The 60,948-nt window shown below is 41.8% G+C and overlaps 3 protein-coding genes across 6 annotated transcripts; 2 read left to right on the top strand and 1 right to left on the bottom strand.

The window, feature by feature from the left end:
- Nucleotides 1-1,422: 1,422 nt before the first annotated feature.
- On the top strand, nt 1,423-15,218 carry LOC119693449 (frizzled-2). 2 transcript variants are annotated; one of them, XM_038116950.2, is made up of 3 exons: nt 1,423-1,788; nt 11,841-12,013; nt 12,406-15,218. In XM_038116950.2, the coding sequence occupies exons 2-3, from the start codon at nt 11,846-11,848 to the stop codon at nt 13,888-13,890; spliced, it is 1,653 nt and encodes a 550-aa protein (XP_037972878.2). In that variant the 5' UTR covers nt 1,423-1,788; nt 11,841-11,845; the 3' UTR covers nt 13,891-15,218. The 2 variants fall into 2 exon arrangements, with proteins under 2 accessions (XP_037972878.2, XP_037972873.2); XM_038116945.2 differs by lacking the exon at nt 1,423-1,788 and adding an exon at nt 5,845-5,881.
- Nucleotides 15,219-15,721: 503 nt separating this feature from the next.
- On the bottom strand, nt 15,722-59,440 carry LOC105396066. Its single transcript, XM_048631779.1, has 12 exons — nt 58,968-59,440; nt 58,767-58,827; nt 29,960-30,043; nt 29,669-29,770; nt 24,060-24,179; nt 23,413-23,497; nt 22,527-22,642; nt 21,528-21,705; nt 20,345-20,521; nt 18,786-18,888; nt 17,616-17,709; nt 15,722-16,965 (listed from the first exon to the last, which is right to left on the bottom strand). Exons 2-12 carry the CDS (start codon nt 58,794-58,796, stop codon nt 16,756-16,758), a joined length of 1,299 nt encoding a protein of 432 aa, XP_048487736.1. The 5' UTR covers nt 58,797-58,827; nt 58,968-59,440; the 3' UTR covers nt 15,722-16,755.
- LOC105395513 (longitudinals lacking protein) lies at nt 41,017-54,194 on the top strand. Of its 3 annotated transcripts, XM_038115941.2 has the most exons (7): nt 41,017-41,341; nt 41,864-42,071; nt 44,018-44,314; nt 44,758-44,995; nt 46,706-46,777; nt 50,060-50,492; nt 52,155-54,194. In XM_038115941.2, exons 2-7 carry the CDS (start codon nt 41,898-41,900, stop codon nt 52,525-52,527), a joined length of 1,587 nt encoding a protein of 528 aa, XP_037971869.1. In that variant the 5' UTR covers nt 41,017-41,341; nt 41,864-41,897; the 3' UTR covers nt 52,528-54,194. The 3 variants fall into 3 exon arrangements, with proteins under 3 accessions (XP_037971869.1, XP_048487681.1, XP_048487680.1); XM_048631724.1 differs by lacking the exons at nt 41,017-41,341; nt 52,155-54,194 and adding an exon at nt 41,369-41,473 and having other exon boundaries at nt 50,060-51,644; XM_048631723.1 differs by lacking the exons at nt 41,017-41,341; nt 52,155-54,194 and adding an exon at nt 41,571-41,719 and having other exon boundaries at nt 50,060-51,644.
- Nucleotides 59,441-60,948: the final 1,508 nt, after the last annotated feature.

Genomic DNA, 60,948 nt, shown 5'->3' on the forward strand with positions numbered 1-60,948 from the left:
CTACTTCTGTATTGACTATTGACTCGTAAAAACTTTGTCTTCATAACGAATTAGCTGTACTTATGAAAAACATGTATTATTACTTAACTGTGATGCGGTTTTGCAATATCTGGAGAAGTTATATTTGGAAAAGTAATCTCAGAAATTAGGTTTCAGACAGCGTAGTTAAACAGTAACTAGATTATAGATACTTCTTAAAAAGTAACAGTTGATTTTGAGGTAAAATTGGACCGTTGGTATAATGTTAGGGCACACTCGGCGACCCGAAATTACTTAGCAAACTTCAATGATAGGGAAAGTACTTATAGGGAAGATAAAACTTTATTTTATTAGGTTGGAGCGACACCGCCGCTTCCGATCGCCGCGGCTTTAATAGATTCGCATTCTCGATTACCGACCGGCATTCTGCTAGCAGGTTTAATGGAATTTCACATTTTCACTGATTCTTTACACTCCCATGTTTTTTTTTCCAAAATCCAATTTAGAATCCCTCCAACTTTTCTCCTTCGATTTCTTTCGTAAAGTGCCAGAAAATGAAATGTACACACTTAATATCCGCGATGCAGCGGCGCGGGGGCGGCGGGCGGGGCGGGGAGGGAAATACAAACGTAATTGAAAGGAGATTCGACTAAATTAATGCCAAATCGAAATATTCCAGTCGCGACTTCGATAAATCTTTGGGTAAATGCTTAAATTTTGAAACGTTTACCTGATTTAGAAAGGAAATGAAAAAGAAATGTCAGCTTATTTTAATCATCATAGGACCCACCCAACCAGTGTAGGTAGAAAAAGAACATAGGTATAATATAATTCGTACAATTTATATTGGTTAAGTATGACTAAATACTTAAGTAAAATGGTAACTTATTTGATTGTGTACTGCATGGTAACTTGGTAACACATATAAATGTATGTTTATGTTTTACTAATATAAATTCACTTTAGTCAAGTCATTTTTGGTACCCCAAGATACGGGCTGAGCCTAGTTTGGGGACCCCTCCTCCTTGTGATTAATGTCCAATTCAGACGTGTGCATAGATATAGTTTAAGTATACTACCTTGTTTAATATATAGTAAATATGTAACATTTCTTTTGCGCAATAAAGATTTTTTTATTATTATTATTTATTATTATACTTACATAATATTTTATGATGTTCCATCTTCAGTAGGTTAGCGTGACCAGTATAACAAGTAAATAAAACAACGAGTAATATTCTTATTTGTGAAGGGTGCTACGGCTGCGAGGGTCAAATAGCGCCGCGTAGCGCACTCCTGAAAGCGGCATTTTTATTTCCTGAAATACGTGTGACGCCATCTAGCGAGGACGCGGTGGCAACTCGTGCCAGCCGGCCGGCCCCCGCGTCCCGCGCCCCGCCCGGCCCTCGCGCGCCCCGCTTCGTTTCGTTCATTCGTTCAACCGCCAGTTTCGTTCCGCGCGCTGTCGGGTAGCGTCGTGTGTCACATCGCGTTTATTTACGATAACGCTGTGCATTTATCTACTGTACAGCTGATTGTTATAGTGCTAAGTTTCGTCTACGACAGGGTCCACAATACAGCCCCTTTTCGCTTTTGGATATAACAGTGAAACCGGCGAATCACGTTACGAAAATACCAAGACAAGATCGAATATAAAAATATACGCTTCGCCAAGACCCGTTGTGCCGCGTGTGACTGATCGATACTTTAAAATGATAACATGGATTCAATGAGGTGTTGTTTACTGAGTCAGTGAGGAGCAGAGTGTCCCCGCGAGGACGACGGTTCTGCGGCGCCGGCCTGCAAGCGGTGAGTGAGATCGAATCGAATATTGATTCTGCAGCGGTGTATTTACGCCGCCGCCGCTGCATAGATAAAGTGTTGGGATTTATTTAGTCGCGATAAGCCTCGAGATATCGGAGTACACCGTGCTAGGCGTGTAGATTAGCGCCGGCGGACGCAACGCACTCATTCAATGCAACATAACGATCTCTTTAATTATCTCCTACTCTTTAGTCAAAACATCTGACATAATCCCACATACCTAATACCTAGGTATTATGAGATACAAGGGAATAGCTAGACCTTGGTAGGCGCAGTGGGCGAAACTCCTACACGGCTGGCGCCTGTTCGTATTCATGCAGATTATTATTATTCATCAATTTTCATTTTTCGTACTTGTAGGTATGGTTACCTATAAATCTAGTCATTTACTATCCTGCCTAGGTATTATTATTGTATTTCGTATCTTATTAAAATGTATAGCAGAATAAATATTAACAGAAATCACTGTACAGTTTAATAATTTTATTTATGGGCTCCATCGATTGTCCCTGTAATAAATCAGCGATCAAACCAGTATTATGAGCTACCCAAACAATGTTAACTTCTAAATGAATCTGTAAAGTTTGATATTTATCATCGGCGTCATTAGAATCATCGATTTTTAATATTTTATATTTATGAAATTAAAAAAACGGATGAAGATTATTAAAGATAGGTAGAACTATGAACAAGGAATCCACCCCTGCACCCTCGCGGAATCAATGACGAGTATGACGACGCGACGTTAATGTGTGGCTTTGGCCAGCTGTCCTGCAAGAGAAGATGCTTAGCTAGCCTACTAAATTACCACGTTATCGCTATACCTACTATCTACCTAGAATGAACAAAACCAATACGCCCTGTAACCATCTCGGCCACTTCCTGCTACACCGCATGTATCACTGCATGCCTGCTCGCGGAGGTAGATAGGTACCTACAGGTTATTCGCAGCCGATGCACTTTCACATTGCGTTCGGAAATAGCTTCGACGTTGAATCAGTGTTTATTTACGAGCTTAGACGCCCTCCCCGGAGCAGCCACCGGCTTCCGGGCGCGTGGATGTCCACGACAACACATTCAGACAGAACTGGCGTACTTGATGACCATTGACATCCATACAATTATTACAACCTACACATACCTAGAACAATAGGACAGATATCACATCAAATGATCAAACTTTATAATGAAATGAATTCACTGATTTATACATACACAACTGTGTGTATTTGGGTAGTTCAATAACTCTCATAGGAACATTTAGTCAGCCTCGACATTAAACAAATCGACAACTCATAATAAAGTACAGTCATCCATAAAATCACATAACTCGCCCATGTGTTTGAATTACCAAATGTAAATAAGCGTAGGTGTGGGTGAAAACATTCCATAAAGCAATCTCTAATCGTATGCGTAGCTCACTTCGTAAACACACGTCGCTTCTCCCAGCCGCGCCCGGCAGAGGAACCACCGACTGCTGCTTCACGTCTCTAACACCCGCTAATTGCAGGTGAAACGAATCTTTAATATAATTAGTGCTCATTCCAATGCAACCTCGGTAGGTACTAGTAGTAATAAAAGTCCTACAATGGTAGGTATACAATACATATCCTACGCGTGGCAGGCCGGGCCCTAGGGCCTACTTGGGAGCTCTTTAACATTCATAGCAAACCGCTATTTATTGGTGCGTTCTTATTTCGTACACTCTATTTGAATTGCCTGACTATTGTCCATGTCAATTAAGTACTTAATTACGTATTTGGCAATAAATTTTATTGTACCCTTAGATACCTACACAGTTAGTAGTTTGTTTAAATTAAACTAACATAGCGTAGCTGATCGAAAACGTATGTTTAGATTTGTAAAGTTCCAGGTTCAAGTCTCGTTATGGACATGTATTTATAATATGTATTGTATGTATGTGTTCTCTCACCCGTAATGTCGGTCCCTCGCGGCCTGGAGGCCTTTTTGTGCCGTGTCGCTTTCATTACGCTTTTGTCCTTCATTTTGTTAATTCACAGTAATTATCTCTCGTCAACGTCTTCCTACAATCGTTTCATTCTGTCTGTACCCTCTTCCCTATCGGTCCCTACGTGACTACGTACGTCAATTAGAAAGTTACTGTAAAGCTCTACCAATGTCGTAACTGGCTAACTGTAGAACGACACAAAATGTGTCAATCTAATGATAATTCTGACTCACAAATTCTCCGTAGGCTTAAAACAAACACTCTGTGTCGAGGAAACCGGTAAAAAATTCAAATAAATACCTTTTTATGTCGCGGTAGTCCGTGGGCGACGGCCGCTCTGCGGGGACCCGGGACACGCACGCTTCTACCTACCTTACATATACTATATATACCTACCACTTAGGTATATCGCATGCTGGAGACTTGTTACCAACGTAGTACTCAATGAATTGTGCACAAAATTATCATGAGACATAACAATCAGTGCCATCAAGGAGGCGCTAATTTAATTAAGTATCGTAATACCAATTACTTTATGACATAATTATTATATTTTGTATTTTGCATGCGATTTCGTTTCAGGCCTCAAAGCCACACACCACCACCACAAAAGTTTATTTAATAGGTCATTCCACTACATTCTTGAGATTGTCCGCTAAGCCAATTACAATTACGTACAGTTTGTAGGTTTATGTGAGAATGGCCGGACATCCTCCTTGTAGTGCAACTCGCACATTCCTCCACTCCGCACTAACATTCCCATCTATACCAATCTAGCAGATGATGGTAAACTAACGCGCCATACATCGCCATCGCCGTTGTTTAAACTCCTGGCATTAACTTGACTAGGAGCTACTAGTGTAGGGAGGTGTGGAGAGGTGGATGAGCTCAGTTGTTTCAACAACACAAGTTCCCCTCTAGCCACGTGTGCCGTTGTACTTATGAAGTTCCCATTATAATCATCTGTTTGTTCTTTCATCATAATCATAACTTTCGACATTACCCTCATAAATGGATCGTTAAATGTTATAAGATGTTCATAAACATAAAAACTATTTGTTATCTTGCCACCTTGCTAGAGAAGCATTATTAAATACTCTGTGAAATATTTTCCAAAAGCAGTGAGACAACTTGAAGACGATTCAAAATCCTCTTGTTATCCGACCGCAAGTCACTGGAGACTGGAGATGGAGAGGTGTGTTTATTGACTGTGTCGCTCGCGTCCGCCCGCGGCGCTATCGACCACGCTATCGCCACAATACCCATAAATCAAGTGACACACGATAAAGTAGCCCTAATTAAACACTGGGGATCGGTCAGCCAAGGATATTCATCAAACAATATTTCTTAAAAGTAAACTGACCATGTCTTAAAAGTAGTTACTTATGTACTAAACATATAATTTTACTACTTTACCTATTGCATTGCACACTTTCGTACAAGTTAATCCATAAAACCATGATTGTTTATTCAAGTATATTTTATGATAAACCTGCCGCTACCACTACCACCCTACTATCATATAGCTAAACCAGTATGGGATTCGTATTCGTACATTTAATTTATAAGTAGGTCTAGGTAGGCTAGTCAAGAAATATTTCGGAATAAAAGTGGTAATATGAATAACAAGCTGAGTTACACGAGCAATCCTTACATCTGGCATGTCCGACACCACTTGTACATACAGTACCGGGCACACAGGTGCACCAGTGTGCGCTCCTGATACCAGCAGTGTGGAGACGTGGCTTGCTTTCCCACTGCTAGTATTTGATTTATTTGTTATATTTTTAGTGAGTAGATAAGCAGTATCGGTGTATCGCTGATAGCCGCGTCCGTGTCCGCTGTATCTTATCTGAGATCTCGCGGTGGCCGTGTCGTGTAACGGCTCTGGTTTACAACACGCTACTGCTTCAATACATTGTAATATTCTGAAAGTTTCATATCCAAATAAACTCCCGCGGAAACGCGGCTGCCACCCACGCCTCTAATAATAATTTTACTTACATATTTTTACTGCGGGAAATTATGTTTACACATCGTATAAACGATGGTTTGTTTTATTGTGCGATGCAGGAGCGAGCGCGGCGATGACTCCTCAATTTAGTGCTGGTAATAAATTCGCATTGAAATTTAGCAAGCTCTCCATATTGTCCAAATATTTCCTCGCTCTGGCAACACTACACGCGAGTTATTTTCGTAAAATCCATTAATTTGAAGATGCGTTTAGTGCCGTGGGTTCGCCGGCAGGGAGCGCGGCGGCGGGTGCCTGCACGGGGGGATCGATGCTCGCTACAACGGGGCGGTCATAAATCATCGGCCGGTACCTGCTCCCGCTCGATACCAAAAAACCAAAAGCTGCGTACAAACAAAAGGGAGTGACATTTCCCTCCGCGCGGCGCGACCGATATTCAAATGGCCCGCACTAGATCGTAAAGTCTTTGAATTCGCAAACGTTGCCCATTCTACCCCATTGTAGCGTCCGGCTGCAAACAGCCTCACCGTTAGCCGGTTTATATTGACGCGAGCTTTTGTTTCTCTTTTCAAATGTGCACAAAAAATCTGCCCATTTTTGCAAGTTCAAGCTCTATTGTAACGATCGGCGGCGAAAGTTATATTTAAATTGCTTTATTACTGACAATATCTGCAGCCCATTGTCAATTTTATTAGTTCTTGGACCTTCACCATTGCCATGGCAGATCAGAATATTGAGAATATGGCATCATCCAGCAGTCTGTCTGTGGCCTTAACCACGACAGCTACCGCGTTATTACGACGAATACACCACGTATTGTGATTATGAGTTTGCATATTTTATTTAATACATTTAGGCAGTGGACAATTGGACACTTAACAGCAGCATCACCCAGCCGAGCGCGAAATGGGCAACTACTGGCCAACTATTGAAATCTAATTTGGCTTGTAATCTGAACACTATGTAACTACCTGCTAATCACTATCACATTCGAAACATTTCCGTTAACCTAGCAATACAGCAGCATATTCTGCAGATTTTTACCGTAAATAAGATAAGCTCATCGATTAAATTTCGTGACTTCACTAAATTGATGCTGTGCAGCTTTCTATACTTACTCCTTTTTTTTATACAATCCGCTGTCACGACTTATAGTTGACCTGATTTCCCAATCTACAGCCACACCGCCACGGCATTCCGTCTATAAGTATCTTTGATTCACAACGATCCGTTTGAAGACCGCGGTGCGCAAAAGTCAAATCAATCAATGCTCGTCGTACAAAGAATTCAAATAGAGAAAAAACAAGCGTTTCGTGACAAAGTAACGAGCCCATTATATGCTAACGAGCTGTATGAACTGCGGGCTTTTAATCATTCACTAAATATAATGCCAGTTTTTTGTACACTATTTTATCATTGATCATTAAATATAGTATAATAGTGATGTCAGCAAGATATTTGCTTTACTATGCGTGTTCTGCGCCCCCATTACAATAATCATAACTTCTCAATGCTCATCGTATAATTGTAAGTTTAAATTGGAACGTATTATTTCCACTGCATGGTTCAGTTTCGCCTGAGCATCGGCGTCTTCGTTAGAACCTCGCATATGTTAAACAATATAGGGCACAGAGCGCCGCCTTGTGGGAACCCATAGATAGACAATTAGACACACATGCGTAAGAACTGTTTCATTCCGCTCTATGCCATAAATAAGTTCGAACAATGCTACTTTGTGTAAATCTGTAGGTAAAAGGCAGGTATCCGGTGTACCAACAAATATTTCTGAAATCTGAAACTAGTTAGCTCGGGCACAAGAATACCTACCTATCGCATCATCTATTTGGATTTACGGTTACAGAAATAAACGAGGAAGCATTGTATGTATTTGTGACAGAGCTAGCTTCAGTTGAAACACAAAGTACACTGTTCGTGTAGTGGGACCATCCTCCTGCCCGCGAACACAGAGCTCTGACTGTGCCCAGTGCCTCACTAGACACACACGCCACATCTCACTCACTTATCAATTATTTCCCTTCTTAATAGACCCTATTTAAACGCTTTAGTACGTGATTAAAGCCGCGTTCTCCATATAGCTCTTAATGGCTGCTATGTTAACAATACGATCTGCTGTTTTCCTGTTTTCGATGTCTGTATTGTCAGGCCATAAGTATGTATGTATTATTACTCTCATGTTTATTAATAACTAGCTGTTCCCGCGCGCTTCGCTTCGCCTTAAAAAGTTTTCCCGTGGGATTTCCGGGATAAAAAGTAGCCTATGTTCTTTCCCAGGGTCTAGACCGTATGTATACAAAATTTCATTCAAATCCGTTCAGTAGTTTTGGCGTGAAAGAGTAACAGACAGACAGACACAGTTACTTTCGCATTTATAATATTAGTTAGGATGAGGATCGAAGAGAGCTGTGTAAAATATATGTAACACACTTGTATTTATTTATGAACTTCTGACCTTAATTACTTTAACACACTGGCCAACCATGATAATGAATGTGAAAACTTAATTTAGTATTAAGTATACTTACCATATTATTATAATTTATCTTATTTATCATTTCTATGCTTATAAATAATCTGCCATTTACTCATTCTAATAGGCAGTTTTGACTAATTCCATTGAATCGATAAAGTTCATTACGAATGCTTGGCGCGTGTGTGATTCAACGATGATTACCGCATCCACGCTCATCGCTCGAATCAAACATGTATTCAATACAGTGAATCCGTTTTTTAACTTCCTCCTCGATTGAACATTCGACATCATAATACTATAATAATGTTAGTCACGTAGCTTATAGCTTGCGAAGTGATGTTTGATTTAGCATCGCAACGATATGATTTAAATAAAGAATTCCACGTCGGTGCTCGGAGGTGTTTTATGGCGCCATCGCCATCGGTTAGCTCGTCCGGACACAGCCACCGATCCCGGGTTTATTGAGTGCACATCGCTAGTCGATAACCGGCAACCACGGCGGATCACTGAAATAGATCAACATTTGAATTGTTGATTCAATTTCAACTACATATAAGATGTAAAATAGCTATTTCGTGTGTCGAATCATAAATTTATGATTTATGATACCAACCATTTTTATGTCTGTACAAAAAGCTTTTCTGATGCGATCTTTAAATTGTACAATTCTGTTTAATTGTTTATTGGGTATCTTTGGGAAGGAATAGGTAGTTGTTGAAGTAAGTTTCAAGCAAAGCCGTTCATCCTGCCATGTCGATGTCGGGATGGCCGAACGTTAGTTTGTCCCGAGAGATGTGTTTAGCGGAAGATGAAGATAGCGCACCTTCCCGAGCGGACATGCAGCGGACGCGAAGTTGTTGCCCACACGTGCGCAGTAAACCGACATGTTTGTGAAACTGTTCACCACTACCCGTGCGGCTGGGCGTGGGACTCTGGCCCTTGTGCCAAGAGCATAGGGGTCAAATGTGGGCCGCGGGAAGCATGCATGCTCGTAAATATGCTGCAGTTTTTACGACTCCCGCACCGTCGCCACCGACGCACCGCCGCCACCGCCGGGGCCGCGACAGCGAAGCGTGCGGCTTATGACAAATTACCGGAAAGCCACAACCTCCAACCAAGTCACAGGTTCAAGATAACCCGACTCACTATTTCTGAAAAAAAAAATACAGTATTGTAGTAAATGTAGTTTTACCTTCAAGCAATCACTTTTGTCTGCGGGTAATTTGGCAACTAAAACTTATTGTTCGTTGAAACACAAACAGCAATTAGCTTGAGGAGAATGTGAGTCTACTCTGCGTACATGAGCGGCGTGTCCCCGCGTAACGTAGTGTTCTACCTCAGTGGTGTCGCCGGCGCGGGGGCACGGGGGCACGGAGCACGGCCGCGGCCGCTGGGCCGATAACACGAGCTTTTAAACACTTGGCCGCGCGCCAGCCCCGGACGTCAACCTCCGCAAATGCACAAAATATTACCGCCTCTGAACTAATGCGATACACTCGTAAATCCCACCTAATCGTCGCCTCTTGTTGTTTCTGCGGAATCTCTCGGAGCAGGAGCCACTCCGGCTATTAATTGACCCGTATCATAAACCATAGCCTTCTGTTTTCTTTTCAACACACGTCGTCGTTATTTACGTATCAGTTGAAAATATCTTTATTGTTCTGTTCGTGGTATAGAATTCGGAGATGGCTGGAAGGGACAGGGCCAAGTGAAGTGATCATAAGACGCCTAAATAACGATGAAATGCGATGCGATACTTGTTCGGCTCAGCCCCCTCGTGCCTGCGCCGCGTCTGCACACACACGGGCTACATCACGTCCTGCCGCAGGACTGCGCTATTACCCACTACATTACTAGTTTCCCCGAACTGCACCGGCCACCAGTTTAATTATGCAAAACCTGGTCTAAACACGACCCGGCGGGAACGAGGTGATTTCGCTGTTTAATTTATGGGCTCACGTATTGGACGCAATAAATCTGGGAACACTTTCTTAGCGTGAAGCGATTTAGATGGAAATGGCATTATAAATTGCTCGAGCGGCGCGGAGTGTTTGCAAAACAATTCCTGCCTTTTACTGAACCAATTGCATTATTGTAGGGTTTGCAAATTGATCCCTTTGTTTCGAAATAGTATGTTTTCTCAACATACCGTAGAAGTACAGCGACGTATGATGCAGTTGCGAGCAGTATTGTTTGGAAATGGGGTTTGTTTGAGAATTAAGTAAATGCAGTGTTAATTCTGGCCACATGTTTATTTGTCGGCGCGGGACGCCACGTGGCGATGTCGTTAAACTAACATTCGACTCACATTCCCACTCCATGCTTACTCTCCGAACGCGTTTTACCATCCTATTTAGTTGTTGAATTGTGTACTCTTGCATCATTTATCTAGACTAGAGGGTAGAAGACATCCTAGATTGGTTCGGCTCTAGTTTGTCACCACACACATTAAGAAGAAGTAAGATGAGTAAAACTAATAATGATGGTGTCCCGCTACAACGGCGGCCACCTACAGCTGCAACTGCGGCTGATATCTGTTATCGCGACGTGATACTAATTGTTCACGATACTGATATCGCGCCAGATACCGCGGGACCTTCACACGGTCTGCATATTTAAGTGCAATCTTAAAAGTGATATTTTATTGTACCTAAATGAACAAAAACGTTTACTTTCCTCTCCATGAGAGCAAACACCAGCTGTTGTTTATATTTTCAGTCAGAAACCATTCAAGATAATTCAGCTACTAAATTAAATACGAAATGTGTTTTTGAAGCACCTGTAATGTGTTCGATGGTTCGTTGGGTCGTTTCGGCGGATTCAACGATGCGTCATAAAAATAGTTCGAAGTCGCTCGGCCAATTCCTTCCTCATTTTCTTCTTGCAGTTTGTTTTTACGACATGCTTATGCATTTGTGTTGTTAATGTATTTTATTAGGAACTCACATTCTTTTATCTTCCTCTGGCAAAATTGTAACCTACAAATGCCTACAATATTTAGTTATTTACTTATCTACGTTATCTACCTACCACCTAAGTTTGGCAAGCAACTGGCACCATAAATCCGTCAGCTTATCGGATAGTAAAGAACCGATCAGATTTCCCAACAAGTTGCACAGATACCGCGAGCGCGGGCTGCGACCTCCGCTCTTTGTCCACGCCGCCGCCGCCGCCGCCGCGCGGCCAGCGATCTATCGCTTCCACCTCGATCATGTGGACGGTGAAATCTTTGCAATAAAAGTTGTGATTCCTTATTTACATTTATGTACATATTTATTAACTTTCTTATCTCCGCTTCTATTAACTGTAGATATTGAATCCTATCGCGATTCGACGACAGTCTCGTTGATAGGTGCGCTTTCAGACGTTGTATGAACCCTTTAAACATATTTACCTCGTCAATATAATTGTTTTTATTTCTTTGTAATATAAAAAACATTATTACCCCTAAGGGCGCCCCACTGCGCCTTCTAATCGCTGTCCCTACTGTTTCCTCGGCTTACACTACGCATATCAATAAATATGTGCAATAACTCGGTGAATTGTTTCCTGTGTGTGAAAATGCTCACTAAGCGTGTACTAATGACATTGTGTTGTGATTGCAGATGTGATGTGGGCGGCGTGCTTGTGCGTGGCGGCGCTGGCGGCGGCGGCGGCGGCGGCGGGGGCGCCTCGCTGTGAAGACATCACCATCCCCATGTGCCGCGGCGTGGGCTACAACCGCACCTCCTTCCCCAACCAGCTCGACCATGACACGCAGGAGGAGGCCGGACTTGAGGTGTGTACTTTCGATTCCTCAGAAAAAGTGTTAATCCAGCTTAATATGTGGCCAATTTCTTAAAAAATGCTCCAGCTGTTTTCCCGTGAAATATTAACAAACATCCCGTAAAAATGAATAAAAATTACACCACATGCTGCTAAATAAATAAATGTTAAGGAAAACATCGTGAGGAAAGCGAGTCGGGAAATGGTCCAAACTTAGAAAGGCACTTTACAACCATTAATGGTTGTAAAAATGGGTAATTAATCCATTATGTATAAAATCATCATAAATAAGGCGTTCCTCAAAGGTATAGTCCTGTCCTGTCTTATTTCTAAATAATCAATTTCATAATTTTCAGGTGAGTGTGATGAATTAGTGCTTAACGTGTGTGTTGTGTGGTGTTTCAGGTGCACCAGTACTGGCCGCTGGTGGAGATCAAGTGCTCGCCGGACCTGAAGTTCTTCCTGTGCTCGGTGTACACGCCCATCTGCCTGGAGGAGTACGCGGCGCCGCTGCCGGCGTGCCGCAGCGTGTGCGAGCGCGCGCGGGCCGGCTGCGCGCCGCTCATGAGCAAGTACGGCTTCAGCTGGCCCGAGCGCATGGCGTGCGAGCGCCTGCCGCGCTACGGCGACCCCGACCAGCTGTGCATGGACGAGGGCGAGCGCGCCGCCGCGCCGCCGCCGCCCGCCCAGCCGCCGCGCAAGCACAAGAACACGCACTGCAAGGACCCAAAAAACTGCCCCGGCGCTGCGGGCGGCGCGGTGGTGGCGGCGGGCGGCGGCGGGGGCGGGGGCGCGGGCGCGGGCGCGGACTGCGCGTGCAGCTGCCGCGCGCCGCTGCTGCCGGCGCCGGGCGCGCTGCTGGCGGCCGGCTCGCTGCGCCTGCCCGACTGCGCGCTGCCGTGCCGCGGGCTGTGGTCGCGCGAGGAGCGGCAGTTCGCCGCCGTGTGGGTGGCGCTGTGGGCCGCCGTGTGCGCCGCCAGCACGCTCGCCACGCTCACCACGTTCCTCATCGACTCGCAGCGGTTCAAGTACCCGGAGCGGCCCATCGTGTACCTGTCGGCGTGCTACCTGATGGTGGCGCTGGGCTACCTGGCGCGGCTGGCGCTGGGCCACGAGGCGGTGGCGTGCGACGGCGCGGCGCTGCGCGTGTCGGCGCCGCCGCCCGGCGCGTGCACGCTCGTGTTCCTGCTCGTGTACTTCTTCGGCATGGCGTCGTCCGTGTGGTGGGTGGTGCTGTCGTTCGCGTGGTTCCTGGCGGCGGGGCTCAAGTGGGGCAACGAGGCGATCGCGGCGCACGCGGCGTGGTACCACCTGGCGGCGTGGCTGGCGCCGGCCGCGCAGACCGTGGCCGTGCTGCTGGCGGGCGCAGTGGACGGCGACGCGGTGGCCGGCGTGTGCTCGGTGGGCAACTCCTCGCCGGAGCACCTCACGCGCTACGTGCTGGCGCCGCTGGTGGCGTACTTCGCGCTCGGCGCCACGTTCCTGCTGTGCGGGTTCGTGTCGCTGTTCCGCATCCGCTCGGCCATCAAGCGGCAGGGCGGCGCGGGCGCGGGCTCCAAGGCCGACAAGATCGAGAAGCTCATGATCCGCATCGGCGTGTTCAGCGTGCTGTACGCGGTGCCGGCGGGCGCGCAGCTGGCGGGGCTGGCGCTGGAGGCGGCGGGGCGCGAGGCGTGGCTGCGGCGCGCGGCGTGCTCGGGGGCGGGCGAGGGATGCACGGGGCACGCGCCGCCCTACGCCGCGCTCATGCTCAAGTACTTCATGGCGCTGGCGGTGGGCATCACGTCGGGCGTGTGGATCTGGTCCGGCAAGACGCTGGAGTCTTGGCGGCGGCTGTGGGGCGCGCGCCCGCCGCCGCAGCACCGCGCGCTGGTGAAGGCGGGCGTGTGACCCGCGCCCCCCGCGCCGCCCGCGCCCGCCGCCGCGCCGCCCTCCGCGCCGCGCTCCGTCAACCCGCTGTCGGACTACGGGCCGGTGTAGGCGCGCGCTCTAACATGTGCCATTGACTCAGAAGGACGATGTGTTAATGTGACGACCTCGCTGCATGCAGGGAGAGTACCTCCTCGTGCGGCGACCAAAATATTCGATATACTTAGTGATACCAGTGACCCCCGCGCCCTTGCGGTGACATATACGTAACTAGATGTAAGCGACCACCAGATGGCGACTGCCGCAGACTGACCCGGACTCGCCGTGCAGCTCACTGAGCGGGAACGACTCCTCATTTTACACTTCCCGTTCATTCAGCTGGATAATGAGGACTGTACAAATATTGTTTTATATAAAATCGACTTTTGAAATAATCAGGATTCCTGTATAACTGTCAGAATTTATTTTAGTAAGTGAACACTGCCATCTGTATTTATTGTAAATTAGGACGTAATTGTTATTGTAGATGTATTGTATAAGTTGGAGATGTAGCGGCGGCGCGGCGCTCCGCTCACCAAAGTATAGATATATGTATGAAGCCCCGCGCCCCCGCCCACGCCCGCCCGCCCCCGCCGGCGTCAGGCAAGGGCCGTATACTGAAACAAAGCTGGAAACTAATAAGCGCTTACTTTTCCGAACCAGCGCTGATAAGCGTGGGACAAATATCCATCCATAGTAATGTAAGCGCTTATAAGTTTCGAGCTTTTCAGTATACGGCCAAGTAGAACATGCCCCTGTGCCGGGTGCGAGAGTTGATGCTTTACGCAAAAGGAAAGGTTTGCGCGTTCTTATACACAATATACAATCAAATCGATCGATCAACGAAATCAATGCATGCATGCATTCAATGGTCACTATTCAGGAATAAGTACTCCTCTAACGACGAATAATATATTATTAAAACGCAAACCTCTTCTTTTCGTAATTTATCAAATTGAACCCTCGGCACGGGCCCCGTGCATCTTTCATCTATTTCATTTCATTGTGTAGAACTATATTAATCTCTATGTATACCATAAGTCATATTTTCAAAGCTGTAAATTATTAACGCTCAAGTAGACAAATTAAATGAAATAGAACAAAGATGTGAAAACGACTATTTGTGAATCTTCAAATCGCAAGTTTTGTAACATATACAATTTACATAGGTTAATATTTTAATTTCTGCTGTGAGGATAATGTTGTACATGTATACAGAGACTTCGTTTTTATCGCACGAACAATACTATTCTAATTTATTTTATAACTAACTGTAGATAACAAATAAACGGAACTTTTTATGTACAAAACTGTGGTTTCAATCAAACAGCGCGCCAGTCTATCGAGTTTATTTATTTTAGTAATATCAGTAACAACTATACTTATTACAAAACTTATTGCAGAGTTAGTTATTGCTAATTTGAACATTGCCGTACGGATCCGTTATCACGACAACAAGGTTGATTCACTAGAACCAGGACCATGAACAACGCAGGCGCTGTGTGGATTGCCGTCGCCTCACAGAACATCGCTGTATATTCGTTATAATGAAATATACCTATTTTATGTTTAAAGGAGAATGGCCATTTCTCTATGGCGCCATGAGCCGCCAGAGCAGCCATTGATGAAACATATACTGATGTGTAGTATGTATGATTACAATATATCCTGGTGTAAATTTTATTACATATATTATGAGGCATGGGCGAACGAAGATATAGGTGCTGAAAGATCAAGTCTTTGTACTGACTAGATGTTTCCCTCATACTAAGATATTTTTTTAAAGTTCTTTAGATTTTTTAAAATATTTTTTTCTCATTTAGAACACCTTTATCATTGAATAAAAATAGGTTTGGTTAGTGGCTGCAAAGCGGGGGTCAGATTTGGCCATTCTCATTTAGCCAATTATTAATGGACATGTCCACCATAAATCTATACAAATTATCACAATTGCATTACGTATGTTATGGACAGATCAGATTTAAATTCAGTTAGTACTATAGTTATAGAGAATCAATTAAATACAATCATATATAGATTTATAATCATGTTAACAAACAATATACAAGACAAGAAAGGAAAAACATTGGCTTTAACGTAGGTACCACTAGTGCCCGATTAATTTTTCCATCATCCATAAAACACTCAAATAAATTAGTACGCAAGCACCTGTATAATAATATGTCCCAGTAAACAAATTTTTAGCCACAAAATATTTGTAAGGTGTTCGGTTTTTAGTACTAACTACTTATAGTAAGAAATATTAGTCTAATTATAGCATGATACATTATTACAAGGAGTAAATGCAGGTATTAAAAACCCTATAAATTGACTTAAATATCATACCTAAAGTATGGAAGAACTTTTAAAATTGAACTTACAAAAATATTTTACCACAGAATATAAGTTGAGTTATATATTAGTTAGAGATTAAATTATTTAATTAGGTACCTTTATTACGTATTTTGTTACTAGTTAAAGCCTATTTACTTCCACGACATTGCTTTTAATATTTCCTTAAATTCTAAAGTCTAAACAATGCACATACATAAAAGTATTGCAATAATTCTCAACCATAACGGAAGGTATCGTATGTTTCACTATTCTACTATGCCAAAAAATATGCAATAAGTATATTAGATCTTACCTTAGGCATTGTAATTTTGAACAAGATACGTACTTAAATAAATTTATGAGGGGAGTAGGTATCTACCTCTACTTACAACGGTGTAGTTGTCGGAGTCTGGCGACGCACTGGCAACGACTCTGCTGTACACATACGTAGCAGGTACACGAGTGTTCGCTTCAGGCGGAGTGTCAGGGGGCCTCGTCCGAGGCGGGGTGCCCTCAGCTGGTGAGGATGCCGTGCTGCGTATAGTACACGGAGTCGCTGCAGGCGGCGGCGGCGGCGGGCAGCTCGTGGTGGAACAGAGCCGGGTCGAGAGCGGCGTCGTCTGGCGGCGGCGGGTAGGCGGGCTCGCCTGGCGGCTGCGGGTAGTGGTAGGGCTCCATCTCCGGGAACCCCGCCGGCTCCTGCGGGTGCATGTGCTGAACGCTCTGCAAGAAACGAACTATGTTAAAAGTTACACGTGAAAAATATAGATGGCGTTAGTAGTCGGTTTTGAAGATAATTTTGAGAATGACCTAGCTAGTGTATATGGAGTAGTACCGCTAGGTGGCGTGGCGACGCTCCCGCGCCATACAAGTTTGCGTTAACCTCAACTCGAACGGTGTAAAGCCCGGTTCGCATATACCTACATACCTATCAGGGTTGCATCAGTGCCGTAACATGTCCGGCGCAGTTTTTCAGTTTCAGTGTCTATAGTGCTCTCACTGACATGTGTGAATAGAAAACATATGAAAGAATAATTTTCCCTGTCACTGATCTGCGGCGGACCTGTGACGGCACTGAAGCAACCCTGATATGTGCGAATGGGCCTGAACAACTCGCACCCCGTATATAGTTAATTATAGTGTTTGTATTGTAGTGGGTTTCAAAGATCAACTAAGTACTCGCAACTGTGTTCGTTATAAGTTACTAGCTGTTCCCGCGAGCTTCGCTACGCCTTAAAAAAGTTTCTTTCGCATTTATAATATTAGTTAGGATAACCTTATGTAGTTGGGGTATATGTAGGACAACCCGCACACGCATAAACGAAGTGGAGACTCTGGTGACAGTTCTCTTTATGATGGGCTTGAGTAGTTACCTGCGGCAGCTTGCACCGCTTGAAGCGTCCGTACAGCGAGGAGTAGGGCAGGTTGTAGTGGATGGCCGCCTGGTTGATGGACATCTGGCCCACTCTGCAACACAGAGAGTCACACATTAGCCGGGTCTACACTACACCAAACGATCTAACGGGGTGTCGGGCTACAATCAAGCGCTCCAAGGATTTTGAAATGAGCGCGCAGGAGCGTTTGGTAGAAACCTGGCAATTCACAACACATCATCAGGACGGGCGACGCGCGCGACAGCTGGATGTATGTATAGAGTGTCAGCGACTGACCTGACGGCGTCCAGCGCGTCGCGCATGGCTCGCTCGGACCACGGCGCGGGCGACGCGCGCGACAGTCGGATGTATGTATAGAGTGTCAGCGACTGACCTGACGGCGTCCAGCGCGTCGCGCATGGCTCGCTCGGACCACGGCGCGGGCGACGCGCGCGACAGTCGGATGTATGTATAGAGTGTCAGCGACTGACCTGACGGCGTCCAGCGCGTCGCGCATGGCTCGCTCGGACCACGGCGCGGGCGACGCGCGCGACAGTCGGATGTATGTATAGAGTGTCAGCGACTGACCTGACGGCGTCCAGCGCGTCGCGCATGGCTCGCTCGGACCACGGCGCGGGCGACGCGCGCGACAGCTGGATGTATGTATAGAGTGTCAGCGACTGACCTGACGGCGTCCAGCGCGTCGCGCATGGCTCGCTCGGACCACGGCGCGGGCGACGCGCGCGACAGCTGGATGTATGTATAGAGTGTCAGCGACTGACCTGACGGCGTCCAGCGCGTCGCGCATGGCTCGCTCGGACCACGGCGCGGGCGACGCGCGCGACAGCTGGATGTATGTATAGAGTGTCAGCGACTGACCTGACGGCGTCCAGCGCGTCGCGCATGGCTCGCTCGGACCACGGCGCGGGCGACGCGCGCGACAGCTGGATGTATGTATAGAGTGTCAGCGACTGACCTGACGGCGTCCAGCGCGTCGCGCATGGCTCGCTCGGACCACGGCGCGGGCGACGCGCGCGACAGCTGGATGTATGTATAGAGTGTCAGCGACTGACCTGACGGCGTCCAGCGCGTCGCGCATGGCTCGCTCGGACCACGGCGCGGGCGACGCGCGCGACAGCTGGATGTATGTATAGAGTGTCAGCGACTGACCTGACGGCGTCCAGCGCGTCGCGCATGGCTCGCTCGGACCACGGCGCGGGCGACGCGCGCGACAGCTCGATGCCCTCGCGTTTGCAGCGACCGTACAGCGTGCCTGCAATTATAGGAAAGTGGTTCCATTGAATCCTAACTAATATTATAAATGCGAAAGTAACTGTGTCTGTCTGTCTGTTACTCTTTCACGCCAAAACTACTGAACGGATTTGAATGAAATTTGGTATACATACGGTATAAACCCTGGGAAAGAACATAGGCTCCTTTTTTATCCCGGATTTCCCACGGGAAAACTTTTTAAGGCGAAGCGAAGCTCGCGGGAACAGCTAGTAACATATACTTATGTGACTTATGACTCGCAATCCTAGGTACCAGTGGTGAACGGTCCATACAACAGGACTCCCATCGACTCCCCGTATAGTAAAATGTACCCTCACGATATTTAATTATTTTAACACACCTTCAAATATTTGCTAGAGCCCTATTAGTATGGAGCAACGGTATAGGTAAGGCAGGTGTATGGATAAAGGTCACAGTACATAATCAACTCGGAAAGGTATCGACTCCGTATCAACTCGAGCCGTTCAGTATTATTTATGAAACCTGCAACGCAACGCAAACTCGGGACAAGCTCGCGAACGTCACGCTTGTCGCTATCCGTCGCCGCACTTTCGATTGCCATCAACCAGTCACCTATCCCTAGTCGAGTGGACGTGCTCACGTAGGGTTGACGCCTGGTTAACGGCGAGGTCAAAGGGCTTCGGTTACGATCCCTTCACGTTACGTTTACACTCGCTCCGCGAACGCCTGCGAAAGCGCGAAACGCTAGTGTAGATTTTGTTGACGCCCTCGCGCTTCGCGGCGTTTCGCGTCCGGTGGCGGTTTTTTGGTCCGCGACAAAGGGTACGCGGCGCGCGAATGCGAATACAGCTACACTCGCTGTTTTATCGCAGTAGCGTACAAGACATTCTGTTCTGGGGGATTTTCATTGAAGTGGCGAACAACACTGCGAAGCTTCGTGAGTGTGGACTGTGGAGGGACACAGTTGTGGGCGAACCGTTGCGTAAATTCACGCCGCGGATTCACGGAGCGACTTGCGGCGCGAGTTTAGAGCGGGCTTACGGTATTTTACTAATGAGGCGTTTGTTAAAAAAAAAAAGTTTACATTATTGGAGAAATAGATGGCGTTGTCTGAGTTGTACTAACTGTCAAACCCTCAGAACACAGATTTTTTGTCAGCTAACATCTTATTTCCACAGAGGAAATTGTATATTTGCCCTCATACGTCCTCTGCAGCAACGACGCTTGAAAAATAAACACTCAAAACTTGTAAATTAGACTAAATAGACGTACTATTAAAAGTAGTGAGTTCTTATTCTTAGTTTCGAATACTTCAACCTCTTTGCTCTCTGCAATATTTTGACAGTTGGTACACTATGTTGTCACGATATCTATTGGCTTGTACAAAAACTCAACTGACAGCTGTCAAGGAAAACGGCTCATTGGGAAATTGGACACTATACTAGCTAGACATGAATCTGTTGAAGCGCCCCTACCTGTAGGTATCCCGTATATAGCGGAGGCGCGCTGCACGGACGCCTGCCCCGCGCGGATGGCGGCGAGCGCGCGCGCCAGGTCCGCGCGCCGCCACGCCGTGGGCGCCGCGTTGAACGGCGCCGCCAGCCGGATGCCCTCGCGCCGCGCGATCTTGTACAGCGTGCTGCTCGGGATGCCTGCGTACCACACAAATCCTAACTAATATTATAAATGCGAAAGTAACTGTATCTGCCTGTCTGTTATTCTTTCACGCCAAAACTACTGAACGCGGATTTGAATGAAATTTTGGTATACATAATGGTCTAGACCCTGAGAAAGAACATAGGCTACTTTTTATCCCGGAATTCCCACGGGAATACTTTTTAAGGCGAAGCGAAGCTCGCGGGAACAGCTAGTCCTAACTAATATTATAAATGCGAAAGTAACTGTGTCTGTCTGTCTGTCTGTCTGTCTGTCTGTCTGTCTGTCTGTTACTCTTTCACGCCAAAACTACTGGACGGATTTGAATGAAATTTGGTATACATACGGTTTAGACCCTGGGAAAGAACATAGGCTACTTTTTATCCCGGAATTCCCACGGGAAATCTTTTTAAGGCGAAGCGAAGCGCGCGGGAACTGCTAGTATTTTATAAAAAGAGCAGATGATTGCGTTAAACTCAAAATATGTAGCACTTTGTCCAATAAAGTTTCCATTAGTTAGGTAGGTTCACTATAAACATGAACACTAACATAAAATATTTATCCTACTAAGTATATCGTACTTAATATTATAAATGCGTAAATTTTTGAGTAAGTACTTATGGGTGTTTGATACTTCTTCACGTCAAAACGGCTGAACTGATTTGGATGAAATTTGGTATACATACGGTCTAGACCCTGGGAAAGAACATAGGCTACTTTTTATCCCGGAATTCCCACGGGAAAACCTTTTTTAAGGCGAAGCGAAGCGCGCGGGAACAGCTAGTAATATTATAAATGCGAATGTAACTGTGTCTGTCTGTCTGTTACTCTTTCACGCCAAAACTACTGAACGGATTTGAATGAAATTTGGCATAAATACGGTCTATACCCTGGGAAAGAACATAGGCTACTTTTTATCCCGGAATTCCCACGGGAAAACTTTTTAAGGCGAAGCGCGCGAGAACAGCTAGTTGTTCTATAATATTCCATAAGTGAACTGACCGTACGCCTTGCTGGCCTTGTTGGCGGAGATGGCGCCGGCGCGCAGGGCGGCCAGCGCGGCGCGCAGCTCGCCCTCGCCCCACGCGCGCGACCCGCCCTCCTTCTTGGGCGTGTCGATGCCGAGCCGGTGCGCGCGCTGCCACAGCGTCGTCGACGGGATGCCGTATGTCGTCGACGCCTGCAACAACACCCGGGACGTATATTATTATTACTTACATTATTTATTGCACTACAATTTTACGTGTAAGTAAGTACATTATTTTCTTCCACTGTTAACCTTTGGTGTTGTGGAGAGGGTGATAGATAAACCAGAAATCACAGGCGTGCCGGCAACAAACGCTAGCGCTGGTCAGTCAACGTGCGAGGTTACATGGAAAGAAACATTTACTTACTAATTTACAAGATGCTATGGACAATATTGGGCAACCAAGAACCACGAGGCGTCGCACTGTCATGCAGAAGGCAGCCGCCCTCGGCATGAGCTGGCACGAATTCGAAGGCGTGGAACAGGACTGGTCAGAGTGGAAATTTACACCGCGAGCCCTATGCCCGTATTAGGGAACTGCCTCTGTGGTCTAGTGGTAGAAGCTTCGCTTCATGACCCAGAGGTCCCGGGTTCGATTCCCGGGTGGGACCATCAATTTGTGTTTCTAAATTGTGGTTCTAAGTTTGGTTAGGACATAGAAGGCTGATCACCCGATGTCCGAAACAGTGAAACGATCCATGCTGTCGGATGGGCATGTAAAGCAGTCGGTCCTGCGCCTAGCTCTCTCCAGTCGTGTCGGTCAATCCGTCCCATTGGGCTATGAGAGTGATGGAACAGAGAGTGCTCCTGTGTACTGCGCACACACTTGGGCACTATAATCTACTCCTGCGTAGATGGCTGATCTCAATTGAGATTGGCCGCCGTGGTCGAAATTCGGCTAGGAGGACATTATATTATTATTATTAGGGATCCCAGGACCTGTTGATGATGGGCAATATTGAATGTCCGCGTACCTTGGTGAGGCTCATCTGCTGCGAGCGCAGCGCGTCCAGCGCCCGCTCCATGTCGCGCGCGCGCCACGCCTTGGGGCTGCGGCGCGCCTCGCCCTCCGACCCGTCAGCGCACAACTCTGAAATACAAATGCTAATATTATTTATTGACGTTAAATGTTACTATTATCATGTGTCATATCGGTCTACCATCATTTCACAACAAAGGCTCAATCACTAAAAGAAAATAGAAAGAAAGAAAGAAATTTTATTTATTTCTAACACACACAGAAACAACACATACTTACATTTACAAGAAAAGGTTAAAAGTAAATTAAAAAAAAGTAATTAAAAGCATGAATGTTGCTTCTCGGTGCTGAAATGGGTAAAATAATTGACGAAAGAAACTACTCAACAACGGACACACCACACAAGACACCAAAAACACGGCGGCGAGCCCGAGCTTAGGGCGGGCGGTAAGAAAAATTGGTTAGATGAGGGGTACATACAACTGACTGAGAAACAGCGGCTGGTATTTCTTACATTACCTAGGACAGACAAGACTTTATTTACATCCACCTCTGAGTAATTAGGTAGCATATATTCCAGCCACTACCGGGTAGGAGGGTCGCTACGCTAGCCCATTACCGTTAGCAGCTGGACGAGGAAATCCGAGAAAACAGAGTGTTGTTTCACTCCTTGGGTGAGGAGTGTGAGGACTATGACCATCAGTGGACGATTACGTGCTTAGCGTGTCGGTACTATCGGTGAATGTGTTGGTGACATGGTAAATGGTTAAAGGATTACAAGTAAGATTTGTACAGCTTCTTGTCAGAGAAGTAAAATGGGATGAGGTGTGATTCATTGGTTGTCAGTCGTCCACTTAATGTAGTATAATGTTGTCATGTACCTGTGTCATCGGGCTCGTCCTTGAGTGCCCGCAGCGGCGCGAACTCGTCGTCCTCCGCGCCCTCGCCCGCGCCCGGCGCCGGGCTCTGCGGGTGTACCATTACCACATTATTTTTAACTTACACGGACATTTCTCCACAGAGAAATACAAGACTATGGTCAGAATAACTTCCTTCAGCGAACCAGCGTACGAGCACGTGCTGGTGTAATAAAAGCCATATTTTTTTTTAATTAATTAAGTACCTTCAATATTTTATAAACTACCTAACTACCTTCTATTTGATAAAAATTAGGTACAGTCAGCGGCAGTTAAGTACATGGGAAAATTGCGATATTCGCGGGGGTAAAATCCCCCATATTATATACGTGCAAAAATGACAAAGCCAATGTGTTGGCATATTGTGTGTATGTGTATTGTACACATGTACACAATATACCTACAATCTTTGCAATAAATGATTTTGATTTGAAAAAATAAAAGAACGAGTAGACATTCATAACACACAAGTTAGTTAAGGCTATATCCCATTCCACGGTGAAAGACATCTGATACAAACATAAGCTACCCTTATTCGAATGTAATAAGGCTTCTAACAGATATCTTTCCCCGTGGAGTGGGACATAGGAAGTAGAAGTAGCGGTACATACGGGGCAGTGCGGCTTGGGCTCGAGCGTCTCGAGCGTGGCGCGCGCGGCGGGCGGCGGCGGCGGCGCGCGCACGGGCACGGCCGCCGGGGCCGCCGGCGCCAGCGCCTCCAGCCCGGAGCCCTGCGGGAACACAACATGAACACGGTGCGGTTACCAGCAGCGTAGCTCGGTTGTCAAATCTGACGTACTTAACTTGTATGGATCTGACAGATATTTGGCAGGCAAGTGTGTCGGTGATGGTACGGTAGCAGGAGAGAAGTGAGTTAAACTCTTATTTAATAAAATACGTACTTAACCCTTTACTTCATACGAAGCCATAAATGGCTCTTGGAATTTAATATTTTATTCTACCCCAACCAAAAAAAATATTTAAAAAATGATATCGCTATACTTTTAGTCACTTCTTTGTTTATATAAACATATTTTTTTTGTCCATGGTATGTGTCATCTGCGAATATAATCGCAACTTATCCCAGGTGCAATGATTGCTTTCTGTGAATGTGATTTTTCTGAAACTTTGAAATTCTGCAAAAAATATAAAAAGTACGTTGTTGGTAGTAAAAAAAAATTTTTCCTTTTGTGCATACCTTATATTTTCTGGAACTTGTCAATTAATTAATTATTATTAGTTTTATATATCTTATTTTCTCAATTATGTGAGAAAGCCATTTCTGGCTTCCTATGCGTTGAGGCTATAATATTTATGCCAGAAATGACTTCCTATGCACTCATACAAAGATAGGTTAAAAATCTAGTTAGTATGTACATACTAACTAGATTTTTAACCTATCTTTTCAGAACAAATACTTCGCTTATTTATACCTAAAAAAATACAATACCTGATGTTGACTCCTTACGTAATTTCACTAATGACTAATTTTACAAATTTTAAAATTTACTAATTAACTAAATTTACTTGTATTATTTAAATATATGTATATGTTCTGATTTAATAATAATTTTTCACTGATAAATTGCTGATCCGAAAAAAGAGCTGTAATAAAGCAATTCAGGAATTGTGATAGTATTTATTTGCCTCCTGCAGTAGTCCAGCTACCATATCCCAGGATAGATGGCAAGGGAGACTCCTCAATGTTATCAAATGCTAGCAGAACAGACAATCTTACAGGTAGACACGAATCTCCTGGACCATCCCAAAAAAAACGTTAAACTGTACCTGTAGAGATGAGGACCTGCTTTAGCTGTGTTTGAATTTGATAGAAACAAACAGAATTAACCATTTTTCAATCCAATTATGAAAAGTTTATAGTTTTGGTATGTCTAATCAGAAAATTAATTATATGAAATATTTTCACAAAAACTGATATCTGTCTATGTAGTGCATGGGAAGCCATAAATGGCATAGATATACCAAGTACCAGTGCATACGAAGCCATTTCTGGCTCCTAATTTTTTTTTCTAAAATAATGTAGCTAAATTATTTTTTTACTTAAAAATGTTTTTATTATCCCTTATTAAACGATATTCAAGTAAAAAATATTTTTTATCTCAATCCCTTCATAATTCATGCAGTAGAGGGTTCTACTACACTAGTTCACACTGAATTAAATATGCAAGGTTAGGCAGTGGGTAGGTGTAATCACAGAATAATAACTAGTACCAGGTACAGAAGTCCATCTTCGCAATGGCTTGCAAAGAAATATGACTCCATCCCATAAGCAATAAGATCTAATTTAGATTGCGTTCCAGCCGCACACGTTTTTATTTACTTACCTACCAATTAATTTTTGAGGGAATATGCGCCTTATTTCACTGGACTACGGTGCATAATAAATTATACGTGATAATACGCATTGAAAAAGAAGCTACCTTAGGGTTGCCTCAGCACCATAGACTACAACGTTTACTAAGCAACGGACTGACTTTGTAAAAAGAATGTCATGTTTTTAAAACAAAATTAATTTGAATTTAGAATACAAAGCTATTCCAAACTTTTTTTCTTTATTTTTATTTTATTTATTAAAACACAAAACGGATTACAATTAATACATCACAATAATATGATTACGTACTATAAATTTAGATCTGAATTGAAATCCAAAATATGTGTTTACAGCATAATTAATTTAAACAAATCGTGCTTATGCTTAACCTATAGTATAACTAAGCAACTAAAAGACTAACACTAAATAACAAAAACCGGCCAAGTGCGAGTCGGGCTCGCGCACAAAGGGTTCCGTAGCAGCAAAATTACAGTTAAATCAACCTATCTCAAAAACTATAAGAGATACTTTGATCAAACCAAAAATCGTTGAAAGAGTTAATTAGCATGCATCACCTCTATTTTTTTTAGAATTTTATACCCCGTAGTTATAAAAATAGAGGGGGGGGGGACATACTTTTTACGACTTTGAGAGCTGATATCTCAAAAACCGTTCACTTTAAGAAAAATGTTTTTTAGAAAACTTTATATCATTTTAAAAGACCTTTCCATTGATACCCCACACGGGTATGTACATCGAAAAAAAAAATTTCATCCCTCAGTTACATGTATGGGGGGGCCCCACCCCCAATTCTTTTTTTTACTATTTAGTGTCATATTTTTGTAGCGGTTCATACAACACATATTCCCATCAAATTTCATCACTGTAGTACTTATAGTTTCCGAGTAAATCGGCTGTGACAGACGGACAGACGGACAGACGGACAGACGGACATGACGAAACTATAAGGGTTCCGTTTTTGCCATTTTGGCTACGGAACCCTAAAAATGGTTGAACGAAACCAGAAATGGAGAAAAAAAAGAAGAAAATAATAATAAAATTAAAGGTATTTGTATCTATTTAGTCTATGCATCTGAGCGCATCTGCCAAGGATCCCTTAAATTTAACATAGTTCGCAACATAAATATCTATATTAGAGTCTATTGACACAATGCTGTTGTAGAGTCTGCACATTCGCACAATAGGGTTGTAAAACGAGGTGTTGTTAATATAGGATCTAAGGCCAAACGGTTTAAAAGCTCGAGTTCTATTATTTGTGTTGAAAGACAGTAGTGACAAAAGATAGCTGGAGTCAATACCATTGTGTATGATTTTATAAAGATATAGTAAGTCACTTTGATTACGACGATATTTTAATGACACCATGTTAAACTTTTCTAACCTTTCCTCATAACTACTTCTTGACCGACCAGCTTTACACTTATAACTTAAGAATCTTGTGAATTTGCGCTGTATTCGCTCAATATAATCTATATGTACCACATAGTATCGCGACCATATCACAGATCCATATTCCAATATAGGACGAACCAGGCTTTGAAATAAATATATAGAACTTCTGTACTTTTTAAAGTGTTTGGAGGCTCTTATAATGAAACCTAGTAATTTATTCGCCTTACCAGTAATATTTTCATAGTGATAGCGGAAGGTCAATTGCTCATCAAAATATATTCCCAAGTCCCGTACAACCGACTGTCTTTGTAGCAAATGACCCGATAACTGGTAACTATACATTAATTTGGTTTTTTTATTTGTGAAAGACACCACAAAACATTTTTTAACGTTAAGAGACATCATATTGTTTGAACACCAGTTAGCTATTTTATTGATGTCGTTTTGTATGGAAAGGCAATCATTTACATCATTTACCTTGCGAAAGACTTTTAAGTCATCGGCGTATAAAAGACAAGGATTTTCAAGACATTCCGCAAGGTCGTTAATAAACAGAATAAAAAGTAATGGCCCCAAATGTGATCCCTGGGGTACACCAGAACTTACAAATAATGGCTTTGATGTATAGCCCTTCACAGCAACTAATTGACTTCTTTGGCCAAGGTAAGAGGTTATCCACCTATGCAGGCTCCCGTGTATTCCGTATTCCATTACTTTATGTACTAACAGAGAATGGCTCACTTTGTCAAAGGCCTTGCTAAAGTCAGTGTATATGTCGCAGGCAACTGGTTTAATCTCCTGTTTGATTGAACCACTAGCCCGTTCATTGGATGGCGCTGTTCAGTTGTATGTCTAGGCCGAACGTTGATTGTACAAGCGTCACAAAACGTCCAACTAGTTAGCTGACTTAAAATCAGTCAGGTGGTGAATAAAACAAATATGGCGTCTAACAGCGAACAGCTGACACAAAAAGCACCTATATTGTTAGTTTTTTGCAAATAAATTAGCTTGAAAGTGCGTTATTTGTGTTAAAATAGTGTGACAACATGGATTTACCTATTATTACGCCGCGGGCGGATAGTTTCAAAGAAAAAAAGTGGCGAAACTGGATAATTATGAACAACAATATGAAGGTGCGTTTATTGTTATTGTTTAGTTAATTTGTGAGATAAGAGCTTTGTAACATAGTCTTTTTGTTGACTCTTGTCTGGTGATGTTCACCCTAACCAGACATTACAAAGTTGCTATACTATATCCCATTCAACGACTTCGCTGAATGACGTTCAGTCAAGACGTCGAACGTTACAATCAACGACTTGACGAGTTGTCCTTTAGTCATACAACTGAATAGCGCCATCCAATGAACGGGCTAGTGGTTCAATCAAACAGGAGATTAAACCAGTTGCCTGCGACATATATACTATCCACCTGGCCTCTTACGGCAAAAGATTGACACAGGTAGTTTTTATATTCTAGTAGGTTACTTATGGTAGACTTACCCTTTACAAAACCATGCTGTTTGTCAGAAATAAGAGGTTGCAGATGATTAAATAAATATTTGTAAACCAGAGATTCAAAGAGTTTAGCCATTTCTATTGGAAATAACCAGTAAAAACAATAACAATTTCATAGTTAAGATATTTTGAAGTTCATAAAATATGTATGAATCTATAAGTACCTAAAACATTTAATTTTGTGAAAACATGTTTTTTATTTCGTTATAATTTATATTATGGATATAATTTATATTATGATACAGAACGTGTTAGTTTCGTTAAGCACTGATCCCACTCAGCGCACATTTTATAATCGATTCATTTATCATTTTGAAGGTAGTTGTGTCTGTAAATTTAATACTTTAACGAAAACAAAATTGGAATAGACTTTGTTCAACATGGAGAAAAAAAGGGTTTGTAGTTCGGATTAATTTCATTTCAAATAAGGAACGTAGAAGAAATCAATAAAATACTTAGATTAGTTTTACCTGTCAGCATCTTTTGGTAATCTAAAAATAAATAATTTTGGATCACGATCCGTATTTAAGCAATTAATTTATAAGCAATCAATTAATTATTAAAAATACTGTGCAAACAGCACAGTATTTTTTTGCTGCTTTTTTTTCTTTTTATGTCCATTTTTCTATTCATAAATTTAAGAAATACCTAAATACGACATTTATAAACTAGTACGAAATAGGAACAAATAGCGCGCGCGTGTATCGTCTTCCGATTGCGGCAGCCGACTAGATTCGCCCCCTCGAGGCGGCAGGCGCCAGGCTGGCGCCTGCGCCGCCCACGCGCGGAGTGACACAGGCCTGGTGTAATGCAGAACGGATAACCGCTGGGCTACCAACGGTATAAATACAAATACAAAATATATTTATTTAACCCATTTTCACACACATTTATGGTGTATTTACGGTGGATGATTGATGTTCCCTTTTGAAATACAAACGAGACAGTAGGTAAGTACCTGCAAATGTTGCAGGAACGGCGACTCGAGGAGCGCGTCGTCGGAGCCCGGATCCACCTCATGTTTTATTATTGGACACATTTGCTCCACATTTGACGGTACCTGAAAAAAATAACAAAACTACCGCTGACCCATGATTCGATGCAGGGGGTGACCACTGTTAGTTCTACAGAGAGGTAGCTTGACAGGATTCGCTTGATTATATCAGTCAATGACTTGATGACTCTGCCTCTGACATTACGTACTTACACAACTTATTCCCTATAACTTCCCTATAAACTATAAAGTTACCTGTATGTTGTAGTAGTGCAGCTCGTGGTCGGGCGGCGGCTCGCACTTCACGCTCGGCGGCGCGAAGCCGTACCCGGCCATCTCCTGGAGATAAACAGATACTATTGTACAGGTACGATGTACGATACTACGAACTGCGACTATACTATATGACCCAATAGGGTTTGGGCTGGGTCATGTCATAGGTATATTTTTGTTTGTAAGGGCCTGCGCGAACTACGATTTTTTTGTAGTGATGTGTATTGCGACTTTATGAGTTAAGATTTTTAAGACGCTATTCATCACTTTATTTCCCCTTACCGACCGACATAAACTTATAATATTAGGTACTATTCTATTCTATTCTCTGTGGCGGTAGGTATTAGTACCTGCACCTGGCTCTCTCTAGTGGAATCATATCCCCAAGGTCTAAACTTCCTTCCTAAGCTTGGACCATTTCCCACCACGCTGGTCGCAGTGGGTTGGTGGGTTCACAATGTGGATTATCCAGATGTACTATTTCCTTCATTCAAACATGGACGGTTTGTTAAATACGAGTAGTTACTTTGACCACATACAAAAGTGACCGTACTTATCCAGCTGTATTAGCGCAATTTTACACGACGCAAGTTTCATTCTTCAATATTTAATTGTGCAACAGGCAAGAAAATTGCGTCGTGTAAATAACGCTTTAGGAGGAGATTCAAAAAAAATATCTTTGGCAAAGACGTTAGAATTAGAGATAAAGAAAGCGGCCCTTTTATTGGATTTTTCCCGATTGGAGCTGAAACGAGAAGCACGAAGTTGCTCCTTCCCTTTCTCTCATTCCAGAAGGCAACGGGCCCGCATTCAATATTTTTTTTCTCTAATTGTTTTTTTTTCGCTAGCGATCGACGCTGCAGCAGCCGTTTCAATGTATGTATGGGATAGGTGTCCTACCTACCTACTTGGATAGAATTAAGTAATGAATAAGCATACCTACCTACATAAGTAATAAATATAATGAGATCTTTTGACCGTTCGGAGATACAACCATCCAAACCATGTGTTATTTGCTCCTATAGGGAGGGACCTAGACAGTACACTATAAGGCCATTCACACACTTCACCGCATCACCGCGCGGATTGCGGATTTCTCATAGTAAATTTCCGCGAGGTCAGGCGGCGGTTTTTAGGGTTCCGTAGCCAAAATGGCAAAAACGGAACCCTTATAGTTTCGTCATGTCCGTCTGTCCGTCTGTCCGTCTGTCCGTCTGTCACAGCCGATTTACTCGGAAACTATAAGTACTACAGTGATGAAATTTGATGGGAATATGTGTTGTATGAACCGCTACAAAAATATGACACTAAATAGTAAAAAAAAGAATTGGGGGTGGGGCCCCCCCATACATGTAACTGAGGGATGAAATTTTTTTTTTTCGATGTACATACCCGTGTGGGGTATCAATGGAAAGGTCTTTTAAAATGATATAAAGTTTTCTAAAAAACATTTTTCTTAAAGTGAACGGTTTTTGAGATATCAGCTCTCAAAGTCGTAAAAAGTATGTCCCCCCCCCTCTATTTTTATAACTACGGGGTATAAAATTCTAAAAAAAATAGAGGTGATGCATGCTAATTAACTCTTTCAACGATTTTTGGTTTGATCAAAGTATCTCTTATAGTTTTTGAGATAGGTTGATTTAACTGTAATTTTGCTGCTACGGAACCCTTTGTGCGCGAGCCCGACTCGCACTTGGCCGGTTTTTTTGTATGCCTCTATCTATGCCGTCCTACAAAGTTATAATTATAACACTTATTTCACCTAAATGATTTTTACTGTGACTTTTACATCATCAGAAGGGCATTAATTAAGTAACTTTTATATTTTGGATGTAATAAATTTTAAATGTAGGTACCTATTATATTTTTTTGGTGTAAAATTTTAGTGATAACTTTTTTTTCGTTAGTTTAGACTTAACAAAGTTTTTATGCAATTTGATAATCATACACACTGAGTAGAGGGTACGACCGAGTCCGCGTTGTTGTATGATCATACAGTACAAAATAAAATAAAGTTGGTTTCGTCCTGATAAATAAAAAAAACCGGCCAAGAGCGTGTCGGACACGCACATGAAAGGGTTCCGTAGCCTTAAGAGTGGCCGACCGCTTGAAACAAAAAAAAAAAACAAAAATTACCATTTAGTTAGGGCAACTGCACGTCATAAGTTGATCGAGTTGTATTAAACATAACTATGTATGATACAGAGCAGAGCCCGCTATAGTTTTAGTTGAGAGTAAGTACTTACTTGAAGGTATACAGCATATTTTTTTCAGAATTATTGTAATAGTACTAATTCAAAAGTTAAGGGGGGGACGCTCTAATTAACCGACTTCGAAAAAAGGAGGAGGTTCTCAATTCGTCTGTATGTACGTTTTTTTATGTATTACTCCGTCATTTATGGACATATTATTTTTTTGATGTATTGGATTCACTTCCCATTTTTTGGTGGTCCCATTTTTTTTTCAAAATTTTTGTCCACCCCCAAGCGTGGAAAAAGGGGATAAACAGGGTATAAATTTCCATTTTGGGCACCTATAAACCGATTCTAATGAAAATTAGAACATAAATATACTTAACAAAACAATATGATGGTGACCTGGAGCTGATCTGATGATGGAAACGGAAGGTAGTTAAGGGAACTCCTCACCGGCATACATATAGCAACTACCTCGTGTTTGGGCTTGAATGTTCGTACTGATGAGTAGGACTTATTGGTATCATTTGCACCTACATCTTATTGTTGATTATTGAAAAAAACTAAAAACAGTGAAATAAAATAATAATTAAAAAAACCGACTTCAAAAAACCAGTAAAAAATAATTTTCATGTTTAGACCAATTCTATGTGACATTGCAAATATACCTAAACTTACTGTTCTTTTTTGAAGTTGGTGCCATATTTCTTCAGATTACTTTGTCACCGCACCAACATTAAAAAAGAACAGTACCCTACCTGCTTTCGTGGCAATGGGTGTTGAAACGGCGGGGAACGAGCCTAGGGGCCAGGCCGGACGGATGGACAGACATGGCGAAACTATAAGGGTTCCTAGTAGACTTACGGACTCTTTTTTTAGGGTTCCGTAAGTCTACTAGGAACCTAGTAGACTTACGGAACCCTAAAAAAAGACTCATATTCGATTGATAAAAATTAAAAAATAATCTCTGTTACTTTGTCATATTGGAGATAAGGTACTTAAATCTCAAAAAAGAAAATAATTAATTTAAATAAAAACTTATCAAAACCAGCCATAAACGGCGAAGTTACCGGTGAACATACTTTTACTTACATAAAAAAATACATAGGTACAGACTACATCGGTACAGACTACAGACGAACCTCCTTCATTTTTCAAAGTCACACCTATCTCTATTTTATTTCATTTTATGATTTAGAAAGTGTATAAGTATATAACTTTCTACTTATTCTAATGCTTAATTAAATGACAAAAAACAATCAATGCGGGATTGCGGGTTCATCCGTAACTTCACACGTAAATAAGTTGTATTAGTTACGCGCGAATAAGTTTAAAAACTTTCCAATGAAAGTTGAAGTTCAAAAACTCTATCAAAGTTTATTTTACGTGCGTGGAGGGAAAAAACTTTTCGCGTGTAAACAACGTGTGTAGGTACCTGGAAAAGGTGGATGGCAATAGTAAAGAGACTGTAATGTAACGCGGGAAACCCCCTCGATCCACTCATTCATAGTGTGTGCCGCTGTATGTGGCACGCGACAACACACGACACTGCGCGGCCGCGACCGCTGACGACATCACGTTTACTCTCGCCGTCTTCCCGCACACGGCGAAGGACGGTGTGAAGAGAATGCGATAAACGTGAGGAAAGCAAAATCATCGAAGACGAGAGCGCGAAACTGAGTGAACTTACCTAGTGTAGGTCGAGCAGCGCGGCGCGCCGCACTCCGCCGCACTCGCATGCAGCTCCGCCGCGGCGCCTGTGACCTTCGGGACACGATGAGATGTCGCAAATGAAAGTGAATTCGGCACACACCCGCGCGAGTCTGCGTCGCTGCGTGGCGCATGTTTAGGAGGTGCAGGGCGGGCTCGTGCTCATTTTTTTCCGCGTCGAAGAAATAAAAACAAACGCCTTTTTGTCAGGAGCATGCCGGCCGCCTCCACCGCCGCCGCCGGAGCGCTCCCTCATGCCACGCTGCAGACCTAGTTGTTAGAAACATTTATATTTTTTTAAATTAAAGGCATAAAAATGATGATAGGGCTTATCAACTATAATTCATATCAAGTACTTAGGTACCTAATTGTAGGAAATACAATCATTTAAGAATAGAAACGGGCAAAGTGTTTGTCGTAGGGGGTAGATGCACTATAGTGTGGTAGCGGTAGATAGACGTGCAGGCACAGGCAGGGGGCGCCCCCGCCCGCCCGGCCGCCCCCGCCCGCGCCCGGCGCCCGGCGGCGCCTTCTCTCTCCGCTCCGATTGATTTTTATTACAAGAATTTCGCTCGTGGCTTTTTTTTTGTTTTCTGCACACCGACAGGCCGGCGACGCACACAAACAAGATTCGTATAATTCGTTTGTACGAACTCACTAATGCTATTGATTTTTATAACGAAGCGCCTCGCCTGAACGCTGTGCCGCGTTGAAACAGAAAGAAAGCCTGCTTGGTGTTTGATTTTCATTTTTCACCTTTTAGTAGCTTACTTAAGTACTTAATTAATGTTAAGGTACTTACTTAGTTACGTAATTTCAGAAAAAAATCTAACTACCCACATAAAGTAAAATGTTGGATTGACATGGATAGTTATAGTTACATTGAAAGTTGACAAGAAACAACTTTGTTTGTACTTGAAAAATGCTTATTTATACAGGGTGAATTGCTGGACCGTTTACCATCACGCTGCCGCTCGCTGGTCCACTACGGGTTGGTGGGTTCACATCACATCACACATCTATACAGGGTGTTGCAAAAAGGGTATACTAAGCCGAAACCAGCATGTTATATCTAAGCCCGAAACTGAAATCAGAATTTGAAAATTCGCGAAAAAAAATATTTATTTTCCATAGTAAGAAGTCATGTGACCAACTAAGTTTCGGCTTAGTATACCCTTTTTGCGACACCTGTATAGTTTGTCTATATGTTGTGCTAGATGTAGATGTGCCGGTTCCCTCTCGATGGTTTCCTTCACCGTGATAGCGATAGTAATAGTATCATAGTATACATTTTACATCGGGATTCCAATTCCAACCAACCCACATCTCTGGCGTGAGAAGCGGGCGCTTCCACTGCTTTAAGATAATACCTTTTCAATTATATTTATCACACATAACTAACTATTGAAGCGGGTACCAGATTTCATACATGCGGCATCCCGGCGGCGGCGTGTACTTACAAAATTATACCATAGCTCTTACGGTGAAGGAAATCGTCGTGAGGAAACCTGCATATCTAGATTTAGCATAAGTATCGAGATAGGTGAACCCACCAACGCGAACCAGCGTGATGGGAAGTGGTCCAAGCTTAGGAAGGCAGTTTAGACCCAGGGGTCTAGGCCTAGAGTCTAGAGTACTCTAGAGGATATGCACAAAGGTTTCATTCGAGAGAGCCAGGTGCAGGTACTTACACCTCAACAGAGAATAGAATAGGTATTATCCTAAAGAATATTGACGTATAAGTGCCATACTTATACAATAATACTTACATTTCGTGCGTCGCAAGCAAAAAGTTAAGAGGGTTGGTGGGAGTCGGCCGCTCACTGAGATAGTGAGCGCGCGTAACGCTGCAAGGTGGCCTAAGGCCTAAGCCCGTGTCTCCATTAGGCAACAGGTCGCTTCCATATTATGTATTTGAAATGGAGTGTCCACCTGTCCACAGTCTGCTAGTTTTGCGCTCAATGTACGCAGTTTGCAGCGTTACACGCGCTGACTATCTCAGTGAGCGAACGACTCCCTCCAAAACCGGTGCCAGTCGGCGGCGGCGATAATGAAAATTGATTTGAGTTTGCAGCTATGTACGTACGTACCTACTTAACTCAAGTTTCTGATCGCCACAAATATACGGCTCACTCAGTCGGCCGCTAACAACAGTTTGCCTACTGGGGACATCGCCGTGTCCCCAATTATTTTAAATAGGTTGTAACAACTAGTGATTAAAAATATATTTCAGATTACTATATAACTTATAAAATAATTATACAATTTCTTTAGCTTAATTTTAAGCAAGCAACATGAAAATAAATCTGAAATAAAATAAAATACTAATCATGGGCACAGAATAATAACTTCAGGGCAGGGGCGATGGAAGTTGGAACCTGCAAACTACTAACGCCATCTATGAACTAAATTCTTTTTTATATTCTGAATTCGTCTCTTCCTATACAAGTATACAACCTTACAACTTGTTAGACCTAAGTTATCTTTAGTTTTAATTAGGTAAGTATTCTTAGTATATTCCTTAGTTAAGTTTTCCTATACGCGTGCAAAATAATATAGGTATATGTAAACTTACCTACATATGTAGTTACGCCATAAATAAATACATTTCTAATCAAATAATTTAAAAAAAGACATCTAATTCATGGGTAGATGGCGCTAGTTAAAATTATACGACCAACGCGAACCAGCGTGATGGGAAGTGGTCCAAGCTTAGGAAGGCAGTTTAGACCCAGGGGTCTACGTAGGCCTAGAGCAGTGTTTTTCAACCTTTTTCATGACGCGACCCCCCTGGTATTAAAAAATATTACGCGACCCCCTTGACCCTTCGGTTTTTATTAACATGTAGGTATGTATAAAGAAGCCAAAAATTTTTTTGGGTTTTGTTTTATTGGCTACCATATAAAAAGTCCTAAATATAGTCAAAGTATCTTATTAGTTATGTTAAATACAGGGTGTTGCAAAAAGGGTATTCTTACTAAGCCGAAACCTACATGTGCAATTGTGCATCATGGTATATCTAAGCCCGAAAATGAAATCAGAATTTTATTTCAAATCTTGCGGAAAAAATACCGTTTTTGCGACACCCTGAATAATTCAATTTTGTTATTATAATCAGCCTCTGGATTCACTTTGAAAAATCTGAGAACAGTTGTTAATTTATACGTAATTTTGAATACCATTATATTTTAATACATTTAATATTACTAGACATATAATTAAACGACCGAAAGGCGTAGTGGTTAGTGACCCTGACTACTGAGCCGAAGGTCCCGGGTTCGATTCCCGGCTGGGGCAGATATTTGTTTAAACACAGATATTTGTTCTCGGGTCTTGGATGTGCCCGTAAAATGGCAATAGGCTCGCCCCCTATTACATTGGGACTAACATAACACTCTGGCGAAAAGTGGGTCCAGCAATGCACCTCTGCCTACCCCGCAAAGGAGTACATTAGTACAAGGCGTGAGTGTGTGTTTGTTGTTGTTGTGTTAATATTATTACTTATTATTTTCTGCACTCATTGGAAGCAAAATGACCTGAACCAAAAAATCAATAAAAAACCTTCTCTAATTTAATAATTTACTGTTAGAAGCAAGATGAAGTAAGAGTAGCTAATTGTATTCTTCTTCTGTATGTAGGTATCAACAAAAGATTTCTCGGGAAAACTACAGATTTTGGCCAGATTTAGTAGTAGTAGTTTGCTATAAAAATCAATGCTCGCAAGGATGGAGTAAAATGCTTATTATGATCGCTGATCTATCTAATGGAAATATTAATTAAATTAATTGTCTTTACAGTTTTTTTTTCACTAAAGTACCCAGTTTTTTCGACCTCTGGCGACCCCCCTACAGAAGCTTTGCGACCCCCTAGGGGGTCGCGACCCACAGGTTGAAAAACACTGGCCTAGAGGATATGCACAAAGGTTTCATTCGAGAGAGCCAGGTGCAGGTACTTACACCTCAACAGAGAATAGAATAGGTATTATCCTAAAGAATATTGACGTATAAGAGGAATTATAAAAATTTATAACAACGGATGAAAATGTTATGTTTTTATTTTTTGGTGTTTTAATATATTTTGAGTAAATGAAATAACACCGCTATAATATATAGTTATTAAAATCTATTGTGAAATTACGGTATTTTTAGTACTTATTTAATAAAATGTAAATATGTGACGGTAAGTATGAATAAATTTCTGTTTTGTTACCATTCTTGGGGCCTAAATAATTAATTAAACTTTAGGTATTCTTTCAATTTAAAGTATTTAAAGGAAAGCCACAGTCTTCTTAAATGACATTATCAAGGGAAAAAAGTCCTATATTCTTTAGAAATCAGTTAAAAATCCAATAATGTCTCAGTTTTGTTACCACAGTCAACAAATCAAGAATATTTTTTAATGCCTGAGGCGTAATTTAGACAACAACACATTTATAACTTTTACATAGGTTGGGGAATAACTAATATTTACTAATTAGAACCAAAAATATTATAAAAGTAAAGAGTTTTAGATAAAATAGTACAAAATCTTCGAACAGAATGCAGGGACAGCTACTAAACGGACGGTAACAAAATTGTTGGGCTTGGTTTACATGGCACCAGCACAAAATTTGAACATGATAAATTTAGAACATGGGCCCAATTTTACATGAATTTCACTTTAAACATCTTAATAATAGACTTAAACTCTAAATTGGGTTATATCGCTCGAAAAACCACATTTATAACAAAAAAAAACAATAAATATACAGTCATAGCAATCCAACTTCCGTTATTAAAGTCGCCATGTAAACCTGTCGATTTTGTTACTTTTTCGTTCCATCTATATGTTACCGTACCCTCAGTAACAAAATCGAAGTAACAAAACACGCCCACCTAACCTTTGAAAAAATATATGAGCCGTTCAGTTACTAGCAGTGATAGACCAAATACCACAGTTTGTTTAGCATTAACCATGCCTTTTTATATTAATTTAACGTAAGAAATGTGTCAATAAATAATTGATTACGGTAGTAACAAACCTGACGACAAATTTGGCCACAGTTCGACCGGTAATAAAGACAGTCTCACTGAGCTACCCACGGAGGCCTTTTTATTTTTTTTAAGCCGGCAATGTCTAAGATCTTAGTATTGCCATATTTTAAAAACTAAAAATAAGTATTTGGTAAATTTTCTATAGGAAAAAATGCGGTAACAAAACCGACATTTCCGGAAGTATCAAAATCAAGGCCGAAATAGTTTTCGATTTAAAAATATAAAACGGCTATTATTCGCACTTTTAATGATATCAAACGATAATTATTTAGTAGATCTTCCGTAAAAACCACTCCAAAAGTTCGGCTACTTAAGATTTTTTTTAGTAAATTGAGCTACAAGTTTCATTTTATGCCGGGGACAGGGCAAAATGGTGGGTGGTGACTTATTAAAATATTTTTGAAAAATTCAGTTTAAGCAGGACTTAAATATATTTTAGTTTAAAATAAAGTCAATAAGTTATATTTACAGTTAAAAGGCATTTTTTACCAATATAAGGAAAGAAATGGCTGCAAATAAATAAAGAAGTTGAGGGACATGCCAAAATGGCCGTTGTTATAAATTTTTATAATTCCTCATAAGTGCCATACTTATACAATATACTTACATTTCGTGCGTCGCAAGCAAAAAGTTAAGAGGGTTGGTGGGAGTCGGCCGCTCACTGAGAGTGAGCGCGCGTAACGCTGCAAGGTGGCCTAAGGTCTAAGCCCGTGTCTCCATTAGGCAACAGGTCGCTTCCATATTATGTATTTGAAATGGAGTGTCCACCTGTCCACAGTCTGCTAGTTTTGCGCTCAATGTACGCAGTTTGCAGCGTTACACGCGCTGACTATCTCAGTGAGCGAACGACTCCCTCCAAAACCGGTGCCAGTCGGCGGCGGCGATAATGAAAATTGATTTGAGTTTGCAGCTATGTACGTACGTACCTACTTAACTCAAGTTTCTGATCGCCACAAATATACGGCTCACTCAGTCGGCCGCTAACAACAGTTTGCCTACTGGGGACATCGCCGTGTCCCCAATTATTTTAAATAGGTTGTAACAACTAGTGATTAAAAATATATTTCAGATTACTATATAACTTATAAAATAATTATACAATTTCTTTAGCTTAATTTTAAGCAAGCAACATGAAAATAAATCTGAAATAAAATAAAATACTAATCATGGGCACAGAATAATAACTTCAGGGCAGGGGCGATGGAAGTTGGAACCTGCAAACTACTAACGCCATCTATGAACTAAATTCTTTTTTATATTCTGAATTCGTCTCTTCCTATACAAGTATACAACCTTACAACTTGTTAGACCTAAGTTATCTTTAGTTTTAATTAGGTAAGTATTCTTAGTATATTCCTTAGTTAAGTTTTCCTATACGCGTGCAAAATAATATAGGTATATGTAAACTTACCTACATATGTAGTTACGCCATAAATAAATACATTTCTAATCAAATAATTTAAAAAAAGACATCTAATTCATGGGTAGATGGCGCTAGTTAAAATTATACGACACCACTGCAACTTATAAAAAATGCACATAATGGTACATACATAGTACATACTACATACCATACAGCTATGTCGTATGAAGGTTTTACTAAGTACCTACCTAAGTACTAATAGCGTGTAATGTACAGTCCCACTTTAAAGTCATGACAATAAAGAGTGCGATTTTGCTAAGACTTTTTATCATTGTCAGTTATTTACTCACATTTACATTATAGGTACTTTTAAAAAATAAAATACCAATTGATAATGGCTTTTTAAAAGATTTGTCCTTAAAAAAATATAATATTTCTAGTAAATACGGTCTCTAACATCTAACAATAAGAACTTTATAGTTTAACTGTAAATAGCGCTATCTATGATTTAGTTTTTAAAAATTTAATAAGAAACCCACAAACTAACTCTAGAAAAAAAGTTGTCTGTGAGTAAGTCTATGGGTAGTGCAGTCTGTGAGAAGAAAGTTGACATTTGAAATTTGTCTATGGAAATGCAAAGAGTGAATGAATGAAATAAAATGAATGAAGTAACAAAAAATATTTTTGTTTGTAACTTTTATTACCTACCTATTTTATTTTATTTACTTTATAAATGGTTATCTAGTGCTGGAGATCTATAAAGTAAAATCGAAAATAAATTCGGTTACTTCCAAAACACACAAATCTATCATTTGCTCCATAGGTATTTAATTATTACATCTGGCAACAAGTATTTGAGCTTATTTTGGGTCACTGCGTCGCTTCCAACTTGCTTCGTTAATTTTTTTTAGAGGTGCCTTTCTCTAAACTTGCATAGCAAAGTAGATGTTTTTGTTCAAGAAAGCTGGCGGGTGTGTTAAAGCATAATTAAGTTAGTGATAATCCAAAATACAGTGAAAATTCTGCTTAAAAGTTCAGATATTTAGTTAATGAAATAGTCAAGGTAAGTGTTCATTCTTTTCATGTAGCATTTGGAAGATGATAACCGCTACGTTAACTTACGAGTTTTCATCTTGAAAATTTCCACTCGTAGTCTTGAACTTTCGAACTAAAGTTTGTTCTTGGAAGTTACTTCGTAAGTCTCAAACTTTACTCCAGTTTGTAGTATAGGTAGTGCCCTTAGTTATAAACTTAAGCCATTGCCTCGGCTTTGGGAAACTTGAAACAGAAAATAGTTATACTTAGAATTTTCGTCGCCATTTTATTTTTTGTCGCGCTGGAAAAGCGGCCATTTTCTTTGTGCCGCGTCGCTTTACAACGAGTCAAAATAAGTTCTAAGTTATTATCAGTGTCTGGAGATAATCAGTAAATGTATTGATAGGTAAGACATCGGATGCTATATTGATCGTCAGGCAGGTATTCAGGTGCAGTGTGATGTGTTAGCGACCATTCCCTAGAATCCCCAGTGCCCTAATTACGGTGTGTGTGTAACCCAGTGCTGATTCCTTGTGTTGTTTGCGCGCAGCGGGCGGGCGCGACAGGGGCCACACGGCAGCATCATGGACGACGACCAGCAGTTCTGCCTGCGCTGGAACAACCACCAGTCCACGCTGGTGTCGGTGTTCGACACGCTGCTGGAGAAGGGCATGCATGTGGACTGCACGCTGGCCGCCGAGGGACAGACGCTCAAGGCGCACAAGGTCGTGCTCTCTGCGTGCAGTCCATACTTCGAGGTTGGTTCACGTATCTACTTTGTACATTAACTAGGTCAATTAGTTATCATGTTAAAAGTTGCTTGCAAGACAGCACAGTTTTGCTCTAATAAACACTACAACGCATCCACTCAGTGAAGCATTCATGGGCTGTGGTGTAATTGGCTAGATTGATGCTTAGATGAGGTGGCAACAGAAAGTTGTAGGAACCACTTTTCCTAATTGCTTATACAGCAATAAAGTGTGTCACAAATTTTTATTGATTGCATTAAAATTAAACTAATGACACTGCTAAATGCAAATATAGGTTCACATTCCGGTTTCAAATTTTGAAACATTGTCATCGCAGAATTTATTAAACTGTCATGTTTTGGTAACTAAATGAATGTTGATTGTTGATACACAATAATAAACTTGTCACATTCTTAAATATTAATAAACAAACATAACATCTTCACACATCAATATAATGTGAAAAAGTTATTTTTTTAAACTCATTCAACGGGTACCTATTTGATGCTACTGGTGATGTAAAATTGTCATGGTATATGTACATAAATTATCTTCATTGTTGGTAATGAGCTTAAGTTTACATAGGTATATCCTGAAGTGGACTGTTGGTTGGAAAGAAATAAGCTAAAATCTAAAATGGGTGCTTATTTAAACAAGTTAGGTACACCTAGGGTTTCAAAAGTTTCCAGCATTTCTCAAAACACAACAACAACAACACACACACTCACACCTTGTACTAATGTACTCCCTTGCGGGGTAGGCAGAGGTGCATTGCTGCACCCACTTTTCGCCAGAGTATTCCCAAAACACCAATTGCCAAAACATCAGTTTCTCAAATAATTATCTTCCTACCTACATAACAACTGCTTTTAGCATTAACTCCACCATTTAAAGACAGAACCCTATTATGCTGTTTGATGGTCCTGTTGTGTTGTCTTGGTTCACTTGGTTGACAAAGATGAGCTCAAACATTTCATTTCATAATTTCATTCGAATATTCAAAAAGGCCTAATAGGGAATATGCAAGTGATTCAAATAAAGGTCAAATATTACTTTAAATAAACTTTGTTATTTCAGAATTATGCCTCCATCAATATATTTGATTATAATTCATTTTTGAACAAGTAAAAAATTCTTGAAAAGTACAAAAAAACTTCGGCAACTTTAAATCTTTGAAACGTGTCGGTTTTTCTAAGAGAGGATGTGACAATATGTCAATCTCAAAATAATCTATGCCCATAGAACTGAGCGTCGGCGCGACTGGCGAGACTCATTATTCTGAGCCGTGAAACGTCAACTATGACATCAAACGTAAAACTATCGAATATGAATATAAAAATAATACATGCATATTCCCTATTATTTGAAAATTATAATACTAAAGTCATGTTTACGAGTTGTTGACTTGTCAGACTAGACCCGAAATTTTACAGGGCTCTACAGGACGCCAGAAAATAGTAAGTGTGACTGTTTGAACACTATCCAGATGGGCTGGACCAAAATTATGTTCTTCAGTCATATGTTCCATTTCACACTTTTTCTACTAAACTTGCTGGTTACATGAGAAATTGAGGGTGGTGTTTATTTATCTCAAAGACATGAAAAAAATGCTTGTGTAGTGCAGGGCATCCTATTGTTATCCTCAATAACTAATGGGTGAATCTCTGGAGTATTGTATGTATAGGCAATGGTATTGCAATACTGTGTCTAGGTTGGTATTGTAAGTTATGTAACTGTGTGTGTTGTACCTACTAACAGAAATCAGTGCTTACTAACTTTGATAGTGGCTCAGAACAAAAAGTTGACTGTAGGTACTTTGGGAAAATATACAGGCATATTAATCAGAATAATAGGTATACAAATAAGAAATAACTTATTTCAAGTCCCTATTATGATGTTCAAATGTTCTATGGACCAAAGCAAATGTCTGCAATAAAATACTAATTCTTTTCCAGAATGTCCTGTCACAACAATTCGACAAGCATCCAATAATTATCCTAAAAGACGTGAAGTACGCAGAACTGAGAGCCATGATGGACTACATGTACCGGGGCGAAGTGAACATCTCACAGGACCAGCTGGCTGCGCTGCTGAAGGCGGCCGAGTCCCTGCAGATCAAGGGCCTGTCGGACAACAAGCCGTCCCGGCCGCCGTCGCGCCCCGCGCCCGCGCCGCCCACGCCCGCCGCCGCGCCCGCCGCGCCCCCCGCCGCCATCGCCGTCGCGCCGCGCGCGCCTGACACGCTGCCACAGGTTAGCATCTCAGAGACACTTTTTAATAATAATTTTTAATATGGAGACATTATATGGCCATTCAATCCCAAGCCTGCAATATGGGTATTAGACAGCTGATAATAAATATAATTATTTGCAAAGATACATATGAACCACTAAATCATTTGATACTTACTTCAACCTTTATGATTTTCTGATCATAAGGTTAGAAACGATGGTCAGACTTTTACTGTAGTAAAAGTTTAAGTTGTGCCAAAACTATGTTATCTCTAGAATTTTCACTGTATTGTCAGATTCCCCGATAGCACTTCTGCCAAAGTGACTGATAGACGATCCTAATTTGATAAATGTCACACTGAATAAAATTTGACATCCTGTAAAAAGTAACTGTATGTGTCCTTTAGGGAAGTTTTCCTTATGTTCTAAAAAGAAGTGAGTATAACCGCCTTTCCCACGCACAGATGCGGGACGGCAGCGTGGACAGCCGCGAGGGCTCGCTGAGTCCCACGCGACGCCGCAAGAAGCCGCGCCGCCTGTCCATAGAGGCGGCGGTGCCGGCGGCGGCCGCGCCCCCCGCGCCCGCGCACTCCCCGCCCGAGCCGCTCTGCAAGGAGGAGGGCGCGCGCGACGGCGTCGAGGACCTCACGCTGGACGACGAGCACGACGAGCCCAACATCGCACACAACGACGTCGTACGCAGTCAGTATACTTCGCACTCATATATTATCTATACCTATAGCAAAATCAACTTAAAATCTAGAATTTAATATGTTTTCGAAAAAAAGCGGGTGCATCAGAGGACTTTTCAAAGGTAGATACGTTTTCTACATAATTATTATCTCGATATCGACTATCCATGTGATTTCCGAGTGCTACCCTGTAACACAGTTATGTTATGATGCTATCCATATCCATAGGAATATGCATAGAAACACTCAATTATGCACCCTCGAATATTTTCCCACCCTGCATTAGTGTGGCTCGGTATTCAATTGTATATTGTTTATATCTAGCAATCTATCCCACTGGAATGGCCGGTCATAGATTGTTAGACCATTGTGGTTGAATGTTTGAATGAGCCAGCCTGGCTGAGGCTGAGGACTGCTGAACACAGTTCTGTTGTGCCCTTTCTGAGAGAGGCTTATGTCTATCAGTGCAATTGATTAGAATGACTGGTATTCACTTGAATAACAGTAAATTGGATTATTATTTTTATTTTTTTCTTAGGTCCCACTATATTTCAGTTTAGCATCATTTTTCGGCTCAGAAACTTTGTGCGTAAGCACCCTTATTTAGCTAGCTAGATAATTTAATTTACTACCACTGGTTTTCAATTGTTAACATTTTCGGCCGTTAGTTAGTTAGGTACATCATAGTCACCACTTAAGAATTGACAGATGAAAAATGAAGAGCCCGTAGTCGAGCTTGCTTTAGTGATCGTAACTTATCATTGAAGTTGAAGTTAGCTCGACTACGACACATGTCACAGTCAGTCATTGGATGGGTGACCGATTTCTAGTGGTTGTTTTCTTTGCGCTTCCGTCCTTCGGTAAAGCTGTGAGTCCCAGTTGCTGCTTTGCTTGTATTGGGGTCTAGACACCCGCACTAGGCCAGACTGGTGGACTAAGGCCTAAAAACTTTCATTCATTGGAATGTGATGGATTGTAATGACCATCGTGCAAGCCACCCATTGCAAGCTAGCATAATTGAAAGCCAATTACAAGTTTTAACTTATTAGGTATCAACGGAATAAAAGTATCTATTCGTGTAAATACTCATTTACCTATGAGATGTCCAATACCCATATTACAGGGGTGTGTTTATAAAGGACCGTGTGTGTTTATACTTTAATATAATATTATATGAAATATGATCATCCTAACTATCCTAACTAATTATAAATGCGAAAGTAACTGTGTCTGTCTGTCTGTCTGTTACTCTTTCACGCCAAAACTACTGAACGGATTTGAATGAAATTTGGTATACATACTATGTAGACCCTGGGAAAGAACATAGGCTACTTTTTATCCCGGAATTCCCACGGGAAAACTTTTTAAGGCGAAGCGAAGCGCGCGGGAACAGCTAGTTTTGTTATAAAAATTAAAAAGAATGTGAAAAACTAACAAAAACAATTACAGAAATAAAATATAAAAACTTTCAAGGTACGATTATTCTAATTGGACAGTAAATCACGACTAGCGCTTCCGTTATTCATATTCTGCAAAAAAATACCTTTTCAACGACGTATCACTCATTTCTATTGGTGCTGGTCCCAGCTTCCATATATTGGTGCCCATCATCATTTTAGACCAAGCCGAGTATACAGTAAATACTGTTATAACTACGGTCTGTCATAAAAAGAGACACTTTCTTGGCTAACATGAAAACTAATGAACTGTTTTGTTTCAGATTTTCAGTGGCACATGGAAAGATCTCAGGACGAAATAATGAATTCGAGTGACGGCGTACGAGATTCGCAAGGTAAGCCCTCACCTCTTTGCGTAGCACCGCGAGTGCCGCCCCGCGCGCCGCCCCACCCCCGCCGGCGCCCAGGCCGCGGGGGCGCGGCGCGCGGCACGGGACTCGGAACTAATTTCTGGAATACTCAACTTTCCACACTGTTAAAACCTACATTAGTCATTGTCATTATAGTGAAGAGAAAGTTGACTGTCCCAGGTGTACAAGGAACGGATGAAATGCGCAATGTCTTCCCATAATTTGAAATGAGATAAACGGTCATTGCTTTAAATTGAATAATCTATATATCTTTGTTATACATATATAAATATTATACCTATCCACAACGGCGAATACGAGAGTGCTAGTGTTTTCACATGTGAAACTTCAACCTTTATAATTAATCAACATAGTATGTACTATTTATAATCTCTATTACTACTAATCTCTATCGAAATTTTATGTATTTCATTATAAAGTCGTTAAGACATATTTCAGTGCCACAGGTAAAGGTTTGTTGAATGGTAATGTTTTTTTTAATGTAGCCTCATTTGAGGCGAGGTAACTGGCGGGTAAGTATCAGTTCCTTATATAATGTTCTCGGTGTGTGTATCGTGACACGAGAATGTGTTGCTTAGTGTTTGTGTGTGTAGTGTAGTGTATGGGAATAGAGGTGCATGCTAACTAAACGCCGCCGCTCGCGCTCACACAAGTGATGACTAACTTTTACTACTATCGAGTGGAATGGTTTACTTTTTATATTGGTAAGTAACTTTTATTCTATATTATAAAATAATATTTATTTATGTATTTCATACGTAGTTTTATAGCACGTATTTATGTGCACATCACCTCACCAACATCAACATTTCTTTTGGGTATAAAACGTGTAGTGTTACTTCCAATACAACAAAATAAAAAAAAACAGCTACGTGGCTAGATTGAATCTTTCCTCTTTGGAAAATGTACAATTTGTTGGGCGGTATTACTATTCGCTAGTGAAACACGATCACGAAGACAATATCTGTTGTAGAAGTTGTTTGGAGGCTGTGGTGTGCGCCGGATGCTCAGGTAAACCGATTGTTATTCTTATTCCGTAGTTTGTTGGTTATGTGGCTTATTTATTTATTTTATTTATAATTTTCTATTTTTTGCATTCACATGTGATTTCACTGCAGAAGTATATCTTGGCAGTTTACTCGGATCATTCGTTTCGTTCGTTTTGTACCTTTTTTTAGCGTATTATTTTTTGTTACATATTATTATGTTTGTATTTGTTTTTGTAACATTGTGTCACCATAGATAGTTTAGAGTCTTCTCATCGACGTTGTGTTGCTAGGATGACGTCCGCACGTCCCTCTCCTGACGTGTCTCCATCGACTAAATACCAGTAGGTACACACATGGGTAGTTATACCTATGCGAGACTCAGTAATGGAATCCTCAAGTTAGGCAAAGCCACCTTTCTCCCCGCCTCACACCGCCCATCCGCGCTTACTACTGTTTCCTCACCTTTCATATATTTATGCTTAACCTGTTTTAAACACAATCTGTCTCTAAATATCTTAATCCATGCACTCCCTTATGCTCCCTTGCTCGCCTGTCACTTTCACCGCTTTATAACATTATCATTCCGCTTTTCATCGCTTGCCTTGCAGAGATCCCCATCGAGTACAAACCTTGCATCCTGAACGATTACATGAAAACTGCGTTCCCACTAACTCGAGGATTCCTAAAGCGGCTCTCGAAGATCGAGGATCCGCCGGAGCGCGCGGCGCCGGCGACGGCGGGGGCGCGGCGGCGCGGGCGGCGGGGCGCGCGCGGGGTCGGCGGCGCGGGCGCGGGGGGCGGGTTCGCGTGCCGGCGCTGCCAGTGCAAGCGGTACAAGTACCGGCGCAACCTGCTGCGGCACGAGCTGTACGAGTGCGGCTCGGGCCCGCAGTTCTGCTGCGAGCGCTGCGGCCGCCGCTACTCGCAGAACAAGACGCTGCAGGCGCACCTCGCGCTCAAGCACGCGTCGCCCGCGTCCGCGCCCGGGACATAAGCGCCGACAGATTTATACTCTTGTTATTTCTGACTTTATTGATTTTACCAAACAATTATAGTTCCTCGTTGTATATTTAGATAATAACTGTTGTTTCGGTAGTTCCAATTCGATGACTATTTACAAAGTATTGTTAGGATATCATACCTTGGGACTGACCTTTTTAGATATATTTTTTGAGTAGGTTTCTATAAGTTTTTTTTTTGTTATATCGTACGGACCATTCTGAGACGACGTCTAGTGTCTCTAATGTTTGATATTATAGTATTAAATTGACATTAAGACACGTGTATCTCGGAATGATCTCAAAACTGCCATGATTATGTTTTTGTTTCATTTTTTATAATGTATATTATATTTCATTTTGTATTCGGTCTAACCGGACATCTGTTGCTTAATTTATCGTGGTTAAATATATGTATCTTTGTTACACAAATGTGTGTTTTACTCAGTGGTAGTGGTAGGTCGGGGCGGGCTGCGTGTGCGCGGACTGTAGTGGTGTTTCTGTTGCAGAGAGCGCGGGCGCGCTGCGGCCCAGCATCGTGACGCGGAGCCGCGCGCCGGCCGACGAGCCCGTGACGTCCACGCTGGCCGTGCTCAAGCCGCGCCCGCCAGTGAAGCAAGCGTCGCCGCCGCCGCGCGCGCCCGCCGGCGGGGGCGGCGGCGGGGGGGGAGGGGGACGGCGCGAGCGCGGCTACGAGTGCCAGACGTGCCACCGCCGCTACTCGGCCCGCAAGAACCTCGTGCGCCACCTCACGCTGGAGTGCGGGCGCGAGCCGCAGTACAAGTGTCCCTACTGCAGCTACAGCAAGCACCGCCGCAACGAGCTCAAGAAACACCTCGAGAAGAAGCACCCGCGCGCCGCGCCGCTCGCGCCCACGCCCTAACCGCCCAGCCGCCGCCCAGTGCTACACACGCCAGTGCCTTACACGAGATCTTCCTTCCCTAGATGGTATTATAATTAAGCGTAAATTTTATAAGAGCCCGAATACTTATGTACTTGAAGTGATTTGATATTTTTTGAGCGATTAAACGACTTTAAACAGTTACTGACGTGTTTCATTCCGCGGCTCCCGAGTCGCCTCTCCCGGACTGTGCATGGCTGCATGTGTTAGAAAGCTTCGCCTCCTCAAACTCTAACAGAGATTTTTTTTATTACTGTAACGCATTTCTTTGGTTCCTTAATCGATTTAGCCTTCGGTAGTATTAACATAGCGGCGTTGCGCTGACGTACTGTAGAGACATTAACCGTGTGCATTGCAGAGCTGAGCGGCGCGCTGCTGACGCTGCTGTCGGCGCAGCGGCTGGCGGCCGCCTTCAACAACAACGTGGCGGCCGAGCCCAAGGACGAGCCCGAGCTGGAGTATGACGACACGGACGACATCGTGCTGCCCGAGGAGGACGCGTGGGCGCCGGGCGCGGCGGGGGCGGGCGCGGGGGGCGCGGGGGCGGGCGGGCGCGCGCGCGGCGGCTCCAGCTCGGACGACGCGTCGCGCCAGTTCGAGTGCCGGCACTGCGGCAAGCGCTACCGCTGGAAGTCCACGCTGCGGCGGCACGAGAACGTGGAGTGCGGGGGCAAGCCGCCGGCGCACCAGTGCCCCTACTGCAGCTACCGCGCCAAGCAGCGCGGCAACCTGGGCGTGCACGTGCGCAAGCACCACCACGCGCAGTGGCTGCTGTTCGCCGGGGCGCGCGCGCGCCGCCCGCGCAAGCAGCCCGTCTAGCCTCACACACACACCCCACCCCACCACCGCTATATCATTATTTATACTTTCCCGTTTTTGTTTGTTTGTTAAGAGATGATTTTATTATACACCCTAGATGTAGGCCTAAGTTGCACATTCCCCGACGGCGTTAGCGTTGTTTATTTTCCATTGTTACTTGTTTTGTTTAGATTGTTTGCGTAGCCGTAGTTGAGACTGACCGCGCTCGGACCACCGAGTTGCAGTTTTGTGCAATTTTTATTCCAAATATACACCAAATTACGCTGTCGATAGGACCGACATCGGAACCAATTAAAGACAGCCAAAAGAATATACATTATTTATATCTCGAATTTTATTAGTTGTAATTTTGAGAGCTATCATTCCTTATAGGGAATATGTTATTCCAAATTGTAGTAACGTAGTGCAATGATATTAAGTGGAAGTCGGCAGGGCGCACCGGTCGCTCCGGCGCACATTTCCTATTGTCATTACTTCGCGGGACCATGCTCCTCGTCTTCCCTTTTTAAACCGAACCCAAAGTTAGTATTTTAGTGTTTTAACATATTATAGGATAATGACTGACTTTACCAGTCTCTTAGTATAGGTAATTTAAAGCTCATCCACAATGTGCCTACAATGTTACCTGTAGATATTTAATATTTTTCTATATTTAATATTTATAAAAATATTCGACTGTATATCTTTGGTAAACTGGGATAAGTTAATGTGTTCAAAATTAGGAAAATATTGGCTTTTGATATTAACTGATATTTATATACAATAACATTGTTTTTGTTACTGTTATATTTTTTGTTGAATAAACTATAGGATAACAAAGCTATTTGACCAAAGTCAGTATTAGTTTGTTGACGTGATAAGACATAAGAAAATATAATATTTTTGTTGAGATATTGAAGTCATTTGCTAAGCATAGGACGTTTTATGATATATGCAATATTCCCATCATATCATGTTGTTCATGGTCTAAGGTATATTATATTTAGATAGATTAAGATTAACATATTATGAATGTTTTGATTGCTTGTTAATGTTATTGGAATTTAGTTGATTACATAGTGTGATTTTTATATGAATATATTGGGGTTTACTTGGTAGAAAGTTAATAAATTATAGTTATATTATTGCTTTGTTTTTTTTTTAAGGTAAGGTTTAAGTTGAATGGTAACGCAGGTAAGTGGCTGTATCGTCCGTTATTTTGCATGAGAGCATCCATTTTCAATGTTTTTAATTCTTTTATACTTTGCATGATGACATTTTCTTTTTTTCGTTCATACTAATATAATTAATAATTTCAGGTAGACGAGAGCCCCCTCGGGTCGGGAGCCGACATTAACTATTAACTTTGCCTCTGTCGGTGGCTCGAGCGCGGCCCGGTCGGGGCTACCACTACCATACTTGTGCATTTTCCTTGTCTGTGGTGAAACTAAAACATCGTCAATAAACGTTTTATATGATTTTCTTTTTGTTCTTTTTTTTTACTTTTCCTTTTGCAACGCTTACACTCACTCAGCACTCGGTGGACACTCACAGTAGTATAATATTATGTTCAGTGTATGTACTCGTATGTAACGTATATGTATGTATATAATCGTGTATGTGTGCGGTCGTGCTTGTGGCGGTGGTTACTGTAGTGGGTGTGTTGCAGGCTGCGGCGAGGACGTGTCGTTCACGCGCATCGGCGGGCTGAGCTGGGAGCAGTGGTCGGCGCGGCTGGCGCTGCCGCTGGTGGCGGGGCTGCGCGCGGGCGCGGGGGGCGGGCCGCCCGGCGCCGGCGAGCCCGGCTTCTCGTGCGGCGACTGCGGCCGCGTGTACAAGCTCAAGTCGTCGCTGCGCAACCACCAGAAGTGGGAGTGCGGCAAGGAGCCGCAGTTCCAGTGCCCCTACTGCGTGTACCGCGCCAAGCAGAAGATGCACATCGCGCGCCACATGGAGCGCATGCACCGCGAGCTGCGCGCCAAGCCCGAGCCCTTCGCCGCGCGCGACAACGTGGACGCCTGCTCCTAGCCGCCACGCGCCCGGCACCCGGCGCCCCGTGTGATACCGACAACGTTACCTATGACCTACTAATTAATTTAATCATGCATAGTTTAAGAGAACGTGGATCGGCGGATGCCTCGATGATCTTGAGACGAATTACTCAAAGTATTCATACTAGTTGCAGATGCGAGTTTGTGGCAGTATATGAAACTGTTGCATTTATCCAGTATGTTAAGGTGACAAGTGATTTTTGTATAGGATACGCTTTTTATACTTTTTGTACAGCATTTACTGTATTATCATCGATCATTCCTGGTTATTATGTAAGTGAATGTCGCTAGTGGGAGTCGGCGATGAGAGCCGTTCTTGTACCACACGTTGGACCGCCATTTTATTGTTACCAGTTTTTTCTAAGAATATTTTCCTATTTTTTGTCAGTACAATAGACCGCAACGCAGATTGTTCAGGGTTATCTAGGTACGATGTAAGTTAGAGTTAGTGAGGAAGTGCAGATGCACGGACGGCTTGCCAGGTGTAGGACATGCGGCCCCAGAGGGCGCGCAGCGACACGAACATTCTACTTCTCTATCATGTCTCTGCCATAATGCATGTTCCAATATTTTTGTAATACTCACTAAGATTTTATTTCATTTATTTTTAGATCTCTTTACATTCTAATGCATTTATTTTATAGTAATAATAAGGTTATTATACATTTTTCATTGTACCCGAAGAATGAAATCTTAACTATTTTATTATTACAAGTAAGTTCCTTGAAATTAGTGTCTGTTGACGGTAGAGCGTTATTTTAAACTGTGTTATTGATATGGAAATATATGTATTAGGGGCCAATATTTGTGATTGTTTGTTCAAATGTTAGCATTGTCAGCGTGTTATGTCGTGCCTTAGAGTTGGCCTTCGTTAAATCGTTAAAACTAGGTTTAGGACACTGCCATTAAGAAGTTAATCATTTTAAAAAGTCGTGCACAATCATGTTGTATTTAAGGAGATAGAAAAAATCTTCCAATTAGTATGTAAGTATTTTTATACCATGTAGGATTTATACGATTTAGGTTTAAAACCAGCAGGAGTTACCATCATTCAATCAACACGTAGTTCACATCAGTACAACATACCAACTTGTAGCGAACACAGTATCAGTACAACATATTAAGTCTTGTCAGTAAAACTAAGTGCCTTCAAATTATATAGTCATTAGAGTTTAAATTCTTTCATATCTATTTTTAGAACACCATTTCCAGGTAAATTGTCGCAATTAGAAATTGAAATTTATGAAGGTTGTGATTTTGTTAACATTTACAATGACAATAAATTATAGTATATTATGTCGGCTACAGATTACCTAAATTAAAGATTTATATTGCTCGTTTTATGTGAAAGTAATGTAAATTTTCCAACATAGCTGTGATACAATATTCTCAAATCTTCACTAATTATACATTTAGGTCGTACTCATTAGTTCTCGCTGTATGCCGCTGCAGTATCATTATGTTAGTTATTGATCATCCAAGTGAGCTATTTAGAAATTAGTCTACTATTAATTTTACATATACTGCCTTCAATAGTTTTGTTTACTCGGCTCCAATTATACTCCTATAAAGTTACAGTGATTTATTGCATTTGATTGTACTTTTATAACTTTTGTATTTTAATAAAGTTGCTATTCTTCGAAATTTTTGTTTGTAATTAAACTACTCACTTCACAATACTAACAAAGTAGCATGTTATGAATTCAAATTAATATGCACTCAAGTTTTGAAATTTTTATCGCTAACTTTAATAAACGCAGTGTATTTTAGTTTGAAGGCAATATGATTTACAGGGATAATTGTTAACTTAATTTAAGGGTTCTCAACTAACATTTGCACGTTTTTTTTAACTTGGTGATGTGATGATGTAACAATGTTTTAGCTACGTAGAAGCCAATTTTATGTAGTTAATTCATTCATTATTTGTGACTTCTGTCTGTTGGGCGCATTACCATCGATAATCATGGGAGAAATGTTACTATCTATTACTGTTCTCAGATTTGTCCAATGCTTCTTAATCTATGGGTATTGTATGGAATGTTACAATAAATTTATCATAAGTAGAGCTAGTTACCTTTCATGTTGGCGGGATATATCTGTTTGCATGCTAGACATAGATTAAATTAAGGAGTAAACATTATAAATTGTCTTGAAACAAATTAATGGGAGACATGGTGCATTATCCTTTCGCTTTGAGCTGCTCGGCCGCGAGGCCCGGCGCGGCGGCGGGCGTCGCGGCGAGCGGTGGCGGTGGCCGGCGTAGCTAGTCCGCACGTTTTTATTTAGTTTTGCATTACTTTCAGTTGCACTGTACGGTCCTTATATATTGGGTTACGGCGGGGGGTTGCGGGGCGCGGGGGACGGCAAGGGCTGGTCGCTGCACGAGTGCGCCGACTGCGGCAACAAGTACAAGCACAAGGGCTCGCTGCAGCGGCACGTCAAGTACGAGTGCCGCAAGCAGCCCAGCTTCCAGTGCCCCTACTGCGTGTACCGCGCCTACCAGAAGCACAACCTGCTGCTGCACGAGCGCCACCTGCACAAGGACCTGCCCGAGCGCGTGGACGTGGTGGCCGAGTGACGTACGTGCCGCACACTGACTAACTGACTCCGCCCCCACTAACCACCACGTAGGCAAAGCGTCCAAATTTCTAAGTACTTTCTCACGCACCACTTTTTTTTTACTACAGTTAATTAAACTAAGTTACAGGCGCCCTCTAGCGGCCCGTTACCTCAGTCCGTACCCATACATTTCGCTTGTTTTTATTTTTTTACTGCATGAATCCGTAATTTGTTTATGTATATGAAGTCAATGCTATAAAACAGCATAATTTTACATTTCAGCCGTAGCAGCGAGGTGCAGCCGGCCGCCGCCGCCGCGTGGAACTAGCCGATGAGGACATCAACAACTACCTTAATCTGTTAGAATTGTTACCGTTAAGTTATTAGCATTACATATTGTGTCAAACTAGCAATAGCATCAAGTTACTGATAAAAGTATTTATGAGAGAAATGCAAAGTGCCTTAACCTTTATTGTATAGAACCTATACAATACAAGGCTATACTCGTTAAGTATATACAAGGTGTTGCAAAAAGGGTATACTAAGCCGAAACCTACATGTGCAGCATGGTATATCTAAGCCCGAAACTGAAATCAGAATCTCAAAATTCGCAAAAAAAATAAAATATTTTTCATGCAAACTTTGTTTGTCACGTGACTTTTACTATGGGAATTTTTTTTTTTTTTTCGCGATTTTCCAAATTCTGATTTCAGTTTCGGGCTTAGATATACCATGCTGCACATGTAGGTTTCGGCTTAGTATACCAATTTTGCAACACCCTGTAGATATATTATAAAGTTGATAAGGTACACCACGATTACCTACCTACGTATTGTTCTAACTGTATTATATAAGTTAAGCTATTATCTAATGAAGTGCCTTAAAACAAGAGATTATTTACCAAAGAAGATGCCAAAATGCGATTAGTATTACCAAGTCACTCTTGCCAAATCAATTTCTTTTTAAGACAGTATTATATACCGGCATGGCAGCTACTATAATATTAGTATGTAAATCAATGATGAATATTATGAGATCAAAGGACTCACTGTTAGTGTATCTAACATTGTCTACAAAATAAGCGAGTTATGAATGTGTTCATCAGGGCCCTGAGTGCGAGTTTTTTAACCTATCGAAACGCAAATTTGTATGGCGCTTTAGACACGCCACCTAGCGGTTAGTAGCTGTACTAGCTCCGCGCCATACAAAATCTGCGTTTCGATTTCAATTCTCGATAGGTTAAAAAACTCGCACTCAGGGCACAGACATATATTACAAAGGGATAGGGACAGTGGTTTATGAAAACGTACGAGTATTACTCGTGTATAGCTTGTTTTTATACATATATATATAATATACTGTTTTACCTATCTGTTCAAAACAATGTTTCCAGAATTTGCATACATAATATACCTGTGCAATAAAGATTATGAGATTACTTTAAGACAATACTAGAATATTGTAAATTAAGTTATACACTGTTTGTTATATATTTTCTTGTTCTTGTTAAATGTTTTGGTGTGTGTTTGTTCCTTGTTACCAAAGAAATTATTATGACTTTATGTCTACTGTGCATAATAATAATATGTAATGTATTAAGGACAGTATTTTTGTTACACAAAATGTTAAATTATAGTGCATTTGTTATTATTTTCTCCTATGTTACCGACCTATAAAGTTCAAAACGTATCTACCTATAATAGTTAATTAACCATAGGTGTTGGTTTAGAGAAGCTTAGATGGTTTTAAAAACAATTTAGGACAGTGAAATCAAACGTAAGTAAGGTACCTATCCATACGATTTAGTGATGTGATTTATCTTTGTAAAACTGATGCTTCATTATTTTATTACCTATCAGATTTATCAGTAAACTAAAGCTGGTAAGTTCTCACAGTTGGTCTAATCAGTGAGCCGTTCTCTTATTCAGGCACAACTCCAGCAAAATGTGTCAATGTGTTGAATATGCCAGCTTTAGTTAACCGACGTGCAGGTGTGCGATGGAAACAGCAATGTACCATCGACTCGACTGTAAACTCTCATTATCAAACAACTACCTTACTGAGTCCAATTAACCTGCTGCAATTATTAGATCATTAATTTCGTATACAAAAATTCCTAGTTATCCCACCAAAGTTGAATAAGAAAAAAGAAAATTTTGTGTGGCACTTGTTCACCAAGTTTCAAAATTTCTTAATGCATAATTATATGTAATCATAACAGTAACAATGTAATGTAAGGAAGTCGTTTAAGTTATTATTGCCTATGTAAGTTTTGTATCCCTAATTGAAAATCACCTAATATAGTAAATGTACAGTAATAGTGAGAAATATTGAGACTGTGCTCGTTCTTCATAAACTTATCTTAGATGGAAAACAACAAGTCAAAATGTTATTCAGTATTACAGGTCAGTTAACTAAAGCTGGCATGTTCACAGTACTAATACTTATGCAATTTCCATATACATACCTAGTGTGTTTAACATAGCGGCGCGTCGATCTGGCTGTCTCTAACGGATGAATACGAAAAATATCACGTTGTAAAGAAAAGTAAAACAATAACTCACTTTCTCGAGAAACGGCAGACAGGCAGATTTTTCATAATGGACCATGCAGTACGACGCGACGTCCCGCCACGCGCTTATTCACAGACACTATACAAGCGCAACGTGTCAATGTGTTGAACGTGCCAGCTTAAGATAACTAACCTGTACATCTACCACCGGAACATGGAAATGCAAATCTTTTGGTTGTCAAAGGAGCGCCAGTATTTTTTGTATAAAATAATTCTTAAGTACCTAAAAATAATATTTATAATTTATTAGGGCACAAATCGTATTTAAATAATGTGTTTACATGATATTCTTAATTTTTTTATTGAATTGAAATGGTGTGTTTGTTTTTTTCTTTTTTTAACAAATCGCATGAATAAATGTTCTCGAGTTGAATTACGAGTATGTTTGATTTCACGAAACAAAATATATGATTTACGAGGTAAAACCTAATGGCACGCACTTTAATCACGTACTTATAATATTTAACCGAGTAGGTAGGCATTCGACAGATAAGATATGTAGAGATAGACGCACGGGGAAGCTTACGCCAGTCCTTGTTTCAGGTGATGTAGATTTCTTAAAGAGCATGATGGCGAGCATGCTGCCGGCGGCGGTGGAGGGGGCGCGCGGGGGCAAGGGCGGCGGCGGCGGCGGCTGGCGCGCGGCGGCCTACGAGTGCGCGCGCTGCCGCCGCCGCTACCGGCACAAGAGCACGTACCGGCGCCACGTCACCTACGAGTGCGGCAAGGAGCCCATGTTCCGCTGCCCCTTCCTCGACTGCCAGTACAAGGCCTACCAGAAGACCCACACCGACGCGCACGTCAAGACCAAACACAAACTGCTCACGCTCGATTACAAATGATAGCAGTCTACGTCGTACATTATTAACAAATATTCAAATTGTGATACTAAGAGATAAATTATACCTATTGTTATTAACTAATGCGTTTGATTGTTTAATGCTTTCGGTACCTACATCTCACCCATCACAACAGTAGCCGGTATTCCGTGTTCAGTAGATGAAGGTACTTACCTACATAACTAATATTTAGTATGTAGGTAGGTATAAAGTAAGGAACTAACTAGGTATATGGTAGGTACTTACCGAATGTGGTGCTGTTGGCAGTTGCACCATGTATTGTAACGTAGGTCTGCCTGGTCTGCACCTAGAAAGAGAAGTAGAGGGCTTGAATAAAACTATGCTCATTAATCTTATTAGTGGATAAGGTTGTAAATAATACGAACTATTAATTAATATGCTTAGAGCATTTTAATTCGGATATTAGGTATGCTACTGATAACTTACCATGAACTAGCTTATGTGAAGAGGTATAAATCATAGAAGGCACACAAGGTCGTGGTGGGCCAGCTGATCGACGCCGCCCCCATTGAGGAAAAAAAACACTACGAGCCGCCCCCACAGCGGCAACGATGTGGCTATTTGTTTTGGCCCCAAGGCCGTCGTAGACTATACAGTCGGTGATAGCAGCGCATGCAGCCAGCAGCAGATCCCGACTCGGGCTTAGCAGCTGACAAGAGACGAGCACGCTCTGCAGCGTTGTTTCTAAAGGTAGTTGCTTTTATATTATTTGTTTCCAATATTATAATAATTATAAGGACAGAGTTACAGAACTTGATAGTGTAATTGTAATTTGATAAAATTTTATTTGCCGCTCCCGCCAATAACAAAATATTTCAGCAAGGAAAAAATATAAGAACCATAAACAACAAAAAATATGCGAAAAAGTTTTCAAGGGTTATTATTGTGATGAATTCTTGCTCTCAGCAGTACCTAAATCATGGAAGTAATAATACAACAGGAATGCGCACTCACCAAAATTATGCAAACAAAAATAGACCTAACGAATTCACCTTAAGATTTATATTTGAAGTGAAAGAGGCCGCGAGCCGATAGAGAGGGTTACCACAGAGCCCTCCCTCTCTTTCTAACAATTGCCAGGATTTAGAGTCTGGCTACCCAATGCGTGTCCTGAAGAAAGCACAGATAATTCAAAAAAAATATATGTGGTATCACTGTCTATTGAAGGTAGGTGTAGTATAAAAATGATTTGATACTTGAGTATTTTTTACACTACGACTGTCCATTTGACAATGATTTACTCTTACCTAATAGTTTTGAGAGAGCCATAATTAATAGCCATTTATTCTTACTTACTACACATAAAAGAGGATATATATGTGGGTTTGATTCGATGTTGTTACCTACTGTTGATTGTTATATCTTGTTCTTATTGTGATTTAAACTATTTACCTACTCATCTATTTGTGCCTAGCTTTCTTGTATAAATGTAAAAACGCTCCGTGCGGCTATACTACTCATCTACTTATTTTGTATCATCAAAATTCAGTGTGTATAATAAGAGAAACTCAACCTTATATTCGTAAAACCTACTTATTCCCAATATTTGACGGGGAACAAAAGCGCCAACATTTTTCGATGGAGATAAAGATCCGGATCGAGCCATTTTGCGTAAGCATCTATTTATGAAACCTGTAGTTTGTTAGTGGTTGAACTGTTTTCTTCCACGTTTTGCAACCATAGAGGAGGGCGCTCGTTACGCAAAGGTTCAACAGATGGGTCTTAGTTTGGAGAGTAAATACGGCATTATTTACTAATCATTTTGATAATCCAAATCTTTATTTTTTATCAAATCAAATAATGAAAATTTAATTTCGTTGATTCCTTTTATGTTTCCAAGATTATCTATTAACATAAGAAGAATAATAAATAACTACGTCGAATCGAATAATAATCCTTCAAAGATCAAGATTACACAGTATTTCTCTCTAACTATTCCTATAATATCTGAGATCGCCTGTAAACATTGTTGTTTTTTTGTATTAAACTTCTTTTTCTTCTTGTTTTTCTTTAAACTTGCTTATCATAATATGTAGCAGCTTTCGAAAGTTACTTCTTGTTCTTCTATCCATATTTTACGGTGTTAATAAACTATTATTGTTGAAGAATTTATTTGTTTACAAAATACTGACATTGGCTATCATAGACTATGACAGCTAATTAGTCTATGATAATGTGGCCATAAAAAATTAAAAACAAAACGCTCAAGTCGGAGATATCCTACAGTTCGGGCTGATTAGTCACCGTGACCGGTCGTCGCTCGCGCGCTCTCCAACTTTTTACGAGTTACCCTCATTGTGCGAATAATGGCATCGAACTTTGTTTTCGTATACAATTAAGTGATACTAGTGAGTGAACCCGTTTCTGACTACAGGAACAAATAACTATGTCCTCCCAAACGTTAAAT

This window comes from Plutella xylostella, chromosome 29 (assembly GCF_932276165.1).
Source record: "Plutella xylostella chromosome 29, ilPluXylo3.1, whole genome shotgun sequence".
NCBI classification, from domain to species: domain Eukaryota; kingdom Metazoa; phylum Arthropoda; class Insecta; order Lepidoptera; family Plutellidae; genus Plutella; species Plutella xylostella.

Excerpts from the sequence above, each read along its gene's own strand:
- LOC119693449 (XM_038116945.2), top strand. The coding sequence starts at position 5,860 with ATGACTCCTCAATTTAGTGCTG. Across the intron at positions 5,882-11,840 it reads GACTCCTCAATTTAGTGCTG|ATGTGATGTGGGCGGCGTGC; the intron begins GTAATAAATTCG and ends TTGTGATTGCAG. Across the intron at positions 12,014-12,405 it reads AGGAGGAGGCCGGACTTGAG|GTGCACCAGTACTGGCCGCT; the intron begins GTGTGTACTTTC and ends GTGGTGTTTCAG.
- LOC105395513 (XM_038115941.2), top strand. The coding sequence starts at position 41,898 with ATGGACGACGACCAGCAGTTCTGCCTGCGCTGGAACAACCACCAGTCC. Across the intron at positions 44,996-46,705 it reads ACACAACGACGTCGTACGCA|ATTTTCAGTGGCACATGGAA; the intron begins GTCAGTATACTT and ends GTTTTGTTTCAG. Across the intron at positions 46,778-50,059 it reads CGGCGTACGAGATTCGCAAG|AGCTGAGCGGCGCGCTGCTG; the intron begins GTAAGCCCTCAC and ends TGTGCATTGCAG.
- LOC105396066 (XM_048631779.1), bottom strand. The coding sequence starts at position 58,796 with ATGGTGCAACTGCCAACAGCACCACATTCG. Across the intron at positions 21,706-22,526 it reads AGCAGATGAGCCTCACCAAG|GCGTCGACGACATACGGCAT; the intron begins GTACGCGGACAT and ends GTGTTGTTGCAG. Across the intron at positions 17,710-18,785 it reads GACGCGCTGGACGCCGTCAG|AGTGGGCCAGATGTCCATCA; the intron begins GTCAGTCGCTGA and ends TCTGTGTTGCAG.